Source organism: Paroedura picta, chromosome 11 (genome assembly GCF_049243985.1).
Source record: "Paroedura picta isolate Pp20150507F chromosome 11, Ppicta_v3.0, whole genome shotgun sequence".
Lineage (NCBI taxonomy): Eukaryota > Metazoa > Chordata > Lepidosauria > Squamata > Gekkonidae > Paroedura > Paroedura picta.
The window spans coordinates 39,104,354-39,169,261 of NC_135379.1; the positions used below are offsets into that span (position 1 = coordinate 39,104,354).

Consider the following 64,908-nt stretch of genomic DNA (forward strand, 5'->3'; position numbering starts at 1 on the left):
TACAATGTTAAAGGACCTGAATTGATTTAAACATTTTAATTAATATTTCTTCTAAAAATTACAGTGCCCAAAGAGATTTATTTGTTTAACATATTTATTTGCATTCCCTCTGTGGTAGTGGCTGGGAAGTAAAAACAAATCTTCTGCAAAAGATTATGCCCATGCAACTGCAGCCAAGTAGAAGATCTTGGGCACGTTCTTCTATCAAGGCCCAAGCTAGGTTAATCTTCCTACTGGTGACATTAGGATCATGGCAAATAGCCACAAGCAACATGGCCATAGTTAACAAACTTTTGTCTGATGACTCTCTGGCAATTACTAAGTCAGTAGTCAGTTCCTGTCTGATAGTTCATAGAGTCCATAGAACTGATAGGGCATGCTTTGTGAACTGAGAATTGAGAAAACTTATTTGTTTTGGCTTGAGATCAGTTGTGATTCCAAGAAATCTACAGGCCCCACTTGGAGGCTGGCAATGCTAATTACTCAATAATAATAAAAAAAACTTCAGGATTTTGGTTACAAATCATCAATGTACCCATTTTTGTTGGATATTAAGGATTGGTAGTCTTAATATCCTTAAAGTTAGCAGAGTGCCTTGATGAGGCAAGTAACGCAGTGGCTGGCAGAGTACATGTGGAGTGAAAACAACAAAGAAACACATTCACAAATGTGGTATTTAACTAATATATCAACTATTTAATAAAGAACTTAATACTACATTCTTAGAGGTTAAAAGGTTCCTATTCTATTCTAAATAGCTGGATGGAGCTATCCTGTTGCTTCATGGAGAGATGGAGGAGAAAGAGAATGGGGACTGTGGAAACAGGAAATTACCCTCTAGGGACAGATCAGTGAGATCAAAGGTGAGAGTGGTCAGTGTCCTATCTATCTCACTAACTCTATGGCAAGAGAGTTCCTGCTTATACCCCACAAGTCAGGAGACATCGCACAGAGAGCTGTTTTCCAACATTTTTAAAGTTTCATCTGCATTCCGGTCTGTGACTATATAAATAAGCCTGACTTGAATGTACCCGTTTACACGGACATGTTAACAACTGAACAGATTTAGTCTCACGTAATTTATCTAAGTGGTTTCTGGGTCTCACCAACATTCCATAAGAATGACACTGGCCTGGTCCAAGAACTAGCCATGTGAATATCCCTCATTGTTCAGAGGGCCTGGAATTAGTTTGCGCCACCATGACACACTGAGAATAAGGGAATCACCACTTCTCGTAGCTGAGGATATAAATAGCAGAGCCTAGAAATGGTAACATCAGCGTGGGATATAAAGACTGAACAGACGTACCACATATGGCTTGTCTATTAAATCACTGGGTCTGCATTAATTTATAAGCAAGAATTGTTGCCAACATTGTGGAGAACCAGGGGGGGGAGGTCCCATTCAGTAAATCTCAATAGGAACAAGGACCAAAATCATTTCTGTCACTTTCAAAGCCTCGTTAACTTTCTCAGCTAGTTATCCATTACTGCATGCATGTGCACCATTATAACTTGTTTTGCTCTACTGGCCACCTAGTACAATGTTAGCACACATTGGATCAATGCATGCATGGCTAGTTGTTTGTGCTTAATAATTAGCAATTGTTAGAAATGACTTCACACAACTTAGCTACAGCACCATCAGCAGTTCTGGAGAGACTCTCAAACAAACAGAAGTGGCTCAGACCTAAAAGCAAGGTTCATTCAGCAGCAAGGTGAGGGAATTTTTATTTAGAAAGCCCTCCGGGTATATTAAGCTCTTGCCCCGGAGGGATGGGCCAGAACCAATGGGATGAAATTAATTCAAAAGAAATTCCGTCTAAACATCCTCACAGTTAGAGCGGTTTCTCAGTGGAACAGGCTTCCTCGGGAGGTGGTGGGTTCTCCATCTTTGGAGATTTTTAAACAGAGGCTGGATAGCCATCTGACGGAGAGGCTGATTCTGTGAAGGCTCAAGTGGGTGGCAGGTTACAGTGGATGAGCGATAGGGCTGTGAGTGTCCTGCATTGTGTGTGGGGTTAGACTAGATGACCCAAGAGGGCCCTTCCAACTCTATGATTCTGTGGTTCTACGACTGCTCAGAACAGATGTTGCTGCTGCAGGAGACTGGCCAAGCCAAGAAGATCTAACAAGGTTTTTGTTTGCTGCCCTGTAGGAGGGAGTCTACGCGCCCGAACCTGCCTGTAAACTGACCCGTCACCTCAAAGAGAGAGGGGAAGGGCTGCGGCGGGGACCTCGGCCAATCAGCAGCGCCGGCGAGGGCAGCTGGAACCTTCTCCGCCAATGAGCGTTGCCCTCATCGGCCGAACGCGTTGCTGCCTGCTCTTCGTTCGAGGTCAGCCGCCGGGGCTGCGGTGAGGAAGGAAAAGGCGAAGGGGAGCCGGAGGCGGCAGGTCGGGTCAGCGGAAGGGGGGGAGGCTGTCTGTCTGTCTGTCTGGGCTTGGCCCCACATGGCCGAGGCCCCGAAGGGGCGGGGGGTCGCTGCTTATTGCAAAGGGAAGGTGCTTCCTTGAAGAGCCACCTGGTCCCCTTGGGAGGGGGCTGAAACTGGGGCGCCTTGCAGGCTTTAGCCTTCAGGGCATGCGGAAGTGGGACTCACTAGAAGAGGTAGAGGTGGGATTTATTAATCTGCGTAGGAAAAGCATCGCCTATCATCATGTATAATAATTCTCAGTGGCTGAGCAACAATTTTAATATGATTATCAAAACTTCAGTCCAGCTCTCTAAAGGGGGGGCAGGTAAAGGGGGGGGGGGAGCTAGTGCAGCCCCTCAAGGAAAGAGACCCAGATTCTGGCGTGGCTGTGAAATTAGCCCCAAACGTGACAACCCACCCCAGAACCCTTGTGGATTGTGATTTACTGGGCTACAACTGAGATCCATCCACCCACCCTTCCCACCGTGGCTGGTGACTGAAGATAGAGTCCTTGGGAGATTATCTATGCCCAGTCTTGAAAAGTGGGGTGGCCAAGGGGAAGATGGAGAGAAGAAGACCTTCTCTTGAGAAGGGGGAGGCTTGGGCTCAAGCAAATGTTTGGATTCAGAAGAACAGCTCTTGAAGGCATATGATGGAATGTGGATATTTCTGAAATCGTAGCTAAAGGACATATAGTGGGACTATGGTGAAAAGGATTATGATATAATTCTGATAGGAGACACTGGGAAAATTAGCACTGGTTACCTGAAGCAAGTGTCAGATGTGCATAGGGCATGTTTACATTGACTCAGAAATAGGTGAAATCAAAATAACGGTGATGGGCTCCTCCCCCCCCCCCCAAACAAAGCTATCCAGGGAAATACAGTTTGCTAAATCTATGGGTTCAGAGCTGGACACTGGAAATGATTTGAGCTCTTTATTAAGACCTCAGCATGGTCCAAGAAGGACTGAATTGAACCAAAGAAACCCACAACCAACCCCAACTCATACAGAAGCTAATAGATCTTCCTTGGTCAGTTTCACTTGAAACTGACTAGATCCAGCAGAGGGGATCCTTGCATTGGTCCATTACCTTTCAGGCTTGGACCTCACGTGTGGTCCTTGGCAGAACCACAGACACAACACTTTACTAGCCACTTCACAAAAGCACCATTCCAGAGATTCCTTGGCTTGATACTTAGTCACTTACTTCATTTGTACCCTGTCCCCCCCCCCCATGGAAACCTAAAGTGACTGTTGTTGTTCTCTTCTCCATTTTATCCTCACAGCAGCCTTGAGGGGGAATTTAGACTGAGTGTGTGTGACTGGCCCAGGGTCAACTAGCATACTTCCATGGCAGAGTGGGGATTTGAAGAAGAAGAAGAGTTGGTTTTATATGCTGCTTTTTTCTACCCAAAGGAATCTCAAAGCAGCTTACGGTCGCCTTCCCTTTCCTCTCCCCACAACAGACACCCTGAGAGAGCCCTGATATTACTGCTGGGTCAGAAGAGCTTTATCAGTGCTGTGGCGAGCCCAAGGTTACCCAGATGGCTGCATGTGGAGGAGTGAGGAATTAAACCTGGCTCGCCAGATTAGAAGTCCGCACTCCTAACCACTACACCAAGCTGGTGCAGTGAACCTTGTGCTGTGATGAGAAGGCTAGCTGGAATTGATTGCAGCGTGAGGCATGTGCTTTGAGTAGGGTTGCTGTGTTCCTTGCGGCCACCAGTGGGGGATGAGGCAGTAGGGTTGCCAGAGCCAGGTTGGGAACTCCTGGAGATTTAAGGATGGAGCCCAGAGAGGAAGGGACTTCAGGAGGGTACAGTGTCATAGATTCCACCTTCCAAAGCATCTATTTTCTCCAAGGAAACTGATCTCTGTAGTCTCGAGATCAGCTGTAATTTGGATGATCCCCAAGTCCTAGTTGGAGGCTTATATTTTCTAAGTTGTCAAGGATGCGTGTGTGTGTGGGGTGGGGGGATAACTTAGCAGTTATTGGTTTGAATGAATTCATACAGGAAAGGGAGGGAGGTGAATGAAAAAGTGGCTACAGCCACCTGCCCAGCTGCCTCAGTCAAACAAGATCAATCAAGTCAGAATAGGAAGCAGTTCTTTGGGCTCATGAACATTAGCTGCACATCTCCACAGGTAAGTGCTTATTCTCTCCCAAATAGCAGTTCCCCTGTACCAATGCCAAGAAATCTGCAATTCATGCTGTAGGGATGATTCTGCCCATGTTAGTCTCTGGGCAGAGGTATGCTTCGTTTTCCTTTCTATGTTGCACATGCAAAAAACTGTTTTGCACTTTTGCATTGCAAACTCCCCAGTCTCTAACTTGCCTCCTTTTTTCATTCAAGGCTACACTTTGCTTTAGATTCTGCAAAACTCCTTCCTCCACTGTAGCTGCTGTTCTAAGAGGGAGCTTTTTGTGTGTGCATAATTTTGAGGGTCATTATTAGGTCGTTTTCTTCCCAGGGGGAAACAGGTGGAGAGAAGCTCCACCAGGGGACGAGAAATTTGCTACGCATCAGCAAAACAACAGGAAGAAATATTTTTGCTCATTAAGGGCCTGAACAAAGGTAAACGCTGGGGCACTCTGGATTAACAGATCAGCAGCATCTTCATGGTCCAAGTCCTGCCGTAACAAACAAATGTGAAACTGCTGTTTCTTTCCACAGAGTTCCTCTCGTAGATGGAAACCCCCAGGAACTGTTCTTGTGCTGGATCAGGTGGCAGCTTTGGAGACTGTAACTCTAAGGAAGAACATTTCCTCTATTTTGCCTATGGCAGTAACTTGTTGCGGGAGAGGATAACGTTAAGAAATCCATCTGCAACTTTTCATGACATAGCAAAGTTACAGGTTGGTCCTGCCTTTTGTTTCTCTTTTGACATATGCTGAAAACAGTTGTCTACTTCCATGTGTAGAAGATCTGTGAATGTCTAACAAACAAGGAGCTTCCAGTCTTCTCGAAAAAAGGCGGGATAAAAATGTAGTTTTTATATAACACAATAAAATCAGAGTCCAGAGTCCATCAAAAATTGTAATTCCTTACAGGAATGTTTCACACTTGTATAGTGACAGATGGAGCCAGCAGCAAATGGTGGGGTGGGAGCCTTTGATCACTGACAGAGTTTTATTTCTCCTATGTTTTTGTGAACTACAACTGAATTCCAGGGGATTGATTAGCTGTTTTGGCAAAGAATTATATGGCTGTATTTCAATGTGTGATACAGTTTACTAATTTTACAGAATTAATTTTTTGCTATATATAATTTTTTGCTATATATTCCCACTGTCATATAGGGAGTCCTTAGTCTGAGGAAGAGTGCTTGCACTTGAAAGCTCACGCCTTGAATAAATATTTGTTGGTCTTAAAGGTGCTACTGGACTCTGAATTTATTGTGCTACTTCAGACCAACACAGCTACCCATTTGAATCTATCCTTATATAACACAGTTTGAGTCCAGTGGCACCTTTAAGACCAACTAAGTCTTATTCAAGGTATGTTTCCCCTGCTTTACTCCTTTTAGGGAAGATCACAGTCATACCACTTTTGAATGCTGTGTGGACAGGAAGGTTAGTTTCTTTGCCAGTTCTGTCTACATTGGTCCCATTTTCCTCACCTCCCCACAGCCACCATTTTCCCCAGGCCAATGGAACTTGATGGGGGTGGGGATTCAAAATAATCAGCAGTGGACATGTCTAGGTAGTTAAAATTGGTAACTGACTGCTGCTTAATGCTATAATTATATATGAATTACTGAGATTTTTTCTAAGGCTGGAAAAGCCCTCCAGTGGCACAGGATGGGGGGGCATGGGGGACTGGGACAAGGGAAGTATGGGGAAAACTTCCATGAGGTCTCTTCCATTGCCACTGGGAATGCCTCTGCATCTGCAGGGGCAACATAAGGAACATGGAGGAGAACCGTGGCTGTGTGGATGCAGCCAAAGTATGTTATTATTTTATGTCATTCATTTAACTCTCTATTTTTATTTGGTCAGTTCTTAAATTGAAACCCCTTTAGGCACATGTCAAGGGAAGTAATTTTTCTGTCCTCTGGTGTTCAGCTGATTCTTTGTGAACTTTGTTTCAATTAACTGAATGATCGGAAGACCAGAATGGTCTTTGTTTCAGTTAATTGAATGATTGGGAGGATCTGCATGCTGCCACTCGGTGACATCCTCTCTCTTGTACTGTTTGTGATATTGTAAGCCCACTGGAAAAGGATGGGATTGAAACCAAGCCGGTAAATAAATAGGTAGAGACTGATGATTTATCTGATTTAATTCACAGGATTACAAGCTTGCTTTTGGCTCTCCGCAAGGGAAACAGAGTTTGACCTGGCATGGAAGTACGGCGACTATCCTGCGCAGTCCTGGGGATGAAGTCTGGGGAATAGTGTGGCTCATGGACAGCTGTGATTTAAGTTCTCTGGACAAGTAAGTGGGTTATGATGATAGATACAAGTGGGTAGCCGTGTTGGTCTGAAGTAGCAGAACCTTTAAGACCAACAAAGGTGCCACTGGACTCTAAATTTGTTCTTGGGTCTGGTGTCCGGAGTCTTGTGGAGCCTGTGAGGAGTTTTGGAGTTTTGAGAACAACCAGGCCAATTTCAAAAAAGCTGCCAGGGACTTATTTATTTATCATATGGCACAGGTGTGATATAGCCAGGCGATCCTAAGAGATGTTTGGAGGTGGGTTGCCATTGCCTGATGCGATATTATGACCCAGGTATCCCTTGGAGGTCGCCCTTCCAAGTGCTAGCCACTTGGCTGACCCTGCTTAGCTTCCGAAATCTGGCAGGACTGAGCTTGTCTGGGCTCAGAATATATTGGGAGTCAAGCTTCTTCCTACAGTGGCTGCTGGCTGTTGTTAAGATCAGTTATGTGGGGTTGTGATAAGCATGTACAGACAGCGAACATCCAGACCACCAGCCTGTGAACACTCTGTTGATCCTTTCTGTATCCATACTGGAGATCAGAGAATTAACTTGGTCATCACAGGGGCCTATTATGCACGGCCGCTGAAACGGTGGCATGGAGAACGAGGAGGAGGAAGAAGCGAAGCAAACCGATTATGCACGGGACGGAACACAATGGCGGCAAAACCCAGAGTATCCGATTATGCACACAGATACTCCGGAGCCGCTTCTGGTTGCGCCCTGGTCCCAGGAAGCTCCACTTTCTTCTGCATCTCGCTAATGAGGCTTTTTCGGCGGCATAAGTTGACTCTGCACCCGGTTGCCGCCTGCAGCGTGCATAATTGGTGATTTTAGCCGCTGCCATTCCACCCCGAATGCAGACTTTCCACTCCGTGCATAATGGGCGAGGGTGGCACAGTAGTAATGAACTTCTCTCTATAAAATATTGCGGAACTTTATTCCTCTTTCACTTCCAGTTTAATGCTAAATTTTGCTGCAGCTGCTGTTGAGACACACCCTAGTGGCATAAGCGTAGGTGTTGGTGGTATTCTAAGTGTTAAAAATTGCTGGGAAAGTTACCGTTAAACTTTTGTTTTTTTGGTCTCATATTGCACAATGTCCACTCAACAACACTTTGAATAGATAAATTATTGTATTTGTTTTCATGGCCCTCGTCTTTCATCTTTCAGACAAGAGGGCGTTGAAGGTGGTCTTTATGCCCCGATAGAAATTAATGTCAACACTCAAGAAGGGAAAACGCTAAGATGTCGAAGTTATCAGATGAATGACTATGTCTGTAATCTTCCTTCTCCACACTACAAAAAAGTAAGTGCAGTCCTTGTTATTGTGCAGTCCCAGACAGAGTAATGCCCTTCTAAGTCCACTGAGGCCAATGGTCTTAAGAAGAGTGTAAGTCTTTTTAGGATTGCATGAGAGAAACGCTTGGGTAGGAGCCCATGAGAAGAACATTGTTGCTCATCTAGGGCAGAGCTGTGCTTTGGGATTAGTTCCAGGAGACTGAGCCAAGGAAAAAACTGGCCTGTGCTTGACAATGAACTCCTACTCATAGGAACCTGATCATTGCTATGCTATTACTATGACCTGCTGAAGCAGAGAACATTATTAATGAATTAATTAATCAATCATTTGGATTTATTACGTGCCGTTCTTGCACAGCCTCTCATGGTGGGCTACCATAAAACAATTAAAAAAACCAATTCCATGTAAAACCAAAAGCATGCTCCAGCGACGAGACAATCCATAAAGAACCCAAGTCCTTTTAACATATAAAGAGACTATACTGTAGGTCAGGGGTAGTCAACCTGTGGTCCTCCAGATGTCCATGGACTACAATTCCCATGAGCCCCTGCCAGCAAATGCTGTAGGTGTTCTGATTTCACACTGCAAAGATCTTGCCCAAATGTGTCCATGGAAGTCCGGTCCATATTCCACGCTTTCTCACAGCTGCTTTGACACTGTAATTCCAATTTTGCTAAATAAGATGTGCAAGTCCCAACAGACCCATCAAAATCGGCACTATGTTAATCACTAGGCTACTTGGGCACTCTCAGGGGAATCCCGAAATACTCTTTTGCTGGCAAAATCGGCACATGTTGCTCCACTCTCCTTGCAGCCGTGTTGCTGTGTACAGGAGGGTGGATCTTTCCCCATAGCCAAACTTGAGCAAGATCCAATCGGGCATGAAGATGAGGCGAGCTTGCAACACTTCCCCACTCCTGTTCACATGGGTGGGAAGCCACAGAGAGGCAAGGGAGGAGAGTGGAGGAGGCATGCCAGCACTGCTGCAGAGAGTCCCCAGTCATATTAATTTGCCCCGTATGTGTGTCGGATGCTTGGAACAAGCTGAACCTGCAGGATCTGTTCCCCAGCCTTTGGCAATGTCTCTGCGTGTCTTGAATGGTTTGGGAGATGCTTAATTGCACACATGGCCCACAGCATATTAATCGTCTGTAGCCACAACGTGTGGATGTTGGAGCCAAAGAAAAGTTATTGCAATAAAGTTTCTTTTCTGAGGGTTGGGTTTAAATTTCCAGACTGGGGCTTCTACAATTTTGAAAGTTGCCTGCCTGTCAAGATTAACAGCACTATCCTAAACCGCTAGCCCATTTTGCCCTGACCTGGCTGGCCCACAATACCTTGTCCTCAGAAGTGATGCAGGGCTGGCCCTGCTTTGTACCTGGATGGGAGGCCTGCAAGGAAGTCTGGCTGACCTGTATGGTCCAAGCTAGCCTGATCTTGGAAGTTAGCCAGGGGGAGCCTTGTCAGTAAATGGATGGGAGGCCATTAAGGAAGTGCAGGGTTGCTACCCAGAGGCAGGCAATGGCTAGCTGTCTTGCTGGAAAACCCTACAAGGTTGCAATTAGTAGGCCATGATTCGACAGCATTTCCACCACTCTGCCATTGTGGCCTTAACAGAGTTTAGGGTGGCACAGTTAAGATTCAGTTCTCTTTTCTCCGTTGTGCTTCATGATTTTGTGAAGAAAGACATCCTCTCACTTGTCCTTAGATTCGTTTCTCTATCCCCAGTTTATTTTCTGCATGCTGAAAAAAACCAACCATTAATTTAAAATCATTTCAGGCTCTGTTCTCCCTCCCCCCCCCTTTTTTTTTTCTTCCATAGTCAGCATCTGAATGATCTTCCGTTCATTTTTTTAAAACCTCATGCCAGGCAGAGGGAGCAGTTTCTTGCAGCAGTTAGGAAGACTTCTGCTTTCACTTGCTCCTCTCTGACAAGAACTCTGCAAATCTCCGATTCTTTCGGTTGCTCCTCACGTTGAAAATGGAAAATAACTTTTTCCTCCCAAAAGAGTTGTTTAGGATAATGGAATGATAAATGGTGCTTAGTGAGCTGCAGAACAGTCTGCTGTTATAGTTTCAGTGTTTGTAAGAGGGAACGGGGCATACCTACAGGGCCTCTGTGGAAGGTTTCCTTCTCTGTGGGATGGGCCCAGTCAGCTCTTTCACTCAGTGCCATTTCATTCCTCTCCCTCTTCCAGCCCCATGGCTTTTATCCATGCAAGTCTCATGATGCCCACACAGTCTGTTTGTAGTTAGAGGAGGGGCCCCATCTCCCCTTTTCAGTGGTGAGGAAAAATGGGTGGATCTAACCCTTTGTGACTGAAAATGGCTGTTTTGGAGTGTTTTGTTGTTGTTACATCTTGTTTAGTGGTATGTCAGAAAAAAATAGATCAGCAGGTTGCGGGGGGCGGGGGGTGAGCAGCCACTGCTGCCAGGCTGGCTACAGCTCTCTGTCAGGGTGGTGGGGTTGGGGAAAGCACATCACTGTGCATAAGTAAAAAGCAAGAAGGTACAAAAACTTCCTTCGATGTAGAACTTCCTCGTCTTAGGCTGGGCTTATATGACTCCATGCTGCCTCCTGCATGGCACGGTAAGTTTTCTACTGCGAATCAAGACTGATACTTGAACAATAGCCAGAGTTGTACCACTCTACTAAGCAAATTATGGGGCCTTCAAATGGCTCTTCCTCTGTTTTAAGTTGTATTTATTTGTTTATCCAATTTCTCCAACCCTCACCCCCTACCAGCTTACAACATTGAGACCCGAAGCAGATGTTGTCCCTGCCCTCCCTTTTATCCTCCAGACAGACTCATTGATAGTAGGTTAGGCTGGGACTGTAACTAGCTCAAGGTTATAGGAAGTTTCCGTGTTAGAGTAGTGACTTGAACTCAGGTCTCCAAGATCCTGGCCAAACCAGGATCATAGTAAAGAATGGCTTCGTGGTAAGTTACATGGCAATATGTTTATGTGAATTCATTGTCTACAGTTAAGGAATTAAGCAGTTTGTGTGAATGACTTATCAGTGGTCTTAGACCAGAAATAATTTCTATATTTCATATCTTCTGGGTAGATCCAGTTTACCCATTTAGCTGCCAGTCATTGAATGCAGAGAAACAGGTGTACATGTAGGTGTGAATGGGCCATAACCTTGTCCCTTGATCTGTTTTCTGTTTTGATGTATGATCAATGGTGCTAAAATATCACTAGTAGATTCTAACTTAATCTGTACCTTTTGTTTGTGAAGGTCATCTGTATGGGGGCAAAACAGAATGGCTTGCCAATTGACTATCAGAAGAAATTAGGAACTATAGAGACAAACAACTATATGGGAAATGTGCCAGTGTTCGAAGAAATTGAAGCTGCTGTTATTGCAACGGAGAAGACAACATAATAAACTGTTTTGGAACAACCCTGGTTTTGTTTTATCTTCCTTGATTGACCTTTTGTTTGAGCATCATCTTTATGCAAATCGTTCTAGTTATTAAAAATGCACTTTAAATGGACTTCTATTTAGTAGCTTCTGTACTCCTGATTAACAGGACAATCCAAAATAAACCTTTCTAAGCCTGTCGACCTGCAAAGGGGGATTTTGCTCTAAGTGCTGAAATTTACAATTTTGAGTACCTTGCAATGTTTACATGATGCTGTAATGCCCATTGTGTTCAATCTTTCTTTTTCTGCTTCATTTTCTATGGCTTCCAAAACAAAAGTCAGCAAGATAGTCATTCATCATTCTGCCTTAGAGTAGAGTAAAAAAACCCTGTTTTCATGCTGTCTGGCAGGCAGCATAGCATTTGGAAATGACGCTGCCCACATAGCTCCTATTGCTGCTCTTATTGATTTACCCTATATAGTGTATAAGCCTAGTTAACAAAATTCAACTGAATTATGTAGGGAGAAATAATTCTGGAGGGACTGGCAGCATTGTTAAATCTGTGAGGTTCTGCTGGGCTCCCAGGAGAGTTGCTTCCGTATGGTTCCCACTGATCCCTCAGACCAATGAGATTCTTGAATTCCTCCTCCTCCTCCCTTCCCTTTCCTTCATCAAAGCTGCTGCTCTACAAATAGTAGGGAGTCCACAAGTGTATGAAGGAATAGGGATGCCAGTCCCCAGGTGGGACCTGAGGAATCAACTGGCATTACAGCTCATTTCCCGATGGAGGAGAGCAGTTTCCCTGGAGAAAAGGGCTGCTTCGGAGGGTTGGCTCCATTATATACTCCACCTAGGACTCTCCCCACCCCAAATCCCACCAACTCCAGGCTCCATCCCCAAAGAAATTTCCCAGATAGGGATGCCAGTCCCCAGGTGGGACCTGGGGACCCCCTGGCGTTATAACTCCTGTCCAGGCGACAGAAATGAATTTCCCTGGATAATAGGGATGCTTTGGAGGGGGGACCCCTCAGCATTACTGAAGTCCCACAAATCCCCCCACTCCAGGCTCCACCCCCAAAGTCTCCAGTATTTCCCAAGCCAGAGCTGGCAGCTTTAAGGAGATGGTGGAAGAACTGGGGACAGAACCAATTTGTAAAAGTTACTTTGGAGGGGGGGGGAGTGGCCCCCGCGTCCCGCCCCCAAGCAAGCCGCAGGCCCCGCCCTTCGCTGGCCAATAGACGCGGCTGTTGCGCTGCCCGCTGCGCTAGCAAGCCCTCCATGGCCGCGGCGGGCTGCGTTGGCCGGCGCTTGGGCCCGCTGCAGGGCGCCCCTCCCTTCCGGGGCTGCCGGCCCACCTGAGCGCGGCTCCTGCCGGCCAAGCCCGCCTCCTGGCCCTCTCCAGCAGCGGGACGCCAGGCAGGGCGAGGCGGCTGGAAGGAGGCCGGCGCTGCTGCTAGGGCTGCTGCTGCTTCTGCGTTTCCCTCTCGGCCGGGCGAGGGTAAGTCTGGGCTGCGCAAGGACCTGTTGCGGGGCTCGCCAGTGGCTGGGGGGCTCCGCTGCAGAACGGGACAACGCCCCTTCCCCGACACACCCACCCCCGCGCCGCCCACCTAGGAAGGGGCGCGCAGCCGTCGGAAGGAAAGTTGCTCTTCGGCTCCCAAGGCCTGATTTGGGGAGGAGAAAGCAAAAGCTGAGCATCTGGCCCTTGCCCCCCACCGGCTGGAAATGTCATGCTGAGAGTGACACCTTTAGAGTCCAGGGGCACCTTGCAGACCAACCAAGTTTGATCCAAGGTATGAGAAAGCTCATACCTTGAATCAAACTTGGTTGGTCTGCAAGGTGTCCCTGGGCTCTCGATTTGCCCCGCTGCTTCAAGCCAACACAGGTGCCCTCTGGAATCCATCCTGAGAATAATTTGGGGAGGCTGGATCCAGAGGCGTCCCTCCTTCCCTGCCTTCTTTTCAGGAAGGCTGGGTTTAAAAGAGAAAGGATGCAGAGTTCTGGGGGGGGGGGGTGTCTGTGAAACTATCATGAAGACTAAAGTCCCCCCTCCCAACCCTCCTCTTTGTCACTTTCAAACCTAGAAAGAAATTTGGGGATTTTGTGCAGCCGCTTTGTTCCCCTGCACAATCCAAAACCAAGACTGCAGCCCGAGGGATACCTATTATGAAGAGCCACCAGGCATAAAGATCGGACAAGTTTTCGCATTCCTTAGAACTTATCAGAACAGATGTTACAATCCCCCCCAAAATATTTGGATGGGGGAGGTGACCCAGGTCATGGATCTTGAAGACCTGCTGGACTTGCCAGCCTTCTCTGCAAAGGGCTGCTGAACAGGCAGGCAGGTTTAAAATCCTGGTTCATTAAGTTTATTTAATGGGGAAAAAGCAGGGAAGGATGGCTTCTCCCTGCAGGCGATACAAAGCCCTGGTAATAGTCCCCCAGTCACTCTTTTAACACCCAGTCGATTCACAGGTCCCCTAAAGCAGGGGTAGTCAACCTGTGGTCCTCCAGATGTCCATGGACTACAATTCCCATGATCCCCTGCCAGCATTTGCTGGCAGGGGCTCATGGGAATTGTAGTCCATGGACATCTGGAGGACCACAGGTTGACTACCCCTGCCCTAAAGGCTGAGAGCAGGAGAATTGTTCGGTAGTTTCTCACATCCTTAAGCCGTGGTTTAGGTTTGTATCACAACAGGGTGGCATTTAATACTTTGCAATCCGCTCAGAGCTCCCCCGTTGAGGCACTGAAAGCCCACAGAAGAGCTTTCAGGATTTGCTCTCTGAACAGCGGAGTAGTCGGTAGCCTCCATGAACGATCACGAGGATTCTCATTTGCAGCCATCTCCATTTGGGGAAGGGGGCTGTGGCTCAGGGGTGGAGCCTCTTCTTGGCACTCAGAATGATGTCCCCGGTTCAATCTGCAATAAAATCAGAGTCCAGTAGCACCTTTAAGACCAACAAAGCTCACGCCTTGAATAAATCTTTCTTAGTGCTACTGGACTCTGATTTTATTGTGCTACTTCAGACCAACATGGCTACCCATTTGGTTCAATGTGCAGTATCTCCAGTGAAAAGCTCTGGCAGTAGGTGATGTGAAAGGACCCCCTGGCTGAGACCCTAGAGAGCCACGGCCAGCCTGAGTAGACTGTACTGACTTGGATGGACCACAGGGCTGATTCACTAGAGGGCACTTTTATTTTATTTTATTTTATTTTTTGTATTTATATACTGACCTCCCCTGAGGCTCAGGGCAGTTTACATAAAATGCAGAAAACAGTACATGGAACTTAGTTTTTCATAAGAATAATAATACAACAGAGGTAACAGAGTATAATAATGCAAACAGGTCCAGAGCAGAAGGCAGGAGTGGATTTTTGGGAGGGAAGGAGGAACGGAGCAGGAGCTCTGCAGATGTTGCTGGTCACCTGGTCTCAACCAAATGCCTGGTGGAAGAGCTGCCATTTACAGGCCCTGCAGAACTGTTTTAGCTCCGTCACGTGTTCATTCCTGCTCTTGTCCATTCCCCCTCCCCCTTGCTGTCAGGCTGCCTTGAAGAGCACCTGGGGTTGATGTGCTTGGCTCACAGCAGCCCCGTGTGGCATCCTCTCCCCTGCTGTTATCCCTTAATCTTCTTTATTATTGTTTATTTATACCTGCCTTTCTCGCCAATGGGAACCCAAAGAGACTCGACATTGACCTCTTCTCCATCTTATCCTCACAACAACCCTGTGAAGTAGTTCAGGCTGAGAGTATGTGACCGGCCCAAGGTCACCCACTGAACTTCCATGGAGATTCAGACTTGGCTCTCAGCACTTCAACCAGGGAGGGAGGCAATTGACTGGCTCAGGGCCCTCCGGTTTGGTGTCAATGGGCTCGATGGTCCCTGCAGGTCAGTTGCCTAGTCTGACTCTCTTCTTTCCCAAAATATCTCTTCCTCAAAGCAAAGAGCCAAGGTGGATTTTCTACACTCCACTGGAGGAGGAGGTCCTTCGGAGGAGCTCGGGAGGCATCACCTTTGCAGGTGTAGTCACCAACCCTTTGGATGCAGCAGTGAGCATCGCAGGGTGCTTGGCTTGGAACCGAACAACATTTTGTGATTGGACCCCCCATGGCAGCCATTTTATTGCATCACAGTTGTCAAAATTCTGAAAGTACCCCCAGGCCCACCAAGGCTGCATTACTCCCTAACCTTGCTAATGTGTTGTCACAAACAGACTTCTCAGACAAATCAGTCGCCCTCCAATGGGCTTCATTCAGTTAGAAAATTCATATGGAGCTAAGCGCTGGCCAGAGAATGGGCTACCCATTCTCATCAGTTCTCGGAAGCTAAGCAGGGTCATCTCTGATTAGTAGTTGGACGGGAGTCCTCCAAGGAAGCCCAGGGTGGCTGTGCAGAGGCAAGCAACAGCAAGCCACCTCTGGAGAGCTGCTGCCAACATCAAGCCACCTCTAGAGAGCTGCTGCCAGTCAGAGCAGGCAGCATTGGGCTAGATGGACAAATGATCCAAGTCAAGGATCATAGCAAGGCAGATTCATTATATTTTTCAAATATAAGCAGTACTATAGCAAGGTTGGCCCAAGGGCGTATGTTTCCTTAGTTGGCCCTTGACTTTGCTGTGACCCAGCTGCCCCTCGCCACAATTGCGGAACAGAGCTAGGCAGGTAAGGAGGTACTGCCGTGGGCCTCTTGAAGCTGGCAGCTACCTTCTCGTACTCCCTCCTTCCCTCCCTTCCTCCAGCCATCATGGTTGTGGTGGCAGGGACAGGAGCACAATCTGGTGTTCCCTGCCACAGTGTGTCACATGGTGTACCTGGGGGGAGCAATGCTGGCACAAGTGGTGCTACTGTGGGCTGCCCCTTGGTATAGCTCAAGCTGTCCTGGCCAGGACTGGCCTGAGTCTCTTTTAGCACCTTAGGCAGTCCGTCTAATGGATGAGCCAGCTCTGTTCCTTCTTACTGTAAATCGCAGTTAAGGCAAACCATGGTTGGCATGACATTTGAATCTGGAATGTGTTTTGCAGTGAAATGTGTTTTGTAGAGTTGTGCCCCCTTCTGAGCCCATTTATTTCAGCAGATTTAGGAGAATGTAACTCTGCTTAGAATTGCACTGATAGGTCCAGTAATAACAGAAACTCTGGTTGGTCTTGATATCAGTGCCATATATTACTTGGCCAGGTTATGTGGATAGTTGTTTCGGATAGTTGTTTCTAATTTGGTAGCCGGTCAGTGCTGAGTTTGCCCTGATCTCAAACCCTGGAAATGTGATAAAAACAGAAGTGGGTGGCTTAAGGCAGTGGTTCTCAACCTGGGTGTCGGGACCCCTTTGGGGGTCGAACAACCCTTTCACAGGGGTCGTGACAGGGCAAGCAGCTTGACCAGGGGGGTGCCATCCACGCAACAGCCTTGCAGGGTAGATCGAGTGATTGTCTGTCTGGAGCAGCATGGTGGGACAAGAGGCAAAACTGGGAAAAAAACAATTTATATACAATTATGAACAATGGATCTTCACGCCATTGGTCAGTTTCAGTTTAATGTCTGTGAAAGGACACTTGCATAATTTTATGGTTGGGGCTCACCACAACATGAGGAACTGTATTAAAGGGTCACGGCATTAGGAAGGTGGAGAACCACTGGCTTAGGGGAAAGAAAAGTCTTTCACTCAGTACTGGGCAGCAGTGCCCAGGAAGCACCATGCAAGTCAGTTTAGCCCATGGAAATGTTTTAAAACGTAGAGATTTTATTAGTAATTTTAATGTAATGTTTTTCCCCAGCCCTAAATTTTTATCAGGTTGATTATTCTATGTGAAACAAGAGAACCTCTATGCATACTAAGCTGGAAAAGTTTAATAATAGTTGATGCTTCACTAGTAGAAACATAATTTCTGCTCTTTTGGGGCTCTGTTCCACTCCTGGAGTTTCTAGTTTCTATGGGAAGAGGCACACCCTTGACTCAGGAATTTGTGACATGTTTCTGTTAGGCAATCGTGTACTAAAATCTCTGGAGAGAAGTAGCCGTCTTATGATTGGACAGTTGCCATTAGACATGGTTTTAAGTGATTTAATAGTGGTAAGTGAATGTCTGTATATTTTCTATTTGATGTACACTGCTCTGAGCCAATTTGGGAAGGTGGTATATAAATCTAATTAATAAATAATAATAATAAAATGCATGAACTACTCTTTAGCCTAAGCCACAAGACAGACAAACCGTCAGAAGTGGCATGAAAAAAGTTCTTCAGCTAACAGTGAATCCTGATACCCCAAGCAGAGAGAGAAATCCACAGTTTTAATTTTCTGTCCCTGATTTCCAAGAAAGATTTCCTACTTACTACGGTGCCATTTCATTAAAAAAACTTTTGAGACAGAACCTTTTGAGTCATTTTGCAAAAGCCAAGTGTTTAAAAATGTTTCCAAAATACAGATTTGTTCTGTGTTTCCGTAGTTGTCCAACCACATGCTGATTAATAAACAAACCTTGGGAGCTGCAAATATAGTCACATTCCTGCCTGCTATTAAAAATATCCCATTCCCCCTAGTCTGAGACCCGTTAGGCATTTCTAGTGGTGGATCTAGGGCTTTGCATGTTCAAATGTCATATCTTGGAGATAACAAAACAGATATTGGTCTGGGGAATAAATAAATCCTGTGAAATATGGATAAATAGTGCTTTGAAAATGTTCACAGTCATGAATGGTTGAGGCCAAGGCTAACACCTATGTCCCCCCGGGATCCGGGATCTGGAACTAGGATTGGGACTGGTACCATCAGGATCCCCTCTCCACCTGCCAGTAGTGGGAGAGGGAAGTTGATTAGCCGATCTTGCCATGCTAGTTAGTTAATTAAGAATGCCGAAACTGTAGTTGTTGTTTTAATGGATTTTAATGGGGTTAAAGATGTTGTAACCCGCCAAGAGCCGCAAGGGAGTGGCGGGGAATAAATCTAATAATAATAATAATAATAATAATAATAATAATAATAATAATAATAATAATAATGAGGACTAGAAACCTTATTTTGAAAAGATGAAAATTTAAGATTCTCTGAATTGTAATAACAGTAATGAAACTGAGTCTTTAAAAAAACAAACTATCTCATGGAGTATTTTTTTAATTTATTCTTTAGCGTGCCTTTAGATTTTGCATTAAGAACTGCTTTCCCCTTGACACTGCCCTGGAAATTTGCTAGATGCTTTCAACCTAACCCTACCCCACAGAGTTGTCGTGAAGATAAAATGGAGGGGAGGGTGACAATGCTAGCTACTTTGAGTCTTTGTTGGGTAGAAAGATGGGGTATAGATTAAGTAAATAATGTTTTATGAATTGCTGATGATGAGTCTCGTGTCTTATTTTGTGTGGAATTTCTTTTTTTTTATTTAGCTGTGTATTTATATGCAAACGATGTTTGTCAGACTCAAAGGATGCCAAGCAAAGGGGTCAAAGACAGTCTGTGATGAATGCTCTTATATCTTTAACCTGCTTGTCTCCAAAAATGATCTTCTTTGTCTCTGGATGATCTTGAACTGTTCCCTGATTCTTCTTCCGTTTTTCTTCCTGTGCTTCTGAGAAAAAGGATGGGCAACAGAAGCTGTAACAGAAACTAGACATGAGCAACATTAACAAATATCCCCACATGGCTTAGGTGGGGTCAGCAGTTGCTCAGCCAGAAAGAAAGGGGAAGCAAAGCCCACTTTTTCCAGCTCCATCCTAAACTGAATTACACCCTTCTAAGTTCATTGACTTCAATGTATTGAGAAAGGGATGTGTCTGGATTGCAGTGTGAGTCCATTGGATCACATCAGCATGCTGCTTAACGTATGCAGGCGCAAACTCTGCACCACTGAACATTAAAATATATACTTACCCAATATTTATTTGCTCCGCAGATGTAGCTCTGGGCAATCATTTAAAGCTGTAATTGGCCAGGAGTGTCAGGGCTTGTGTTGCTATGGCTATTCAATTGTGTCATGATCAAAGTTTGGAATTCGATTTTTCTTTTCTTCCTGGCCTGCAGAATGCTGGAATGCACTTCCTTAATTTCCAAAGTCCCTGTTCTGGCTTTCTCCCCTCTTCTATTTTGTAGGAACTAATCTCCCCAGACTAAAACAGAATTTTAATATCAGTCAACATTTCAGTTTCCTGTTCAAAATTCTGAAACATTTCAGTTTCATGTTCAAAATTATTTCATTTTCTTGGGCAGAATCTTGATTTTATGTTTCCTGTTCTAATTCCCCTTTATTGGTTAGCATTTCCTCCTTGTTGTTTTAAGTGGGCATTAGGTCAGTACTGCAAGAATCTCTCTCTCCCTACAACTGCATTGACACTGTCTCAAAAGGGCAGCAGCCCACTGCATCTTGGGATGCTAGAACTGCGCAATGGTGTTGAAGTAGTTTGCATCAGTTTCCTTAATGAGTCATCAGCAACCAGGCGACCTCCCTAAGCTGCATGGGTAAGATGGAAAATCTTAACGAAGCTGGATGTGTCTGACCGGCACCAAGTGCTAAAGCATGGGAATGTTGGTCACATCCTGTGGTTTAACTATTTAGCCTATTTCTATGCCCCTTCTTCAGAGTCCTGCTTAAGGCAGCTTAGAGTCAAAACCCAGTGTTTAAAAAAGCCATTAAAAACAAGCCAGCAAGTACATGCAGCAGCAGGCCATGTAAAAGCTGATGAAGTAGAACCCCTATAACAGAGTGCTAAAGACAGTAAAGTAGGTGTCAGGCAAACCTCAGCAGGGGGATTCTGATGACAAGGTGCCACTCAGGGAATGCCCTCTCGCTGGTTGTAACGCTACCTCCTTTTGAGAGCAGAGGCACAAGGAGTAGGGCTTGAGAGGCAGGACTTAAATGGCAGGCTGGACAGCATGGGGGGAGCCAGTCCTTTGGGTGACTTGACCCCAAGCCATTTACTGCCATTTTGAATTGTGCCTGGAAACAGTAACCAGTGCAGGGCATAGCCTGGACACTACATTTTAGACAAGTTGTCTGAACCATTTTCAAAGGTAGCCCCACATAGAGTAATTGCATTTTACATTATTTGGCCAAAAGAGTCTACACCATTTAACATCCTAAACATCCCTTCCCAGCCTCACTGGTCTGTTAGACCACCTTAGTTGCTCTGTTAAAGGTACGCCTGCTCAACTTTTACATAAAAGTTTCTCAAACTTCTAATAGCTGTTTTTTTTTTTTCCTGGAAGAAACACTTCCTTCAAAAACATGATGTTTTAGAGTATAAAAAGGAAAGGATGATTTGCAGAAGAGTCCACCTTCTCTGTTTTTCTACATGTCACTGAGATTAACTGGGTGTGTCTCTGATGATAAGGAACAGTGACATGCAGAGATGCCATATGCAGCCTCTTCTGAGTCCTGCTGCATCTCTTTATCTGGACCCAGTATATAAGTACATTTGTTGTTGTAAAAATATAAATCTTAATAAACTGACTGCTGCTTTCAAGTCTGCAGTTGTATCTTTTTAACCTTGTAAATCTATGGAATTATTGGAAAACATATACAATTCAGAAGAAGTTTGTGTATGGGTAAATCTTTCATGTGTATTTGCTGCCAATCTGATATGATCACTTTAGACTTATAGTTCAACGAGTATTCAGTGTATGCACCGTTCGTTCATTCATTCACTCACTCATTCATTCATTCATTCATTCATTCATTCATTCATTCATTCATTCATTCATTCATTCATATACCACCGCATTTCTGGTGGTCTCGTGACAGTTCACATAAAATAAAACAATAAAATACCACAAAACCCATAAAAACGCCCCTTGCAACAATAAATAGATATAGATGGCGACCTCTTATTTGAGCATTCCGATTCCCATTCCTCCCCTCCCTAATCCCCCCCCCACACCCCCGTTCAACTGGAGGGCCAAGTTATCTTCTGCCGGGAGCGAGGAGCCAGGCCTAATAGGCATCAGGGGGGGATCCTCTGATAAAAACACCGGGACTCCACCTTGCCCTCAACCATATGCCCAGCGGAAGAGCTCCATCTTGCAGGCCCTGCAGAAAGTTAACAACTCCGACAAGTCCCTCAGTTCTTCTGGGAGCTCATTCCACCAGGTTGGGGCCAGGACCAAAAAGGCCCTGGCCTGGGTTGAGGCCAGGCAGATGTCCTGGGGGCCCAGGACAACCAGTAAATTCATATCCGCAGAGCAAAGAGCCCTGCAGGGGGCATAAGCAACCAAGCGGTCCTGCAGATAAGTAGAACCCAGGCTGCGTATAGCATTAAAGGTCAGAACCAATACCATGTTCATGTTTCAGTGGCAGTTAAATGGACTTTATGGTACCACATTGCTGCTTGCGTCTATTGTTTGTATTCATGTTGATCAGTAATCTTGAATACAGCAGCTGCAATGCAAAAGCTGTCTCTAGCTCCGGAGGGTCTTTTGTGCTTGCCCAAGCTGAGTCATCTCAGGGCCTTTCTAGACCCTGTTGCTTTAGCAGAAGGAATGTGTGACGCTTAACTGATTTGTTGGGTGACCTTCAGACAGCATCCCAGAAAATGCATCCAGGGAGAGGAAACATCCTGGCAGTTTCCTGACTTTTTACCCTCAAGGTGACTTTTGAAATCCCCTGCCATTCCATTGAGCACAGTGCGTCAGAGGTCCAGAAGTGCGTCAAGGGTGTGGATTGCATGGTGCTGGGGAGATCATACGATTGCTGGCCAGGTCCCTTTTCGGCCTTTCACTGGCTACTGCGTGTGGTCCTTCTGTCCAGTGCCTGAATGCACACCTTTCCGGCAGGTCCGCATTACCCATGTAGCATTTGTGTTACGGGCCCTGCGGTTCAAGGGCCCCATCCCTGCCTTGCCAGCAAAGCCCCTCAGTTGAGTGATAGAGAGTGCACGTACAGAGAGCTTACACGCCCGCATACCTCTGGTGCTCTTCTGCCCCACAGGCTTCGACTCAGGAAATCAAGTAGCTTCACGGACTGGATCATCAAGCTGCAGGGGAGGAGGTGGCAGCAGGTGGTAGGGTGAGTTAGCTGGCCAGATCTGGGGCAGTCTTTGGATTCCATCCCATCAAACTCCTTTTGCAAGAAGTCCTCCCCACCCCCGTCATCTTTCGGTGCTCCCCTTTCACCTCATCCCCACAGGGAAGCCTGGTTTCAGCTAAAATCCCAGAAGAATTCCAGAGGTTCACTTTTGTAATGGGGGGGGGTAAATCTACGTACTCACACATCTGGCCGATGGAGGCAGTGTTATGCATGCATGCACCGATTATATTGAGCCTATGCAATGAACCTTGGGTTTTTAATTTTAATCAATATTAGTACTTAATTTTATAAATTGTGTTCTACCCTAAAAGGTAAAGGTAAATGTATCCCCGGTGCAAGCACCGGGTCATGTCTGACCCTTGGGGTGACGCCCTCTAGCGTTTTCATGGCAGACTCAGTACGGGGTGGTTTGCCAGTGAATTCCCCAGTCATTACTGTTTACCCCTCAGCAAGCTGGGTACTCATTTTACCGGCCTCGGAAGGATGGAAGGCTGAGTCAACCTTGAGCCGGCTGCTGGGATTGAACTCCCAGCCTCATGGGCAGAGCTTTCAGACTGCATGTCTGCTACCTTACCACTCTGCGCCATAAGAGGCTCTTGTGTTCTACCCTACCTAGGCTTAAATTCATTCCCCTTATTTTGACCTCTTGGGGCTCCTCACAGTCAGCCTTGTCTTTCACCATCCTGAATAATTCTGTATCATCTTCCTTGTATGGTGTGCCTGAGGCTCTGGTGATAGAGGGGTGAACTGACTGGCGGCTGACTCCCTGTTGCTGGGGGGGGGGCAGTGTCCTGGCTGAGGATCTGTCTGGCCCGTCAGCGCTTCCTCCTGCAGTGCCTCTCCCGCTGGCTGTGAGTTGGGGCCAGGTCCACTGGCTGCCTCTTCCTCAGAGGAGTCTTCAGCATCTCTTTGCTGTGCTGGGCTTTCTGAAGGCATAGCAGGCATCCCATTTCTGCGGGGTCTGCATGAATTAATTGCTTATCTAAATATCTACACGTGTACTTGGGAGCAACAGTGGACTCGAGATCTTGAGAGAGTTGTGTTCTTTCTGTTCTGGCTGTACTGAACCAATATTGTTTGCTGTTTGCAGGCCACGCAAGGTGGAGGACAATCGTGCATTGTGCTCAAAATCAGCAGCCCACTTGACTTTGTGCCCCACTTCCGCAACTTTCCAAAGATGAACGTGGAGCAAAGGGCATCTAGCTGTCATCGCCATGGAAGATAAGGTGGAGAGTCTGTCCCAGGCACCTTCAGGATCTGGCCCACCGTCCTTCGTCACCTTGCTGAAAGTGCACCGAGAGCTGCTGGTCAGCAGAATCCGTAACACCCAGTGTTTGATCGACAACTTGATCAAGAACGAATATTTCTCAAACGAGGATGCAGAAATTGCTGCCCAGTATCCGACACAGGCAGACAAGGTATTCGCTCTTGGTTCTGTTTCCTGTTTTGCACCCAAAGACTGTTCGTTTAAAGCAGGGGTAGTCAAACTGCGGCCCTCCAGATGTCCATGGACTACAATTCCCAGGAGCCCCCTGCCAGCGAATGCTGGCAGGGGGCTCCTGGAAATTGTAGTCCATGGACATCTGGAGGGCCGCAGTTTGACTACCCCTGCTTTAAAGTTTGGCTGCTAATCTAATGGGAGCTGCAGTTGCTATTGCAGCTGCCTCTGTTGAATGGCTAGGAGCACACCTGTTCCATGCTGCTGATAGTCCGTATGCTGGAAGACCGTGCATAATCAGAAAAGGCCATTAAAACCAGGGGGCAAGAAGAGACTCCCCCTTTGAAAAGAAATAACTCTGCGCCCAAATTGTCCATGTGAACGTGCCAGATTAGACATGCTCCAGTCTTTCTCACGGTGCTTCAGTCTACCTGGGAGGAAAAAGTGATCTTTGGAAAGCAGATCAAAAGGGAATATTCTTACATGACTTCACGGGAAAGCCTGTTCCTTGAGGGAAGTGGGAATTTACATATAGACTAGGCATTTTTGCAGACACAAGGGTTTCTGCTAACGGAGAGTGATTTCCTTACCTCCCCTTCCCACAGAAGTCTGACCCTCCCCCCCATATCCTGTTCTTGGTGGGCAGGCAGGGACCCACCGGAACAAGATATGGAGAGGAATTTCAGGCTGCCATGGAAAGGAAGAGGTGGGGAAGCGCTGCTCCTTGTGCCTGCAAAAATGGGTCCAATGTCGTGTGCATGACACTGACTAACAGAGAGGAGCCATTGGCTGCTCGAATAATGCTGCATATATTTTGGCTGGACAATATGTCTCTGCTTATGTGGGTACCGCTGGTAGCAAAATCCCCAGTGCTGTTTCTCAGGCTGTATTTATTTGAAGAGGCAGAGAGAAGGAGTGTTCATTGTACCACTTCAAGGTAGTAATTGTTTCTTCATCTGTCAATAACTCCATACACATCTTGGCTGCCTGGGAGAGTAGATGCTTTCTGTCTTTTCAAGAGGTCCAGGCCCTTCGATTTCCTGCCTTGAGGATTAATTCTTTCACAGACTGAAATAGGTGCCTCTTGGGCTGTTTCTCCAGTTAATAATTACTGCTTTGCAACAGCCCCTGACTGATTTGCTTGATGAACCAGTTATTCAGCATTCGGAGTGTCCGTACCCCTCCCTGTGGTTAACCAAGATGTTTATGTGTTCAGGAATTCTCCATGGTGCAGATTTCCCTGCTTCCCAATGACTCCTATTGTTCTGTGGAAATGTATTTATATTGTTTGACAGCAAATCCGAAAGAGCACAGCCCATTTCTCTGCGGGGCTTTACAGAAAATGTGGAATTTTTGCTGGTGTGTTAAACGTATTACTTTGCATATTGTTGTACATTGTAGGCAGGTATTGTATATGAATATGTAAGGCCTGTGAAACATATTTTTCGATTCAGGTTGGATATCTGTAAAAGTGCATGGGTTCAGAACATAACCTTGCCTAGCAAAGGGTTAGAGCAGCCTGCCTCAACTATTTTTACCATTGAGAAGCCCCTGAAACATTCTTCAGGCTCCAAGAAACCCCAGAATTGGTGCGATTGCACAGAATATGGCTGAGAAGCATAGCTGTGTACATGCCTACCTAGGGTCCTTTCCCTTCCCAACCTCATCATTGGTCATTTTGGGAGGGAGGGGTGGGTCACCTGATAAAAGTTGAACAAATGTTTGAAAATATATTAAAAATTAACTCCCACCTGTTCAGGAAACCCTTCCAAGGCCATCAAGAAAACTCAGGGCTTCACAAAACCATAGTTGAGAAAGCCTAGCCTAGAGAGACCCACAAGGCAGGCTGTTTATTTATTTCATTTATTCATATCCCAGCTTTCTTCCCAATTAGACCCAAACCAGCTTGCTTCATTCTCTTCTCCTCCCTTTTGTCCTCACAACAACCTTGTGAGGTAGGTTAGGCTGAAAGTATGGCTGGCTCAAGGTCACCCAGTGAGTCTCCCTGGCAATAGTGAGAATTCAAACTTGGGACTTCCTGATCTGAGCATGACATTCTTAACCACTAGGCCACAGTGTCTAGAAGGGGGGAGATGAATTTTCAGGAAAGTTCAGTGTCCTTGCAGTAAACTCATGGGACATTGTTGCTGTAGGACAACTCGGTATAGATTGTTGTACCTGTTTTCACCATGTTGCCTTCTTGTATGTCTGACATTTACTTAAAAAACTGAGTTGGGGTTACTGCAGTGGTAGCATTAAGGGGAAGGGAAGATTCAGCAGTGTTCTGGTCTGTACAAAGTCTGAGAATATTTTAGAGCACGGGTAGTCAACCTGTGGTCCTGCAGATGTCCATGGACTACAATTCCCATGAGCCCCTGCTAGTAGTCAACCTGTGGTCCTCCAGATGTCCATGGACTACAATTCCCATGAGCCCCTCAGTGCAACAGCCTCAGTACATACAACAGCCTCAGTGCCTACCTATGTGTTTAAATAGGTCCGTAAAATTTTGGATTTGGCCCAGAGCAAAGGAGAGGAAGTTTCGGAGTACTGCATCTATGTGCTGCAGCAGGTTGCTGATGCTTATTACGATCTTCATCCATGGTTGGAAGACATTGGGTTTCGCCCAACAGAAGTCATCAGAGAGAAACCGGTGGAAAATACGGACCCAGGTAGGAGGACCTGCATCAAGAGTTTGTTCTCTCTTCAAAGCTTTGGTCAAATGTGAGGTAACAAGCTGCGGTGAGCCCCTAAGGCAGTCGTCTCCTCTCCAGGCTAAACAGACCAAGCTTCCCCAACCTTTCCTCATACGTCTTGGTCTCCAAACCCCTCATTATGTTTGCTGCCCTCCTCTGGACATGCTCCAGTTTGTCTACATCCCTCTTCAACTGGGGTGGCCAAAACTGGCTGTGGTGCCCCAAACCTACTGCCTGTTCCTTTTCAACTGCCGATGTCTGGGCTTGAAAGCCAAGCAGACATTCTACCACTTAGCCACAGGCCCTACCTAGCTCTCAGGAACTGACGAGATCAGGCTAGCCTGAGGCTATCCAAGTCAGGGTTGGAAGTTATTTATAAGGCATTCAGTGGTCTGGGTCTGTGGTGCTTCAACGTTTACCTTCCCCTTTATGAACCTATCTGACAGTTAAAATCAAGTTTGGAGGGCCTGCTAGACATGTTTCCCCTTTTGGAAGTAAGGTTGTTCCAGGAACAAAACGCTTTCTGTCATTGTGCTGAGAAAATTCCTCCCCACAGGAACCCTTCTGGCATTGAATCTTTTGACCTTTGAGGGTCATATGTGTTTATTTTTCCACAAACAAGGCCAAAAGAACACCAGGAATTAGATCCCAGCCATTAATTTTGTAGGTTTTTTTCTAATGTCCAAAGTAGCTCTTGGCATTCCTTCTCCAGGTTCCACTGCTGCAGGATTTCCTTTTAATAATGCTCAGTGTTGTCTTTAGTCAGCAGGTATCATCAGAAAATTAGAGACGAATTGGGACGAGATACAAAGTTCATCTCTTCGTATGCCCAGCAGGAGGACATGTCGCTTGAAGATATTTATTCTGCCAACGTTATGGAGTTGATCAATCACAACAACGAGAAGCTTGGCAGTGTGAATGGCTTGGAAGATCTACTTGATGATAGCGTTGGTTTAATTAATGGAGATGGTGAGACAGTCTACGTCTTTGGGGATGCCGGGATTGGAAAATCGATGTTGCTGCAAAAGATGCAGAATCTGTGGGCTAAGGGTGAATTCAGTGTAGGAGCCAAATTTTTTTTCCGCTTCCGATGCCGGATGTTTAGCTGTTTTAAGCAGGACGAAGCGATATGTTTGAAAGACCTCCTGTTCAAGTACAATTGTTTCCCAGATCAGGACCCAGAGGAGGTGTTCTACTTTATTCTGAAGTTCCCTCACACGGTCCTGTTTACATTCGATGGCTTTGATGAGATTCATTCCGACTTTGATCTCAGCAGTGTGCCTGAGAATTGCTCCCCCAATGAATCTACCCACCCTCTTGCTCTGCTGGTGGGTCTCCTTAGTGGGAAGCTTCTGAAAGGATCTAGGAAAATCCTAACAGCAAGGACTGGCACAGAAATCCATAAAAATATTGTTAGGAAGAAGGTCTATCTCCGCGGGTTTTCCAGCAGTAACCTGAAAGAATACACCAAAATGTTCTTCAGAGATGAAGCCTGTCGGACCTTGGTTTTGAACCAGCTGGAAGCTAACCCGAATATGAGCAGTTTATGCACAGTGCCTTTGTTTTGCTGGATTATCTTCAAGTGTTATGCTCATTTCTACTCCGCGTTCGACAGTCACGAGCTCCCTGATTGCAGCGTTACCCTAACAGATGTCTTCTTGCTCCTGACCGAAGTCCACTTGAACCGAACTCAGAAGACCAGCTTGCTGAAGACGAATAACAGAAGTCAAGTGGAGACGTTTAGGTCCAAAAAAGAAACACTGTTTGCACTGAGCAAAATAGCGCACGTGGGGATGGAGAAGTCTCTCTTTGTCTTTGACCAGGACGAGATCACCACCAGCCTCTGTGATCAGGACTTGCACTTGGGGTTCCTCAGAGCCATTCCTCGCTATGGAGACTGTGGAGATCAGTCTTCCTATGAATTCTTGCATCTGACTTTGCAGTCCTTTTTCACAGCTTTGTTCCTAGTTATTGACGAGAAAGTGGGGGCAAAGGAGCTCCTGAAGTTTTTTGCCGAATGCTCGACGCCAGACACGGCCCTCCGAACTTGCTTTCCGTTCCGCTGGTTGAATAATTACCATCCTACAGGAGCAGATCCTTTCCGGAATACCGAACATTTTCATTTCACCAACCTCTTCCTTTGTGGCTTGCTTTCCAAGGCCAGGCAGAAGCTCATGAGGCATTTGGTCTCACCGGCATTGATCAAGAAGAAGAGGAAGGTGCTCCTTGCCTATTTTTTTGACAACATGAAGTCCCACCTGAAGAACCTCACCCGAGCGAGACTAAAGCAATACAAACAGGTTCAAGTGATGCCCAATTTTGTTTGGATGCTGAGGTGCATCTATGAGACACAGAGTGAGAAAGTGGGGAAGGTGGTTGCCAAGAGCATGCGTGCCGACTACATCAAGCTGACCTACTGCAATGCCTATTCTGCCGACTGCAGCGCCATTTCCTTTGTCATGCACCATTTCCAGAAGAACCTGGCTCTTGACCTGGACAACAACAATATCAACGATTATGGGATAAAGCAACTTCTGCCTTGCTTTTGCCGGTTGGCAGTGCTCAGGTGAGCTCCTGGGCTAGGTGCATACTTCTCAGATGGTGGTGGAAGTGCTATCAAGTCACATTTGAATTATATTGACCCCGTAGGGTTTTCATGTCAGGAGATGTTCAGAGGTGGTTTTCCGTTGCCTGTCTCCACATCAAGGCCCTGGTATTCCTTGGAAGTCTCTCCTCCAAATGGTAACCAGGGTCACCTCTGCTAGCTTCTGAGAACCGCCAAAATTGGGCTAGCCTGGGCACTTCTCAGATAGTCCCTTAATGCAGGGGTAGTCAACCTGTGGTCCTCCTGATGTTAATGGACTACATTTCCCATTAGCCCCTGCCATCATTTGCTGGCAGGGGCTCATGGGAATTGTAGTCCATGGACATCTGGAGGACCACGGGTTGACTACCCCTGCCTTAATGTTAAGCTTCCAAATAGAGATGTCTTTAAAACAGTTCTAGACCGAGATAATCAATGGTAGGAAAAGCTAGATTCAGCGAATGCTGATTTCCATTTTCATATCATTTGTTCTTAACATCACAGAGAAGGGAGGGGGTCTATTCCGCTGATTCCTGGTAGCACTACTGAAGCTTCACACACTTAAGTTTTTTCCCCCACAAAAGCTTTTAGAAACTTGTTTTTTTGTTAATAAAAGTTTAATGTTCTGAGGGTGTCACTCAATTCTGAACTCATGAACAGACATTTCACCTGTATTCCGGCTTCCTAAAATCTCAGAATACATGTAGCCTTGATACTCAGAAAATATCTAGGGATAGGCCCACAGGTGATTCTTTTGTTGGGGTATTCATTCAGAAGAATATTTGGAGTGATGAAGATGTCAGTCTGCTTATAGATTTTTAACTTTCTGAATTGTATGTGGCTTTATACAATGCCCTGATCATCTTCTTGTGTGCTTTGTGTAGTGGTTAAGGACAGTGGTCTCTAATCTGAGGAGCTGGGTGTTCTTGGGCCAGTCACAGTTCTCTCAGCCTCACCGACCTCACAGGGTGTCTGTTGTGGGGAGAGGAAGGGTAGGCAATGGTAAACCGCTTTGAGACTCCTTCAGGTAGTAAAAAGCTGAGTATAAAAAACCAGCTCTTCTTCATTTTTAAATAAAGAAAACTGCCTCTGTACGTCTTCCAATCTTGGAATTATGGTGTTGTAAAGAAAATGGTTTTGCTTGTGTTTCCAATGAATATCACTTAGTCACCTCTTATTTTCTCCCCCAATTCTCTGTTTTAATTTAGGATAAGCGTTAACCAGATCACAGATCAAGGAATCAGAGTGCTTTACGAGGAGCTGTCAAAGTACAAAATTGTGACTTATTTGGGGTACGTATGCATGATGCACAGCTAGCCATCATATTAAGAGTTAAATCTGTTGACTGGAAGGAGGGCTTTGAATGGAGCTGAGAGTGGCATTTTAAAGCATCTTTGTGATAACTTCAGCATGCATCTACTCAGCCAGCATGCCGTTTACAACCATTGGCTTGACGTATTAGAAACAGGGTGAGTCGATCTCAGATTCTCACATCAAGGCCTCTGTAACCTACTCGTTTAACCTACTCAACCTACTCGTTTAAGGTGCCAGTTCAGCTAGTTATGTGAGTCAGCTCAATAGGATGCATTGACACTAAAGTTTAAGGGTGAGGATAGACATTTTATGGTAATGAGAGCATGTGGGTAAGGGCAGCTATAGCCTGTTATGTCTCCCACTTTACCTTTACCTGTTCTACAATGCTTTAAATACTTTCCTTACAAACCCAAATCACTTTCATCATGAAAACAGGGCTGGGGAAAAAGCAGTTCAAAGAGCAGAGCTCAGTGAGTTTAGGGCAGGTAAGGGGGGGCTTTAGCTTTCCTATGAGAGAGCCAGTGTGGCATAGTGGTCAAAGAGTTGTGGACTCTCATCTGGAGAACCTGGCTTGATTCCCCACTCCTCCACATGCAGCCATCTGGGTGGCCTCGGGCTAATCACAGTTCTCTGAAAGCTGGTGTGGAGCAGTTCTCTTAGAGCTCTCTCAAGCCCACCTACCTCACAGGTGTCTGTTGTGGGGAGAGGAAGGGAAAGGTGTTTGTAAGCTCCTTTTGATAGTGGAAAGTGGGGTATAAAAAAACAGCTCATCTTCTTTTTCCTGTACAAGTATCTTCATGTAAAATTGACATGACTGCCCATTATGGTTGAGGCCAGGGTGAAGAGAAGATCTATGGGCCCCCCAAAGGAGGAGTACTCCACCACGTTCCATCTGTGGTGGTCAGTTGTTCCTTCCCCTGGTCCCCAGTGGGGTAGGTGGGGAGTTGGTTGCCACAGTTTTCTGCTAATCTGTATTTTTAATTACTGGTTTTAAAGGCTTTTCGGGGATTGTATTTTACCTTGTAACCAGCTCTAGCTGAGAGTGGCGGGTAATAAATCTAAATAATAAATCTAAATCTAAATCTAAATAATAATAATAATAATATTTTTCACTTTTTGTGTGAATAGGACTGACACATGAATAATACATGTGGCTGTCCTGTCACATGCCCTTAGTGTGTACAGATAAAGAGGCTCCACACAGATAATCATATTTTTCAACTTCAAAAAACCATAGGTTCATGCTTCCTTTAAACCCTTTTTCTCTCCTATGAACCTACTCATATATATTAACCTCTTCTGCTGAGGTATTGCTGTGGATGGCCCCACGTGCAGAGGTGAGATGGGTGACTACCAGAGATGGGGCCTCTTTGGTAACCAGTAGAGTAATTGATTGTACAGTCTGCAGGAGATGTCTAAGAGGAAGAACCAAGACTAGGTCTTGTACGGTGGCTGCTGGCATGGTAGTGGTTGGGACATGCTGAATGCCTTTAAAAGAAGCTAGGACCTGTTATTGGGGGCCTGGAGGATCTTTCTAAGCCCCCATTATGAGGTTTTAGAGTAGTTTGTCCTGTTAACTTTTGTGTGTGTCAAGGAAAAAAGTTCATACTGGTACAGTTATGTTTTTATTTACTTCCCTCAGCTACTGGATCTGTTTCTTGTTTTTATGTTTCAGTTTGTTTTGTAACCAGAAATATATAATAATACTACATACATATTTCATACGTGCATTTCTGTTGTATTTTGCTGTTGTCATTAGCGTGGCTGGACGGCCTAGATTATCAGGAAATATTTTAAATAAATTATCCTGGCACCATGAGAAGAGAGACAAATTTCTCCAGAAACCAGTCCTTTATTCCATCGAATGGTGGATGTCGTCAAAGCCCCAGGGATTATTTGAGAAATGCCTGCTTGATTGCAAAACACTTAATTCACAACAGACTCTGTGAACTGCTCCTACTGAAAAGCGGTGCATTTGAGGCAATTTGAAACTGGTATCTGATGATTCATACATGAAAGTCATAGGCGGAAGTCACTCCCTTGGGAGTAGGTCCTGTTCAATAACATGGGGCTTACTGGTGACAAAAACCTGTTTAGGATTGCTCCTATAACCTGCTCATGCAGTCACCAAGGGCTGAACATTTGTCCGCTGATTTAATTTGTAATTCCTCTTTCACATGAGGCTCAAGGCAGATTACAATGGCTCAGAAACAATGCAATGGATCAGTATAACGCAAAGAAAAGTCCATGTATGTACATATGCCCTACATGTATGTGCAAACAGGGCCAAGGGGATTCATGCCATGGCTGAGTCCTTTGGAATGGTCCTCATAACTTCTTTTTAATATGTTGCTTTTTGATCTTACCTCTCCAAAATCTACTCCAAGTGGTTTCCTCATGCTGGTAAGAAAATCATTCACGTAAATAAATCACAGATTATCCCTTCAAACTGTACATGAATGGCATCCAGGAAGCAATTTGGCCCCTTTGCAAGTATTCTGAAGGAAAGATCACAGTGTATACCCATATGCATCCTTCAAAGTTGACCCAGTGCTCATGTGTTTTATACACACATCTTAGTACCATTGTGAGAAAAGTTTTTAGTTCGTAGGGGCTGTTAAGGCTTTTTCTTACTATTTAATGCCATAAATAGTAAGCAATACTCCTTGAGAGAGGTTTATTTGGGAAAGAGCTTTCCCTACCCCTTCCTAAATCGTTTCCAGCTTTAAAGAAAGCTCCGTATTTTATGATGTTGCTGTTATCGTTTCGTCACTTGGAAGCCTAGATTCAGATCTAGTTGCGGCTCGCTACATTAGTACATGACTGGAGATCTATATGCAAATACACATTAAAAGGTGCATCCCATCCATAACGACATAAAGCCAACAGATTGCACCCTCAGTCAGATGCATATCTGAATGCACATCCAGTTTGTGCCCAACGCAACAAGTGATACATGCTTATTAACTGGTTATGCATGGGAATGTCTTTAACTTGGTTGGAGGAACTGAGTACTGAAAAAAATTGGGCCAGGCTACTTAATTTGTTTGGCCATGTAGCACCTGAGAGTATATTTATTAGAAGCTTTTACCTGTGCCAGAAGAAAGAGACCTGTGCCCCAAAGAACTAACAACCTAAATAATTAGATTGTCTCTATGTGATAAGTTTGTTTCAGTTGAAAAGGGCAAATATAAACTCGTGTTCACTGATTTACTTTTTCCTCCAAAAGCTTGTATAACAACCAGATCACTGACATCGGAGCCAGATATGTTGCAAGACTCATTGAAGAATGCCCAAGTCTCACATATGTGAAGTAGGTATTTGTATTTCCTCTCATTACTACATATCATGGCGCAAAAGAAGCTTGGTCAATAGGGATAAAGATAATTTTTTTGATGTGCATGTGACGTCTATAGTCCTTGCCTAGGGAGCGCATGAGAAGAGGCCTTGGGGGTCGTGCGGCAGCACGGAGGCCTTGCAGCCCAGCACTGGCTCCACCCGAGGCCTGGGCAATTGCGGGGCAGCGCAGAGGCCTGGCGGTCTAGTGCTGGCCCCGCCCGAGGCCTGGGTGATTGCGGGGCAGCGTGGAGGCCTGGCGGCCCAGTGCTACTGGGAAAGTGAGTCTGGGGAGGAGGTGGGGGGAGGTATGAGGGAGGAGGAAGACGAGGTGTGAGGGAGGAAGGGGTCTGGGTGGGGAGAGGGGGGAGGGAGAAAGGAGTCTGATGTGTGTCTCTGAGGAAGGGGTGAGGGACCAGGAAGGATGTCAGTTAAGCCAGAAGTAAGGGTGGTGAGGGTGCGGGATGAATGGGAGGGAGGGAGTTTTGTGTGTGTGTGTGTGTGTCTGAGGGAGGGGGAGAGACCAGGGAGGAGGTCAGGCAAGCGAGAGGTAAGGGGGCCGAAAGCAGAGGGAATGGGTGTGTGTGTCTGAGTGGGAGGGGCTCCAAGGAGCCCCTGAGCAGGTATGTGTTCCACATACCTTGTGAGAGTCAGGCTATCACCGATTTGATTTGTACTGACTGAAGCTCATCCAGGGTTAGCTGCAGTTTCTGCCATGTTACTTGCCTTTGATTCTGACAGTGGTCATGCCACATGCACAAAGGAGAATCGATTTTTGACCATTCCTCTTCCTACATCAAACCTCCGACTCCTCTGTTGGGTTGTGCCAGAGGGACAATTGTCCTCTAGGCCCTGGTTTCACAAGGCATCACAGTGGGAGAGAAAGTGGCAGAAAGCCTTCCTTCCATCAGTGGAGATTCTGGTCAAGATCCAAGGCGATGTACATCTACTGTCATGATTGGTCTTTATAGAGCACCTCATGACTACCACATGGTGGAATTCATGTTGGTAACACATTAACCATGGACACCATTCTCATAGGTCTGTTTATTGATTGCTATTAAACAGCAAGCAGAGCCAAAGTGTCCTTTTCTCTTTCAAGCCTTTGCTTTTAAAAATGTATTCTCTTCGTTATTGTTGGTTGTTAGATTCAGGTAGGTAGCTGTGTTGGTCTGAAGTTGCAGAAGAAATTATGACTAGCAAAGTTTGATTCAAGTTCTAAGCTTTCATGTGTAAAAACAAGGCCATATAGCTTCTGCATTTTATTTTATTTCTTATTTGGGGTAATAGAACTGGATAGTGATTGTAATGTAACATAATATTAGTGGAATATAATGTGATTTAGAATGGGAGATTGAAGTGTGATTCTCAGGGCAGCCCTTTCCATGTTTGGGCGGAGTTGGATTGAGCATAGCGGCAGTCCATTAATCTTCAATCCTGACATTTTTATTTCTTTCGCAATGTTTCTCTCACCCAGGGTTGAACCCAGACGAAAGATAACCTTATAACTTTAGTTTGTTATTCCTGTAAGGTCTGCGTATCTGGTAGTCTGTGACTGACTTTCTCCTTATACATGTGGTTTGGTATTTTTTGGTTCATTGTCTGACAAAGTGTGCTACGTGCATGAAAGCTTCCAACTTGAATAAGGCTTTGTTGGTCTTAAAGGTGCCATTGGGCTAAAAAAAATGTGCGTTGTTAAAAAGTAAAAGTTAGGGACTCAACTTTCTCTAGATATGAAGAAAGGAAAATCGTGTGATGGTACCTTAACATTAACTTTCTGTTAATGCACTATTGGGCAGAGAGGTTTTCATTCCCTGCTGCATAGAATTTGAAATAAAGGTCACATGAAATCCCCAGGAAAGAAGAGAGGGGGTGGCGCAGTGTTGGAGCCAGACTAAATTTTCCTTCAGCAAAATGGAACTTTCCTGCCCCCCCCTCCCTGAACTCCACTCCACAAAATGCTGGGGAGCAGATTACCCTGAAGAGTGACAGAGGGTCTGCAGTGAGAAGGGGACAATTGGGGAAGACTCTTGATTTAGTCTGGTCCCTGCCTAATGAGTCCAAGGCTAGTACTTCTGCTCAAGATCCATTGTGAAGATTCAGGGGGGGGGGGAGGACACAAGGAGCGCCGTTTAGCAATCTGGTGTCTAGACTGATTTTCTTCAAGGAAAATCTCTTTGTGTCTTCTTCTCACCTCCTCCCTCGCTCCCCTCTCCCCCCTCTCCCTCCCCCTCCTCCCCCTCTTCTTCTCGTCTTCTTCTTCTTCTTCTTCTTCTTCTTCTTCTTCTTCCTTCTCCTCCTCCCTCCCTCCCTCTCCTCCTCTCTCCCCCCCTCCTCCCCCTCTTCTTTCTTCTTCTTCTTCTTTCTTCTTCTTCTTCTTCTTCTTCTTCTTCTTCTTTCTCTTCCTTCTTCTTCTTCTTTCTTCTTCTTCTTCTTCTCTTCTTCTTCTCTCTTCTTCTTCTTCTTCTTCTTCTTTTCTCTTCTTCTTCTTCTTCTTCTATTCTCTTCATCTTCTCTCTTCTCTTCTTCTTCTTCTTCTTCTTCTTCTTCTTCTTCTTCTTCTTCTTCTTCTTCTTCTTCTTCTTCTTCTTCTTCTTTCTTCTTCTTCTTCTTCTTCTTCTTCTTCTACTTCTTCTCTCTTCTTCTTCTTCTTCTCTTCTTCTTCTTCTTCTTCTTCTCTTCTTCTTCTCTTCTTCTTCTTCTTCTTCTTCTTTCTTCTTCTATCTTCTTCTTCTTCTTCTTCTTCTTCTTCTCTTTCTTCTTCTTCTTCTCTTTCCCACCACACAGCATCTTGCAGCAGGTTACAATACGATAAAAAAGCCCATTTACATATAAAACCAAAAAGCCTGGTCTGAAGACAAGACAGTCTATAAAAAAACCCCAAATCCTATCCCATCCTCCTCCCTCCTTCCCCCAGTGCCTTAAGGGAGATGGCACCTCAAGATGCCGATGTTCCTAATACAGATGTTGCCCCATACATATCTGAACTGAGATCTATATGTAGGGGCCTGCCCTAGCACTGTGGTCAGTGACCTGGACATAACACTGAGATAATGAATTTGCTTTGGGAGGAATAATGACTTGACTTCAGGCTAAAGATGTGCCCCTTAATACTTTTCTGTGCAGAATAGGAGCTAACAGAATAACCACCGAGGGAGGGAAAAGTCTTGCTTATGCCATTCAGAAGAGTAAAACTATGTATGAAATCGGGTAAGTGAGATTGGTTTTGTCCCTGTTCATTTTTAATAAGTGTATCTTTCAAAGTTTACTTGAACAGAAACAAGTGTTTGTCTTTCTGAACCCTGCTTGCTTCACATTGCCTGATTCTCCAAGCCGAGTCCCACCACTGGTTCTTCATAGCCAACATGAGCTCACTCCATTGCCTTCAAATTTGAACATATGGAGCTGCCTTACTGATGCATACCTTTGCTCCATCAGCTTTCTAGGGTCTCAGGTAGGAGGTCTTTCACATTGCCTGATTTCTTTTTTAACTGGAGATGCCGGGGATTGAACCTGGGATCTTGTGCATGCAAAGCGGATGCTCTGCCACTGACCCATAGCTCCTCCTCAAGTGTGACTCCAGCTGTGGCCACAGTGCTTACAAGTATTTCATTGTGTACCAAGAACCAAGGCAGTGGCCATTGCACAGGGGTTTGCCATGAGAGAGGCAAAACATAGATAGCATGTGGAGAATGCTACAGATGAGGTGACTTAACACATGTTGAAAGGTGCATGGTCTCCAGCAGCATCCCTGTAGTGTGTGTGTGGTCGGCTTCTGTTTGAAATCATTGTCTACTGCTTATGGCACCCCCATCAAGGCCTTGCAGTGTTCTCAATTCATAAGAGCCTAAGAGACAGTAGACAGCTTTCTTTTCATGTGTCCCATTTGTAGCACTGCACAAGGATGTGACTCTCAGGTTTCCTGCTATACAATGTTTAATATGCACCCTGGCTGTGATGAGCAGGTAATGTAGTACATTGAGGCAGAAATGGTTCCAGGTCTGTTTTGGCCTCTAATGGCAAAGGATCAGTTGTATTGTAAGTATCTAATTTCGGCAGTCAGAGCCTCCTCCAGCATAACATGGGGGGCTTTTTCTGAATCACAGAAACTAACCTGTGTCCAGGAGCTGAAATTACTTTTCAGAAAATCCCAAGAAAAGTCTCTGTAGCAATACAAATCGTGCAACTGGTTTGCCATTTACAGATCTCTTAATTTGCCACTCAAACTCTCCTCTTCTTAGAGATAATTGGTGATCTCTATCTTAACACTATTTATGAAAATGCAGGCATGGAGTAATATTTCTTGTGTTGCCATAAATTGATCCTAAATATTTACACTGCTACAAGTAAGTTATAAACTGTTTCCGATTTCCCTTCAGATTCATTATACCAATTCAGGCATGTCCTTTATTTTGTTTTATTTTCAATTTTAGCTGGAATTTCTGCTACTCGTCTTGATGCCATTTCTGTATTAGCCGATTTTAAAACATTTCCTCCCATTCCTGGAATGAAGGATATAGAATTCCTGTCTGAACCCACTCCTGATTCGGTCTGTGGAAATATTCCTGGGCAACCAGTTCTGATGTAACTCCCTTCCACGTTTGATGTGTCATCTCACACTCATTTCAGTTTGACCTCAGAATCATATCCACGTGGGAGAAGAAGTGGAGCTACTGTTCATTTACACACCCTGCTTTTTTCTCCTTGATAGAATGTGGGGTAATAAGATTGGCGATGAAGGTGCAGAGGCATTTGCAGAAGCACTAAAGAATCACCCCACTTTAACAAATGTCAGGTAAGGACTTGTGTTGGCAAAACTCTGCTTCCCATCTGTCTTTCCCAGCGGCCATATTCTCAGAGATTCACCTTTTATGTCAGAGTCTTAAGCCAGAAGATTACCACACCATGAAAAACAGCAGCAACCCAAATTTTGAGGCCCAGGAACACAATTGTATAAGAACGTGGAGTGGGTTGTGTTCCAGATACACTAAACACAGCCTGTGTCATCTTCCTGTAGTCAGCTGCTACCTAGACCAGGGGTAGTCAAACTGCGGCCCTCCAGATGTCCATGGACTACAATTACCATGAGCCCCTGCCAGCATTTGCTGGCATTCGCTGGCAGGGGCTCATGGGAATTGTAGTCCATGGACATCTGGAGGGCCGCAGTTTGACTACCCCTGGCCTAGACAGTCAATACTGGAACACACTTGGCAAAGACATCTAGTGCCTCATTTAGAGCATCAGCCTTTTAAAAGTCAAACAGGATTGACGTTTTAAAAATGTGTTACTGCAGTGAGAAGACAGCATTTCTGGTCCGTATTTGGCCTTAAAAATCACTAAAAACGAAACTGGCATTAGCGGCCGGTGAAAACAGAGGGAAAAGCTTTTACTCTACAGGTTTCCTTTATTTATTTTTTGCAGGTGTCAATCACATTTATTTCATCTCAGTAACAAACCTTGTACAATTCTGGTTTCTTCACTCAAGGAGAACAGATTGCCATTCTCGATTTCTTCCACAAGATGGCAAACTTTAATAGATTTCTTCCAGTGAAAGTGGACAGTTCTGTTTAGGAGACTGTAGTGGAAAGTGCTGTTAAGTCACAGCTGATTTATAGCCAAGAGAAACGGAGAGATGCTTTGCCATTATCTGCCTCTGCATGACAACCCTCATACTGCTTAGCCCCCCTTGCTTAGCTTCCAAGATCTGAAATAGTACAGATGCACTGGGACACCAATATGGCAATAATGAATCCAAATAGAGTCGTCTCTGTTCAGTTTCAGATGTTTTTAAATTCTTACTTCATATAAGTCCCAACGCGTTTCACCTGCTGGCTTTGTCAAGGGACAAATTATTAGTGCTTCTGCAAATGCCTTTGCACCTTCGTATAATCAAATACTTGTCTCTTGGACAGAGTATAAGGTCATATTAACCGCAGCTACTCCCAGCTAATGGCGTTATATGAAGTTTGTCTGAAACAGTGTCCCTTGACAAAGCCAGCAGGTGAAACGCGTTGGGACTTATATGAAGTAACAATTTAAAAACATCTGAAACTGAACAGAGACGACTCTATTGCCATATTGGTGTTCCAGTGCATCTGTACTATTTCATAATTGTTTCTTCACTGGAACCTACCCCTCCCAGTTCATTCAGTTTAGCTTCCAAGATCTGGCAAGATTGGGCTAGCTTGACTCATCCAGGTTAGGGAATACATTTAGGACTCTGGGGAAAAGGTAACTTAGGTGCACACTATGGTGTTTTAAGCGTGAACCTAAACATATAAAATATGTATGTGAAACTCATATGTGCAAATGTCCATCATCTTGGTTTCTTCTGGGAAGGTGTCCAACAATTTTCTGAGCCAGAGCTGTTAAGAGACCCTAGATCAGGGTGTCATGAAACCCTGGGATTTCTTGGTGGTCCTAGCAGGGTTTCCCGAATGGATGGAAGTTAATTATTTTAAATATATTTTTAAGATCTGATGAACAGTTGCATGATATGACCATATATGGTCATGTTGACTCTCTCTCTCCTCCCCCCCCCCGCCATGTCCAATCATGGGCCTGGAGGGGGTGGGAAGGGGAGGGGCTCTGGGTGGGCGTGTCCACAGCTATGCTACCCAACCGTATCCTGCATGATTGTACCACTTCTGGGTTTCTCGAGGCCTGAGGAATGTTTCAGGGGTTTCTCAACAGTAAAAAAGTTGAGGAAGGCTGCCCTAGATGGTGAGGCCATACCAGATAGGTCTTAAAGTGCTACTTTTCTGTTTCCAGGCATTTTTTGTTTCTTAATCTGAGGGAGCAATAAAAAATGACTGCCTGAAATGGTATACCATTTGGCCTTAATGGAATGGAAGTCCATTCTCCCTTCTTAATGTTCTGTCCGCTCATTTATTTGTTGGAAAATTTTTATCTCACATTTGTCCAATTATTCAAGGCTTCTAACAAATTCAGAAATAGTAAAAAAAATTAAAGACCCAAGTTGGTCATCTCAGTGCAAATACAAGCTGGAAAACAACAATTCATTTTCTACCCAATGGATGTCTTCAGCACTATTCATGAAATGCCACCATGCACGCCATCCTAAAGGAAGGCAGTACCCTCAGAACCTCCTTTAGTAGGTTGTTTGAAAACGCTGGTCCAGTGACCCAAAATGTCTTCCAGGAATTCAGTTGTTCTGTGAGAGGGCATCAGGAGGGGAGAAGTGCCATGAAGGCAGGGGTTCATCCACAGAGATGTGATCCTTCAGGGATCCAGGCAACAGGTCATAAGAGCATGAAATCTAAGGACTAGCACCTAAAATGGAGCCCAGAAACAAACAGGCAGTTGGGTACTTTCACACACACTAAATAATGCAATCTACTTCCGCAACCGATCGCTAGTGGATTTTGCCGGTACAATCTGGTTGCAAAGTGTATTGAAAGTGTGAAAAGCACTTGAGTTTCAGTACTACGAAGTCTCCAGAGCAGCTTGCCCTCCATGCAAGGCCGGGTGTTGCATTCTGGAGTGCCTTTGTCAGCCTTTGTCAGCCCAGCCACCCTGGGAGCATCTGGAGAACTGTTTACACTACATCCGCCACCAGGGTCTTTCTGTTATCCCCAAAAGAACTGACTGTGTTGGTTATTTGTTTACAAAATATGGAAGTATTTTCAGGCGTTTCCAAGAGTGTACAAAAATAACACCGACATCTAACAAAGTAGCAGAAAAAGAAACATGACCACTGGCGTGACAATGCAGCAACAAAAGGACTGGAATTAGGGGAATGGTGACAGTTTCTACAGCTTGTTTGGTTTCTCCTTGGCCATTGCAGCTGGGGATAAAACTCAGCAGCACCAGGCCTTCAACGAAGCAGGTTTCTTTGCCCCGATCTCCCACTATGGCCACCAGGGCTTTTGTGATTTTTAAAATAAGATCTGCACTAGCATTATATAGCGGCACATAGTAGGCCTCTACAGCTGATCTGAGATGGGCTAAACTTAGTCTTTTTATAAATCCAATTTTTTGTGAAAGTATGCCTTTCTTAAGGAGCTAGAGATTGAAAGCAGAGGATTCAGGAAACCAATTACACCTACTATCACAATGATACATTGATACAATATCCTAATGCTATTTTTAAGCCCTTAGGTGGGGGGGGGGGTTGTGGGGACAAGATTGGGGGAATTGGCTGCCAGGTGTTCTCTGGCAGGGGCTCATGGGAATTGTAGTCCAGGGACATCTGGAGGGCCGCAGTTTGACTACCCCTGCAGACAGTTTGTACGTGCACCAATTCTAATTTGTGACCAGGGCTAGAGGAGAATTCTGATGCAGTAAGCCTCTCCAGGTACACCTTAAGAGCCTGAGCATGTCCAGTGTGACTTTAAACTTTTCCTTTTATTTGCACAAATGGCTTTTAAAGTCTCATTTTTAAAAAGGATTCCCACTGATAATAGTTGGCGCCCAGTGAGTCATACGCTAAACATCCAATCTCTTCTTATAAAATCCATTACTACATTTCCCATATAATTTGTTTTATTGCTGCACTGAACACCCCCTTGAGAGCCTTGTAGAAAACTCATAGTGCATTTTAGGGGCTATTTTTATTTTTTTGGAGAAAATAAATTAAAAAAACTAGCAATGGAGCAATTGCAAAGAAGTTGGGAAACGTTTCAAATAGACAAACATTCGTATCATTGTGAAACCTACCTTGTCTTCCTTTGAACTATGCACACTTGTCCTGTATCTGAGTGAATCTCCAGGAGAGGAGAACCAAGTGCACCAATTAGTTCAGGAGACCTTCAATCAAAATCTAAATTGACTAGATTAAGACTTTGAAGGCAAAAATTGGAGAAGGGGTTATAATGATGCAGAACGTTCATTAGAGCTGAGATCCAAGGCCTGAACAATGGACTCGGAGCTTTCGCATTGTGTTCCTTGAACAGCAGTAGCCCACTCTGTGTAGGGAATTGTGAATGCTCAGCACCTCTCCGTATAATAGCCATGACTCAGCCCCACAGCAGTGAAAAGAGCTCTGTGTGCTTGCAGAAGAATATCGGATAGCAGAGAGAGCGCTGAGTAACCCCATTCATGCGTAGGGCTCTGGATCAGAAGCCCTGCCGTTTTAGCAGCTCATCTGGAATTAGGGGGGGGGGGAATAATCTAGGTTGGGCTAATTTGTAAATCATCAATATTGCAGTAATTACATCAGATCTTTAACCCAGCATCTGGCAGCTAATTAATGGCATTTCCAGGAAGACCCTGGATAATTTTGCCCATTGAGCCGTTCTGTGCCTTGGGGCTATACAACATGATACTGCCACCACAAACCGTCATATCATTTTGAGATCCAGCTTAAGTTGCAGATAATTAGGATAAGCCTCTTTTAGCAAGACTGTGGCTTTTGCTAAAAGCTATAAAACCATCCCTTCTTAAGCAGCTGAGCAATGGAACAGGTCATTGCAGGTTGAGAAAGAAGCCAGCACACCGGTTGCCCGGAGCCCGACTCCAAGTGCTTAGAAATTAATCAAAACGACTCCTGTGGATTGCTGCAGGCCTTGGGTGAAGCCAGTTGATGCCATGATGGGAAGTGGTGATTTTCAATTGTTTGTTCTGAACAGCCCAGCCTTTTGCTGGAGCGTTATTTCTTGGCATGCACTTTTGCATTTCCACCTCAAAAACAGTTCAGGGTGTTGTGCTCTGGGTATAAGGAAGGTCAAAGCGGGCATTGTGGAAGTGGAGAAGTGTTTTGCACCTTTCTCCTTACCTTCACAGTTGACTGCTGTTTGGATAAGGAGTCAGTTCGGCAATGGATGGAGCTTTGGAAACTGGGAAAGCTTTCTGGTTTTCCTCTCCAGACAGTCTGATTTAGGTGAACTCAGCCTACTTTCCATGAATGCTGTTGTTTCATTTAAAATATATGTATAACCCACACTCTTAGCTATACCAGCTCCCACAGTGATTCTGTTCTTTTACTGTATTTGTATTGGATCTGTATTCTGTAGATATTTTTCTGTGATATATCTGCATCTTAGAAAAAAACAGGTGACCTGTAGGGAAGAGCAAGTCCCATCTCTGGACTGAAAAAAAAAAACCCTGTGTCAGACCTGTAATTCAGTGCCCTGTTTCATAAGGTGGCTGACCAGCTGCTTCTGGAAGGCTTACAAGTGAGACATAGAAGCCAGCTTGGTGTAGTGGTTAGGAGCACTTACTTCTAATCTGGCAAACTGGGATTGATTCCCCACTCCCCCACATGCAGCCAGCTGGGTGACCTTGGGTTCTCCACAGCCCTGATAAAGCCGTTATGACCAATATCAGGGCTCTCTTAGCCTCACCTACCTCACAGGGTGTCTGTTGTGGGGAGAGGAAAGGGAAGGCAATTGTAAGTGGAGCTCGGGGCGGGGGAGGCAGGAACCGTACTGATGTTGTTGGCTGATTGTGCCTGGCCTCAGCCAAATGCCTGGTGGAGGAGTTCCCTTTTGCAGGCCCTGTGGAACTGCTTTAGCTCCATCAGGGCCCTGATCTCCTCTGGGAGCTCATTCCACCAGGTGGGGGCCAGGACAGAGAAGACTCTGGCCCTGGTCGAGGCCAGACGGACTTCTTTAGGGCCAGGGACCACTATCCGGTTGGTGGCAGCGGAGCATAGGGCTCTTTTTAGGGCATAGGCAGGGAGGCGGTCCCTCAGGTACTTGTGATACCTTGGTGTAAATAAACATTTTGTGTCATTTCCAAGAAAGCTTGGTCTGTTACTGGTTATAAAGAGCAAGATACTTATTTCCTGCCGATGTGTTTGTTAGACATTTCCTTTGTCTTTTCTCTCACAGTCTTGCATTCACCGGTATCACTACAGAAGGGGGGCAAAAGACTTGCAGAAGCAATGAAGCACAACAACACTGTGAATATATTTTGGTGAGGAACAAATTTCCATACACGCTTTGAATATCCTGATGGGGAAAAGCAGATTTACCAGTAGGAAGGGGATGTTGGCTGCCGCTTCATGTCTGCAGTCAGTGGAAGGAAGGGAATTACTAAGGCTGATAGAGCTTTCCAGGTTTTACGGTATTCCAAATTTAGGAATGGTTTGGGGCATTAGAAAGATTAAGCCAGTTCTACATTGCTTGGTTTTGCTAGTCCGTGAGGGAGGCAGGAGAGTCCATAAGGTGAGGGGAAAATAAACATTGAGCCCGTTTTCCTTTCCAGGAAACCAAAATGAGGGCTAGGAGAAAGCTGGGAGGGAAACTTGCTGCGGGATTCCTAGAAATGTCACTATTTATTTCTACCTTGTCATGAATTAACATTTATTCTCACACCTTTTAAAGCAGCAGAGAGAAGGGAGGGGAAAGATACTTCCCAAGTAAGAGGAGTGAAAAATGACTGGTACTTCGTCTGTCTTCTCAGTTGTGACAGGAAATAGGTGTAAGCTTTAAGATACTTCATCCTGAGGGGGATTCCCATGTTTGACACTGTAGCATTCAGGCAAACACAAGTGTCCTTACTGAAATTCTGTATCTCCCCCCCCCCTTGATTTTGAGTAATTTTGTGTTGGCTGAAAGCACAAGTGAATCTTGAGCGGATCCATGCTAGTGCAAGTCAACCAGGAGGGGAGGGATCCCATATTTCTTTACTGAGGCACTAAAAGGTCTCAACCAGTCTTCCCAGTCCCTGAAATAAGACCTGTCTGATTACTCTGAAATCAAGAAACAACATTGTTTCCTCAGTTCAGGGGAAAACGGAGGCCCTGTCCTACCACAGAATGGCAGTTGAGGCTGCCAGCTGAGAAGGAATCCATTTCTACCTCCCTAGTCCTGTCAAGAAAGAGCCTCTTGTGGCGCAAAGTGGTAAGGCAGCTGTCTGAAAGCTTTGCCCATGAGGCTGGGAGTTCAATCCCAGCAGCCGGCTCAAGGTTGACTCAGCCTTCCATCCTTCCGAGGTCGGTAAAATGAGTACCCAGCTTGCTGGGGGGTAAATGGTCATGACTGGGGAAGGCACTGGCAAACCACCCCGTATTGAGTCTGCCATGAAAACGCTAGAGGGCGTCACCCCAAGAGTCAGACATGACTCGGTGCTTGCACAGGGGATACCTTTACCTTTACCTTTAGTCCTGTCAAGACAAGTAACTATGCAAGGAAGAAAGGTAGCTTGGGGACTTTCCAAGACAAAATACTTTTTTTGTTTGTTAATCCTCCAGAGGATCGGAGGCAAGCAAAAGCAGTTCTTCACATCCAGATACAAACAGGTGATATAAACTGTTTTGGGGGAAATCATTACTGTTTTGTGCCATCAGGGGGTTTGGTGTACTCTTATAGTTGCACAAAAGAGCACACCCCCCCCCCAAGTAATGCAGAATCCAGGTTAATATATAGAACAAAGACCAATAGACATTCCTGGGAGGGTTCTGAGAAGTTGCCCTCTAATTTCCATAGTCTTTGCTGTGTTGTAAAGAATCTCTTTGAACTAGATGCAACTAACTTCGGAGCCCCTTTTAAAGGGGGGAAACGAAACTCAAGTTACGGAAGGTTTAATGCTTCAAGCTTTTATGCCACCATAGGGTTTAATGATGCGTTTCTGCTTGTGACAAAATTAATTATTATTCAGGAGGCTGATAAGAGGGGAGTGACACCAGATTGAATCCCAAGTGGGACCCAGGATCTGATGCAAATCGCTTGGAAGCAGTGACCGTAGCATTAGGTTGTGAACAATACTGAACTGAACAAGCATTGCTGGAATGTATTTGCCCCAGCTTGCATGGCCCTTTAAGTGCATGAACGCAACAGCTAGGAAATGCTATGCACGTTGTTGTGTATATGTAGCAAAGAAAGATGGGAACTAGAGCCAGGCCATCTGTACAGCTGTCAGTGCCTTTCACTAGGATTACAGAAGAAAAAGGTGCCCAAGTCTCCATGTGTCTTGGAAATCATCGGGGTTGGATTAACAGCTAGGCTGATAAAGTTGTAGCCTCTTTGGTTCTCCTATTTTTTTACACCTTCAGTTTCCCCGCAGGGTCAGCCACAGGATCACAAAGTAGACAGTTACTAACTATTCCAGTGTAAGTTTCCTCACAAGGTGGTTGTGAGGATGGGGTGGGTGAAAATCCCTGTTTGATGCCCTGAACTCCTTGGAAGGATGTAACGTAGCAATTAAGTGCTGAGAAATAGGCTCCACAAGGCAATATGTGGTACTTACTTACTTAGGCCTTTTGATCTTCACGTAGTGGCTGGAGATCTCCTGGGGTTACAGCTGATCTCCAGGCAACATAGATCAATTCATCAGGAGGAAATAGTCGCTTTGGAAGATGGACTCGATGACATTGTACCTTATTGCTATCCTTTCTCTCTCCAAATGCTGCCCTCCCCAGGCTCTGCCCCCCAAACCCCAAGTATCCCCCCCCCCGCAGATGGCAGCCTTAGACTTCAGCCTCTCAGCCAAGCTGGTGTCGTGGTTAGGAGTGCTGACTTCTAATCTGGCAAGCTGGTTTTGATTCCCCACTCCTCCACATGCAGCCAGCTGGGTGACCTTGGGCTCGCCACAGCACTGATAAAACTGTTCTGACCAAGCAGGAATCTCAGAGCTCTCCCAGCCTCACCCACCTCACAGGGTGTCTGTTGTGGGGAGAGGAAAGGGAAGGCGAATGTAAGCTGCTTTGAGACTCCTTCGGGTAGAGAAAAGTGGCCTAGAAGAACCAACCTTTCTTCTTCACACACTTCAGCCAGGCTTGGCCCCAGTTCTGTGAGATATAGAACATGAAAAGAGACATAGGTTTCCTCCAATAGTCGATTCCTTACTGAGCATAAATAGCAGTAACAACATTGCCCATAGCCTCATTTTAGAGTAGCGTTAGAACTGTGTCCTGATCAGAGTGTTTAATAGTAGTTTGATGGAACCGGTCTGTAAAGCTAAGCAGGTCCACAGCCAACCAGCACCTGGACGGGCAATTGGGAACTCCATGCAGACTGTTCCGAGTCCCATTTAGCAAGGATGGGAGACAGATCAGCATTCAGACAGCTAGGCGAGCATTCCATGGGCTGGTGTAATTTCTGTTTCAATCCAATGCCCCCTTCCCCAAAGCCATTCCTGAAAGTCAGGGAACTCTCCGGAGCCTCAGGCCAGGTAGAGCATTAAGATCAGGTAGTCAAAACCTGCTCAGGGTCCCCGGCCACAAAGAGGCAAGACTGGCCTCAGCCAGGACCAGGATCTTGTCCGCCCTGGCCCCAGGTGGTAGAACACTCTTTCTGGTGAGATTAGGGCCCTGCAGGATTTTAAGCAGAGCTGTTTCGCCAGGCCTACAGTTGAGGCAAGGAAATAAGAAAACGTGAGGCCAGCCTCCCTGCTTGAGACCCCCCTCCATCAAATACAATCCATCTAACACTGTCTAGCCCTCCTCAGAAGTTATTCTAATTGAAGAGAAAGCGGCTTTTAAGACCATTTGAAAACTTAAACCTAAATTTAAAACCGATAAATGTTTTACATGTAAATTTTGTGTTGATTGTTTTTATAGCCTGTTGTTACCCACCCTGGGCCAAAAATAAACTTGATGGATTGATTGCAGGGATATGAACCCAGCTGGAGTGTTTTGATTTCATTCTGGCGTAGCAGGATTTTTTTTTTGGGGGGGGGACCTTCTGCCATCCAGCCTCAAAGTCTTCTGAAATGATATGATAGTCCCCAAAAGCTGCATGCGCGAATTAGACATCCATCGACCCGAAAGAGAACTTTTCAAATGTCTTGAGCCACAGAATAGTCACAAATTGTCATGAATGAAACCCTTTCTATTCAAACCAGGCTAACAAAGAATGAGTTGGATGACGAAGCGGCTGAGGCCTTTGCTGAAATGCTTAAAGTCAACAAGAAGCTGGGTCATCTTTGGTAAGCGACGTTGGCTCATAGAGGACCTCTTGTAGTGTGGAAGCATTAGCTGTATTAAAGTCACTGGAAGCCTTTTGCACAAGGCCCCAGTGGTGGGCGTTAAGTTCATTTGGACAAAAGTACAGAAATATGTAAATGGCATTGGGGCATCAGATTCATGTAGATGTGGTAATTGATTGTCTCATTTTTGATGAGCTGATTTCCTTAAGGACAGTAGATTCGTGTGAGCAGTTGTAGTGGGTGACCAGTCACTCAAGTGGCTTTGATCTGTCTTAACGGCAAAGTTAATGTATTTTAAATAGTCCAACCTGTTTTTGATCCAAGTCAAGTCCTTATTAAAATCATGTAAAAGAGGCTTAAAAGGAAGTTTTTGGGTGCAACGTACAAGTAAATCAGAAAATAATTTTTAAAAGTTTAGCCATCCAGCTAAGCCCTGTGAGATGAAGGGATTTCAACCCCCATTTGAAACATTAACCCAGCTGGTGTGGAGGGCTTTCCTGGATGGAGAATGCTACAAGATCACCAAGGAGGGATGATAATGGAATTCAGAGCATGGCTTCCATTGGTAGAGTGAAGATCACATGGGAGCAGGTGAGTGGGTTTTCTTAGACCCATACTGGTTAGGGTTCTAAAGATGCTTAATCTCAGGTGACCTTTTCACAACAATTCCCCTGTACCCACCCAATCATCAGTCTCAATACTAGGGAGGAAGGCTGCTAGTGAGAAGATATCTTTTGAAATCCCCAGAGAATATACAGAAGCCTCGTGCATGCCCAAAAGGTATCCCCACTTTGGCCCATATCATGTTGCCTCTGGGGGGGAAACACCCACCCCATGCTCTTAAGGGTCAAGATGTTTATATCCTTTTGCATTGTAAATCTCGTATTCACAGGTTGATTTCTGCCTAGGAAACAAGCCTGTTACATCAGCCGTGTTGCAGATATAGCCCATGGAACAGAAGAGTGTGTAGAATTGCAACAAGATCCTATAATTAGGTAGATAACATACTAGTAATAAGGAAGGCACAGACTTCGTTCTGCCAAAATGACCTTTTTTTCTTTTTTTAAGCTGTGATGTAAACAGTCGTAAATCTCATGATTCTGACATTTGCCTTGGAGTTACCCCAGATTATATGTTTTGGCTTGGCCATTGCTCAAGGGTCTCTCTGCCTTGTTGTATTTTGTGTTGCTTTCTTGCATAGTAGTGCTATGCAGATTTGGGCCTAGATATTTTGGTGCATGTCTAGCAAATGCTAGCCTGCCTTAAACCTCCAAGCAAAGGCAATTTATGCACGAGGTCAGTGAAGAGCCAGTATGGCGTGATGATTAAAGTGCTGGACTGGCTGTGGGAGAACCAAGTCCAAATTCATGGAAGGCCATCATATGACATTGTGTCCATCACTCTCTTTCAGCTTAGCCACCACACAGGGTTATCCTGAGGATGAGATGGGGAGGAGAGAGCCATGCACAGGGCTCTGAGACCCTTGGAAGAAGGACAGGATACAAATACCAGAGGCAGGATTTGTTCACAGGCTGTGCTTTAATTGACAATCAGATATAACGTGACGGCTGCTGTCTAGTATTGATCGGTTTCCCCACAGTGGCCATATGTTTTAAAAGTCAGGGGCAATGCAAGGCATTAGGAGTCCTTGTAATGTTGACTGTGCAGGTTTCCCAGAGGGAAGGCTTGGTCTGAAAACAATCCTGAGTTTGCACTTTGAGTACGTGGGAGTGTAGTTGTCCCCCCCCCCCCCCCCGATAAGGGTGTTTTTAAACAAAATTACTGAAAAAGATAGGTTATCCACATGGGAACTAATACATACCTTCGAAATATCCCTCAGGGACTTACCCTCCCACCATTTGCATCCTTACTTACCGAAGGGAGTGGCACGATATGAGAGCCTCAGGTGCAATTCAAGAAAGCTCAGAGAAAGTCTCCCAGACTCATGGCCAAAGCAACAGAGCAGAGCTGGCCTCCATCCTCCACCCACCCCTGACTAGATCAGCAGGAACCCTTTGTTTGTTTGCGTAAAGGAGTTGGTTAAATTTTGCACTGGAGTTATTTACTTGGGATTCACAGCAGTCAGGATAGGAATATAAAGTTGCCTTAGCATATTCTCCCCTTTGACTTAACAGTCTTCCTCTCAGAGGAAAACTTCCACCTCCACTCATGCTGGTGGCAGGGGAGGCGTTGCTAACTGGGGTCAGGGGGGGGGAGAGCCTGAGTCAAGGGCCAAACTACACTTTATGTTTTGCAGTGAACCTGGACTGGACTTGCTTTTCCCGCAGTCATACAGCAGCTACAGGGAACAGCATTTTGAAGGTCCACAGGGGCCCAGTTTATCTCGGGAATGGAACACAGTGGGGTGGAGGGCATCCTGCCTACTGTCTACTCCTGTTCCATTTTTTGAGCTAAAACACCCTGGAGGGGAGTTACTTTCCCTGTTTTGCAGCTCCAGACATACATGCATGGTTCCAAAATGGGGCAAATAACTCCCCCTCCCACTTCCAGAGCTGCTTCAACTTGGGAAAGGGTTGCAGGGGGTTGGCAAGAGTTTCTCCTCCCCCAGCACTGCAGTCCAAGACCAACTGGGCCTCTGCAGACAATTAAAGTGCTGGGCCCTGCAGCTGATTACACAATGTAATGTGGCCTTAAAGCCATGCCAGGTTCACCCTGTAATGACTGGGAGGGGCCAATGCCTTGATGTTCCCATTAGCCTCCAGATTTGCCGTTATCCAGCAGGCACTGGAAATAGCCACTGCTTCCACACCTCCAGCATCCCATAAGAAGATCTTGGGGGAATGTTCAGTTTCCAGGCAACACCGGGGTGAGAACACTCAGCCAGAGATAGGTAGAGCTTCTGTAAAGGCTCAGAGGAGACAATGGGCACAGCTTTCATACTTAAAAGTGGCTTGGGAAGCAACAGGCCATACATTCCAGAAAACATGATAAATGGAAGGTCAGGTGGGCAGTCACACAGCCATCCGTATGAGTGTCTCTTTCAGGGGTGGGGAGAGATCACGTTTTAAGTTGAGCGGGAAAGACAGCTCCCCCCTCAGAAGTGGCGAGTTTTGTTTGTATTGGTTGGCTCTCTGACTAGGCCCTTCACATCCTCTTTTGAATGGTGCCCTGCCAGTCTAAGGGAGCCAGTGAATGGCCTTCTCCAGCAGTAGCTGGGATCCAGCCTGCATAATCCCCCAGACAGTTGCTCTACTGTGATCCGAGAACAGCTGTGTGGTCAAGGGAACAATTGCTCTCAGTAACCCTGAAAGACGCCCAGGCACTTTAGACTGAAGAGGCCCGGAGCCTCTTGGCCGTGCTTCTATGGGGGGATTGTCTGGTTCCAAACAGGGCAGCCAGGCAGATGGAAATCAGAAACCGCCGCTTCCTGGCACACCGCCAGTCCTGTTCACCGAAAGGAGCAATGATTTTCTGCCTCGGCCGCACAGGGCTCGAGCCAAGTGTGTGACAGACAGGATGCTGCGGACCAGGCGCAAACAGATGAGCCTGTCCAATGCAAAGTGCTCCCTTTCTTTCTTTCTTTTTTAAAGGCTTATCCAGAATCAGATTACTGCCAAAGGAGCCAAGTGCCTGACTGACGCTCTGCAGGACAATACGGCCATTAAAGAAGTCTGGTAAGGACAGCCCCGTTGCTTTCGGGAGGGTGACGCTTGTGCTCTAAATGCCCTTCGAGCCTTCGTGCGCTTAATCTGTGCGCTTGAGTCTCATCCATTTATTTATTTATCATACGGCCTGTGTGTTATGTAGCCAGGAGATACCCAGATTGTCTGGCAGCCAGGCAAGGAGATGTCCAGAGGTGGTTTGCCATTATCTGCTTCTGCGTTGTGACCCTGGTATTCTTTGGAGGGGCCCTTCCGTGTGCAAGCCCAGGACGACCCTGCAAAGCTTCCAAGTTCTGACAGGATTGGACTTGCCTGGACGATCCATTGGGTCTCGTTCATTCAAGCAAAGAACTGACTCCCAAGAAAGTTAAGCTAAACAAGGGCACACGGATATTCTCAGGGCCATTTCACCTTTCGCCGCCCAGGTTTCCTTAAGCACAGAGTTGATGGGATGTTCTTGTATGACATGTACACTTGGAAATGCACGTGTGTTACCTGTAGGTGTGCACCAAAGGAAAATCTCTGCCTGATACAATGGATGAGGTCCAGTAGCTCCACTGTTCCTTCACCTTGCTCCTCTAGCTCTGACCTCTTTTAAAGGTAAAGGTATCCCCTGTGCAAGCACCGAGTCATGTCTGACCCTTGGGGTGACGCCCTCTAGCATTTTCATGGCAGACTCAGTACAGGGTGGCCTTGCCAGTGCCTTCCCCAGTCATTACCATTTACCCCCCAGCAAGCTGGGTACTCATTTTACCGACCTCGGAAAGATGGAAGGCTGAGTCAACCTTGAGCCGGCTGCTGGGATCGAACTCCCAGCCTCATGGGCAGAGCTTCAGACAGCATGCCTGCTGCCTTACCACCCTGTGCCACAAGAGGCTCAAATTCAGCCAGGGATTCAGAAGGCAGCCACAGGCACAGCAGGGGGGATGAAGGACTTTGCCGGATGTGGAGTTTGTTGGCTGTATGAGGAAAAGAGAGGCAGAGGTGGCTTCTACTCTCACGACTCTAGCGTCGCTAAACTTCACTCAATCAACAGTTGGACTCCCTTGTTATCATCAGTATGTTATAAATTGTCAAAGGCTTTCGCGGCCAGAGGCAACTGGTTGGTGGTTTTGGGTTTAGGGCCTGTGTGGTCATGGCCTGGTCGTAAACACCAGGGACTAAAACTACCAGACCACAGCCACACGGCCCCTAAACCCACGACAGCCAATGCTAGCTTCCAGTTTTAAAAAGTGGCTGTATGCTTAAAAGCACAATGTGTGAAGTGGGCAGCCCTGAGAACAGGAAATTAATTTTGTAGCCCCCTTACGAACTGAATTCACGTGCAAACCTGTCTTTAATACAGTTATACGAGGGGCTTGTTCATCCCCTTAAAAAAACAGATAAAAATCATGAAAAGGGTCTGCTCTTTGCTATTTTGTATCTTTTAAAATCTTTTTTTTAAGGATTTTTGTCTACTGTTTTGCTGGTAGCTTTGTTCCTAATGGTCTTCCTATGTTCTTTTTCTAGGACAGAATAAAGCTTGGTAACATGCTGTGGGGTGGGGGGAAGCTCAGGATGTTTTTCATTATGTAGAAGTAATTTTCTTTAAAGAAAAGGGTCAGCATCCTAGATTTATACTGTTTGGGCAGTGTCTGGGCATCTCCCCTTTCTTCATACCCCAATTACCTGAAATGGAGGAACCAGCTAAACCTGGAGGAGCCTCCACAGAATTGGACCAGATTCTCTCTGATGACCCTACTTAGAGGGCTAAACGCTCTCACCTGAGACATCATTGAAGCTTAGGGTTGCCAACAGGCCTGGAGAAGAAATGTCTTAAGTCTTTAAAAAAGGCTTACTGTGTGGACATGGGGCACTAAGGATTTTTATGATGAGGTGAATAACACCCTATTAAGTCTATTGCAGATTACCCAGAAGGCTTGACTGTCCAATTCCCCTTTCCCCAAAGAACCTGAGAGGAGTGTTGCCTTGGCTAAAGCAGTATAAGAGAAGAGTGTGTACTGCTCTCAATCCAACCTTTCTGCAGAGAATGAGAGGCCTGCATCCTCTAAACCAGGGGTAGTCAAACTGCGGCCCTCCAGATGTCCATGGACTACAATTCCCAAATGCTGGCAGGGGCTCATGGGAATTGTAGTCCATGGACATCTGGAGGGCCGCAGTTTGACTACCGCTGCTCTAAACTAAATAATTTAAGTCCTTTTCAACCTTCTTTGAACTGTCCAGGTTTTATTCGTGGCCCTTCTATTGCTGGAATTGTCAAATTCTGATTTCACCTTCTGCCAGTGCCTTGCCCCACAAAACCAAGCTATACTATGTACCGTCCTTCCCAGAACAAGCAGGAAATGTGAAATGCTTAAAAAAAAAAGCCATAACAAATTCCATAGGTAACTGTTGCTCATTTTTAACTTACCCTTTTCTCTCTTTCCACCTCCAACAGCTTAAATGGAAACCTGATAAGCCAAGAGGAGGCAAAAGCCTTTGAAAATGAAAAAAGGATCGTTTGCTTTTGAGAAATTGCTGTTACCCCTGCGATTGAGGCCGGAACACCTACAGCAGTCTGAATAGATTGCGAGGCTAGCGTGTGCTACAGCATGCAAAACCTGTGACTGAATTTCCTAGTGTTGTTCTTTTTGGGAAAGTGAGTTGCGATTACACACATGAGCAGGAGTGTTTGCCCATCTTTAACCATTTGCATCCCCTCCTTCCGAGCTGCTGGGGGTGGGCAGGTGTGTGTGTGTGACCCTGATCATCGATGATTTGTGTATCATTTAATCCAGCTCTTTGAATGATGCTTTCATCGGTATTGTCTTTGGAAAAGGAAAGCAATACCCTTGTTTTTATATCCTAGAGGGGATGTCATTTTGGTTTATATCTTGCTTCCCTAGAGAAAGGGAGAGTCCCTTTGGCACTGCCTTGTCCTCTCTGTTCCTTTGATATTAGTGATAGACATAAATGTAAATAAGTCTCTCTAACTTATTTATATATGGTGCAAGTTTGAATCCGGAGGTAGAAGATTCATAAGCTATTAGCAATAGCATCTGGTAGCCGTCAAGTAGTTGACTATTAATGATCCAACAGTATTCCATTATTTCAGGTGTGTCACCCTTTTGGACTGGCATTGTTGAACCCATACTGCAGAGATGAGAGGCACCATGATACAGATGGGAGAGTCACTCCTTCTGATGGGCCTGGAGGAGGTGGGAAGGGCTCTGGGTGAATCTGTATACAGTTACATTTCCCAGCCATAGTCTGCACAATCATGCCACTTCTGGGGTTTCTTGAAGCAAATGTTTCAGGGGTTTCTCAATGGTAAAAAAGTTGAAAAGGGCTCCTTTAAAGGGAAAGGAAAGGGTGAAAAAAATATTTTCCTCTTTTCAGGGCTTTGGAGGAGGTGTTTGAAGTAGCGGCACCAAACTTTCAAAAAGATTGGACCCGAGGGCCCAGTTCTAGGGGCACTCAAAGAGGGTGCCCCCATCCAACATCCATTATTTCCTTTGAGGAGAAAAAAAATAGATTCTCTGATCTGTTCATAAGTTATCATAAATTTGTATGACTGGTTTTGACAGGAGTATCATGTTGTCCCTCTTCTGGACCATTGTGCTGCTGTTCTTCTTGGCAGCGTCTCCACCCCCATGGGCTCCAATTAATCTGTATGCCCATTAATCTGAGTGCTTTCCTAATTCAGTTTCTTAGCTTCTTAACAAAAGCTCCATCTGCCTCTGGTACCATTCTGTCTAAAGGTGCCTTCCTTCCCCTCCCTATTAGTTCTCAGACCAAATTTGTTGAGAAGTGTATCATAAAAGGCCAGCATTCATTAAGAAAAAAAAAAGCCTTCCAAAACCCTTGGGGCTGCGGTTTGGGAAGGAAGAATAATCTCTGCAGAAACATATGGCGTTTTGTTCTACCACAGGGAGAGGCAAAACTTTCCCAAATGAAATGGAACAGGAGGCTGATCTGGAAACGCCTCAACTTTTCCAAAGCACCAAGCCATTAAGAAGAAGTAGAAGAATTGGTTCTTATATACAACTTTTCTCGACCCAAAGGAATCTTACAATCGCCTTCCCTTTCCTCTCCCTACAACAGACACCCTGTGATGGAGGTGAGGCTAAGAGAGCCCTGATATTACTGCTCGGCGAGATATTACTGCTTAAGGCCGTGAGAAGCCCAAGGTCACCCAGGTGGTTGCATGTGGAGGAGCGCGGAATCAAACCCGGCTTGCCAGATTAGAAGTCCGCGCTCCTAACCACTACATCAAAGCTACCACTGCTAACCAGAGAATCACTGCTGCGCTGGCTTTTACCCAAACTGAAACCTCTTCTTCACCAAGAACTTTGTGGCAGGGAAAAGTACTGCAAACTTGGTTTTATCCTGCTGCAGCAGATGAGCTACCCAACCTGCCTTCCCAGGTCCCTGTGCTTCGATCCCTCAGGCCAAAGACACGAACCCCAGGTTGACCTGTACTCCACTATTCCGGCAGAGAAACTGGGCAAGTGTGATGCCTCCTTGCCCCTGAGCTCCTAATCAATGCCAGTCTTCCCACCCACCTGTGACGATAGTCTGAGCAGGGCATCTGCAGATCTGAAGAAACGGGAGGGTTTATACAGGAGCAGATGCAGGGGCCACACATGCGTGCCCCAGCCCTTAAGTATTTTTGAGTTTTGCCAGCCACCCCTCACCCCTTGATGTCAGATACAAGAGAATTAGGAGAGCTTAGTCAGAATGTCAGTAGATGCTTTTAATCCATCTCCCCCTGTTCAATCGGTGTATGAAAGTATACAATCTCCATCCTCAACTAGAACCTTTTATTTCACCGTTATCTTCTGAATGACCAGGTGCAAGGATGGGGAAGGTAAAGCACCTGCAAATGTCTTGGCCTCTTTCTCCTGCCCCTTCAGCTGCTTTTGTGCGAGGATACAAAATGTATTTGCATCCTAAGGCCACTCTTCCCAGCTTACTTCTCCGTCTCATACGAACATCGGGGCTGGCAGTAATTAACATATATAATTGGAGCATAACGGAAATGGGAGCTTCTGCCAGGCTCCCTCCACTTCCCCTTTCATCTTCCCCAGGCCCAATTCTTTATTTGAATAATAATTAAGTCAGTCCAGAGATAAGCCTGCTCTTCAGTGAGACAAAAAACTAGCTTTCTTCTGTGACTTCATCTCAGGACATTGTATACTTCCATGCTTACCTCTGGGGAACTCAAGTGCCTAGAGTTAAGCTTGGTGTAGTGGTTGGGAGTGCGGACGTCTAATCTGGCAAGCTGGGTTTGATTCCACAGTCTCCCACATGCAGCCAGCTGGGTGACCTTGGGCTCGCCACACCACTGATAAAGCTGTTCTGACCGAGCAGTGATATCAGGGCTCTCTCAGAATTCTCTCAGGCCCACCTACCTCACAAGGTGTCTGTTGTGGTGAGAGGAAAAGGAAGACGATTGTAAGCTGCTTTGAGACTCCTTCGGGTAGAGAAAAGTGGCATATAAGAACCCACTCTTCTTCTAATGGATGCAAAACGAAAAAAGTATGAAGAGGAAAAGGTTGCTCATTCTTGCTAGACAAGGAAGCAGGAATTTCCTAGAATTCCTGTTTTGTTTTTTCTTTCCTCCTCTCCAAGGCTTGCTTCACCTACGTGCCAGAATCATGTACTGAGTCAGGTCAATGAATAAAGACCTGGGCCACATTCTGAGCTGGGCATAGTTTGGGAAAATGCTGTCATTTGCCACTGAAACTGAGTGGGAAGCAATAAGGTTTCCCAGTAGCCTCCGGCAGTGTCGGAAACTGTATAGAAAGCCAGTTGGTTATTCTGAGCATCAGGAGTTAAATCAGTCTTTGTTCGTAAAGATACAGAGTCTTTAAGCCAGAGGGGTTATTCTGATGACAAGGTCAGCCTGAGTTGTCTGTTTAGAAATCCCAGGGTGACTTCACCAGCTTTGTCTGACTGTGTTTCTTAGAAATCACAGCTTCACTACTTGAATCATTTTGAACTGCTTGGCATAACAAGTTTGGGGAATTGGCTTTTTCCAGTGAATTCGACTTGGCAGCTTACAATGGGGCTTTATTCGCCAGCGTCCAGTTCCTTGGAAATAAAAATAGGTTTAAGTTCCAAGTTAAAATAGATCAGTACGTTGCAGAATTCCAGAGGCACAAACATTTACTGGGAGGGAAGAAGGGTCCATCACACTATTAGTAAATTGATCTTTAATAAGGTTATTCAGCCTTCTGGTTTGCTTATAATTGTGATTACAAATCAGACCTGAATTGGCACCCATCATTCAAGGGCCACGTTATCTGGCTTTGTTGTTGTCCTATATCTAGGAGACTTTTAAGAGCCCAGAATGTGCCAGGTATGGGCTGTGATGAGAGCAGATATGTGTGAACATAAAAGCTTCCAAAGATTAGAGCACTGCAGGAAAAAGCGACAGACCTTCCTTAGTTTTCTAGTGGCGGCATGAAGGTATAATTTGGATAGCTCGGACTTAGTTTAGTGTTCACGTTTGCAATGAATGAAGTGGGATGCAGGACCTAGTATCAGTCAGCCATTTTCATGATTCCTCGAGTTTGATACAAAAGATCCATAATATTTGGTAGTGTTACTGGATGGCATTATATGGAGCGGGTAAGCACATGGTTCTGTTAGTAAGAAACACTAATTTGCATTTGTATGCAGCATTAAAATTTATTCCTGGGTTTGCAACATACAACAATTTTTCACATCTGAACTGGCAAGGTATGGTTTGTGCTTTTCCCAAAGAGCCCATTTAGAGCTTTAAAGGTCACACCCATGACTTTTGTATTGAGCCCAAAACAATTTAGAAGCCAACGTAGATGGTATGTCACTGGGTTAACATTAACACTGCAGCAAGTGCTTGTAAAGATATTACCCGGCGGCTACATTTTGAGCCTATTCAAGTTTCTGAACCATCTTCAAGGGCAGCCCCATGTACAATGTGTTACAGTCATCAAGATTGACTGTTATGAAGACATGTGACCCTGCAGCCAGGTCAGTTTTCTACAGGGAAGGTCATAGCTGGTGAACTAGCTTCAGTTGGTAAATGGTGTCCTAGGCAAGTTGTGACACAGTATTGTTTTTCTAGTCAATGGGCTCAGACTATTCCACAAGCTTTACAACATGGTTGGCCAAATGAAGCCCTATTATTGTTTGATCGTTAACACAGAACGAAAACTTTTGTCCCTTTCGGATCTCATTTGGCAGGCCAGATTGTTCATAAATAATTCTGACTGATTGAGTTTGAGTCTGTGATCCAATGGAGACTTATATTCATTAGAGAATTAAGAGAAAATATAGGGGCAAGGACAGCACTAGGGACCATTGGGGAAAATATGAATTTGTTCCCAGAGACATTAATAAAAAAGTTTGGTAACCAAATGTGCCCATTCCAAAAATAATTCCACCCAAGACCCATAGTATTCACTGGATTTTAAAAGAGGTGCATGACCTAAGGGGGTCTTTTTGTATCCAGAAAAAATAAATCTGTTCAAATTAGTTTTTTTGATAAAATGAATGGGGTTGATAATTATTCTGATCGTCCAGCTGCTTCCCATTATAAATCCTGTTGGATCAACATCCTGCAAGATTGGGCTAATTCATTGCTAAATTATAATAACATTTCCATTGTAGCGGCATCAGTGCTGGGGCTTCATGAAGTTGCAGAGCATCCATTGGCTTTGTTACCTCGCAAAAGAAATAAAAGATCATTCGCCAATGCTGAAGTTCTTTGTTGAGGAATTTTTCTTTCACCTTCCTGTCTGTCTACTCAAGGTTATCAAGCCTACAGAAAGTGTCAAAATCCTGCAAGTCTCCACTTCTGTTCCCTGATCTTTGTCCCCAAATGAATACTCCGAAAAAGGATCCATTATCTGAAGTTTAATAATCTAATTCAGGTTTGTCCTTTGCAATATCTGGATATTGCTTCTTGGGAAAGTATTGTCAAGGTTATAAAGGTTTTGTCTTCCTTTCAAGCAAAGGAATTTTTTTACTGAGGCTATCGCTAGAGTGCAGTGGAAGAGAAAACTTATCAGGAATTGGTTAGAAACCTCGATCATTGCACATGTATTAATTGCAAGCGACTGGGAACAACAGAATGCTCTCATCTATTCAACAATGAATAAGGAATGACAAAATGCAAGTTTTAAAAGACCACTGTGTCCATGGACTTATCAACAGGCATTATTAAAATAACAAACCATTTATTATCTAGGAATAAAATGAAATGCACTGAAAATATGACCAAAAGTCGAAGCTGTTGGAAATACTAAGCTTTGTCCTGAATTAACATTGTGCTTCTATTTTCAATTTGCATATGACATGCTTAATAAAAGGAGCTTAGAAAAAAGGCATTCCCAGCATCATTTGTCTTCAATTGCCTCTGGACACCTCTATTCATTATGTTGCTTTTGGATGACGGGTCATTCCCAATGATATTTAGGGTGGGGCCACAGTTCAGTGAAAAAAAGATCTGTTGACCTGCAGCATGTCCTAGATTCAATTCTTTCTTGCTAAAAGAATGGAGTAGTAGGGGATGTCAAAGGCCTCTTCCTCTCATAGAAAACCCCAAGTCTGGTTAGGCACGTCGCAGGAAGTATGCCTGTCTTTCCCGCAGTTTCTATCCCCAGCCTCTAACGCAGTTGTTCTCAACCTGGGGTCAGGTCAACTTTGGGGGTCGAACGACCATTTCACAGGTCGTGGCAGGGCAAGTAGCTTGTCCAGGGGGGCGCCATCTACACAACAGCATAGTGGGGAAGATCGCGATAGAGCATTAGTCTGTCTGGAGCAGTGGAAAAAAGTGAGATTGGCATGGTGGGACAAGAGGCAGAACTGAACTCAGAAACCCCGGGAAAAACCCGATTTATATACAATCATGAACACTGGATCTTCACGCCATTGGTCAGTTTTGGTTTAATTTCTGTGAAAGAACACTTGAATAATTTTATGGTTGGGGGTCACCACAACACAAGGAGCTGAATTAAAGGGTCCTGGCATTAGGAAGGTTGAGAACCACTGCTCTAATGTCACTAGACCCATTTCATAAGAGTTCCTCCTAGTGCAAGGTTTCACTTACATGGCTCTTAACACTTGGTTGGTCTCAAAGGTATCACTGGGCTGCACCTTGGTTTTGCTGCTCCAGACTAACATGGCAGCCCACCTGAATCTGTCTTCCTGGATAGAACTGACACCTTTCAAAACAGGAAGTTCAGATACCTGGGTTTTGCCTAAGTGCAGACCCGAAAGCAAACAGGTGGAGCCAGGGGCTGACTGGGCAGTCCAGGCACAAAACCTGTCACGTTTATTTTAGGAGTATAACTCTTTTTTTTCTTTTTTTTTAATAGAATGAGGTTTGAGTCCAGCAGGACCTTGAAGGCCAACAAAGTTATTTCCAAAGTCTTAAAAATACCACAGGACTCAGACTTTGTTCTGCTGCTTCAGACCAACACAGCCACCCATCTGAATTAAATTTTTGAACGGGTGGGGGAGTCAATGCCTCAAGCTGCAACTTATCCAAAAACAACCCCCCCCCAAAAAAAAAACCCTGGCCAGATCTCCTGGTGGTGTGTTTGTTGTCGTTATGTTTTGTTGTTGCCCTTAAGAAAATAAAAATGGGAAATGACTAGCAAGGGAAGGATTAAGCATTCTCTCTCTCTCTCTCCCCCTCCCCCCAGTGTAATACAAATTGCTCCTCTCCAGGATGGAGAAGGAAGTGTGGTGGTTTTGAGGTTGTTCTGATAATGTGTGGTGTATCCATCAAACACAGGGGAATGGATTGCCCAATGCACTTTGCCCAGTCAGAGTTGCGATTTTCCACTATGTTGACAAAGAGCTCCTGAGGGCTATTTTCATCCCATTAATTGGCTCACCAGTACGCATCAGCCACTTGCTGAGTCACGAGGTAAAAAATAGGCCAAAGTCTGTGTGTGTGTGTGTGTGGTTAGACAGTTAAGAGAGAGGATTAGCAGGGAATTAGATACCCCAGTAAATTGCCCCACTGAAAAGAACGGGCAAGGGTCATCAGCACACTCACCCCCTGAAAACAAAGGCGTGGGAAAGCAGCGCTACAGTACTGATGCCAGGAGCCACGTCACGCCACTTCTTGTGGGCAGGCTCCCGATCTGTGGTGTGTCCCTGAAAATGAAGTAGGATTTCCAGATCCAGGCTGGGGGACTCCTGGAGATTTGGGCATGGAGCCCAGGCAGGCCAGGAACCTCATCAGGGTTCAGTGTCACAGAATCCAACCTCCATTACCTCCTCCAGGGGAACTGATCTCTGTAATCTGAAGATGAGCTGTTAATTCCAGAGGATCCCCAGGCCCCACTTAGAGGCTGGCATCCCTAAAATAAAGGTCTCACCGGAAAGCTGTGCCATGCCTCGGTGGGGGAGAGGGGTTCCTGAAGAAGCAGCACTGCATCTTTTCGATATCATGAGCCTTTCTCTTCACATGGAGTAAGCAACTACTCCTTGGAGGGAGGAAAAGCTGGCAGAGCAGATGCCACACACCTGCATATAACCAGTATGCCCTCAGATGATTGTAGGCATCTGTCTCGGGCCTGTGTAAACAAGTGCTCAAGCTGTCCAGCGATCTTAACATCTTTCCAGGATGCTCATTTCTAGCTGAGAATTTTGTGTTTTTCCCCCTTTGTGCAAAAATAGAAGTTGTAAAACAACACTGAAAGCAAGCCATTGGGTTCACTGGGGGAAGGGAACAGATAATTATTTGCTTTTAAGTACTCCCCAAAGGAACCTATGGACCTGAATGCAATTAATCCTGACTCATTCAAACGATTCATTAACAATTTTGTAACCTAGAGTAAGTCAAATAGTTTGTAGGCTGAGGTTTTTGCTTTTTCTCATTCTTTCAGGCCATCCAAGTGCGGGAACATAATGATTAATGTCCTTGTCATATTGGGCAAGATCCAATATGATTGGTTTCTTCACAGGGAAAATGTATGGATATCAACAACACATCCAAAGGCTATTAATTAAATGCAGACTTCTGCTGTGTGCCAGATTCCTCAAAGCACACCAAGAATTCATCTGGAAACCTTTTCAATTCCCCTGTAGAAAACATCCCGTCTTCTGCCACATCACTCATTTAGGGGTAATGATGAAATGCCACTTTGTCGAGTCTTCTTGCTAAACACCCAAACTACAAGCTGTCAGGATAGTTGTGCACACTGCCAGGTTTTTTTTTTTTAGCTTCTCCTTGACATATTTACACTTCAGCTTTCCTGAGCCTCAAATCTAGAAATTGAAGGTGTAGGTTAAATGACAAGTTCTAGGCCTTGCTGATAGCATTGCACCACAAATGCATGTCTGGCCATGAACTCCTCTTAAAATAAGTGGGTTTTATACCCCATTTTTAACTACCCAAAGGAGTGTCACAGAAGCCTTTCCTTCCTCTCCCTGCAATAGACACCCTGTGAGGTAGGCGAGGCTGAGAGAGCTCTGAGAGAACTGTACCACCCCAAGGTCACCCAGCTGGCTATATGTGAAGGGGTGGGGAATCAAACCCGGTTCTCCAGAATTGAGGCCACCGGCCTTAACCACTACACTGCCTCTTCAGTTTGAAGGGGACAGATCTCTATCGTCTCAAGATCAGCTGTAACTCCGTGAGATCTCCAGACCCTGCCTGGAAGCTGGCAGCCCTAGAGCTTCAGCCAAGCAGTTGTTTTGCTGGCTGCAGGCAGATTCTATATCTTAGAAGTATAACGAAGGTAAGTTCTAAACAGAACCCTCATGTATTTAAGGCTTGGCATTGTAATAGTGCTTTAAAATGTTCAGAGTGCTTCATTATCTTAAAACAAAAGTATCAGGATAGCGTTCAGGAAAATCAATCAAGCTAGCACCAAACAGTGTGCAAGGCCAGCTGGAATGAGTCATTGAGATGTGCTGAGAAAAACTTGGCTGTATTCAGCCAGGCTGTTCCCCAGTTAGCACACAAGGAGGTGGGCTGCTTCTGAATTCTTTTGTTGCCCTCATCAGCATTTCACTTTTCCAAGAAGCACGAGGGATACATCTGTCTTTGACCAGGGTGAGGGCGCAGGACCCATTCGAAAATGCCATTTGAGGGCAACACAGTTGGCATAGCCTGAGACCTCTGCCTCTTGCTCCAAGGCCTGCAGCAGGGCTGAAAGGGAAAAAATGACCTTACTGAGGAAAGCAAAGGCTTGAAGGCATCAGTGCCCAAATGGAAGAGACATGAAGTTTGACTAGAACTTCCTTACGGCACATCAGGAAACAGAAATAAATTCTGCCAGACTTGGAGGGGAAGGAAAGGGCCTGGGTTGTCACTGAGAGCAAAGGACAGCACACAGCTTCAGAGAACAAGATGGAAGCGAATATGCCTTAAATCAGTCTCTCTCCGAAACGCTGCTTGTCAAGATTCTGCCTCTTGTGAGTAGACCAGGGGGAGTCAAACTGCAGCCCTCCAGATGACTAAGGGCTACAATTCCCAGGAGCCCCTGCCAGCGAATGGACATCTGGAGGGCCGCAGTTTGACTACCCCTAAGAGCCCTGCCGTTCAGAGCAGAG

General features: G+C 45.4%; 2 protein-coding genes across 4 annotated transcripts; both read left to right on the forward strand.

The window, feature by feature from the left end:
• The first annotated feature begins 2,249 nt into the window (after positions 1-2,249).
• GGCT (gamma-glutamylcyclotransferase) lies at positions 2,250-11,567 on the forward strand. 3 transcript variants are annotated; one of them, XM_077304517.1, is made up of 6 exons: positions 2,346-2,396; positions 4,892-4,995; positions 5,095-5,276; positions 6,712-6,857; positions 8,029-8,164; positions 11,403-11,567. In XM_077304517.1, exons 3-6 carry the CDS (start codon positions 5,109-5,111, stop codon positions 11,547-11,549), a joined length of 597 nt encoding a protein of 198 aa, XP_077160632.1. In that variant the 5' UTR covers positions 2,346-2,396; positions 4,892-4,995; positions 5,095-5,108; the 3' UTR covers positions 11,550-11,567. The 3 variants fall into 3 exon arrangements, with proteins under 3 accessions (XP_077160631.1, XP_077160632.1, XP_077160633.1); XM_077304516.1 differs by lacking the exon at positions 4,892-4,995 and having other exon boundaries at positions 2,250-2,396; XM_077304518.1 differs by lacking the exons at positions 2,346-2,396; positions 4,892-4,995 and adding an exon at positions 2,499-2,616.
• A 1,184-nt stretch (positions 11,568-12,751) lies between these two features.
• On the forward strand, positions 12,752-60,123 carry NOD1 (nucleotide binding oligomerization domain containing 1). The gene is given in 13 exon segments (XM_077304515.1): positions 12,752-13,029; positions 23,636-23,963; positions 26,478-26,652; positions 27,439-29,242; positions 30,469-30,552; positions 33,804-33,887; positions 37,037-37,120; positions 38,622-38,705; positions 44,704-44,731; positions 44,733-44,788; positions 48,659-48,742; positions 52,294-52,377; positions 54,803-60,123. Coding segments are annotated over 12 exon segments (2,844 nt in total). The 5' UTR covers positions 12,752-13,029; positions 23,636-23,759; the 3' UTR covers positions 54,876-60,123.
• Positions 60,124-64,908: the final 4,785 nt, after the last annotated feature.

Excerpts from the sequence above, each read along its gene's own strand:
- GGCT (XM_077304516.1), top strand. The coding sequence starts at position 5,109 with ATGGAAACCCCCAGGAACTGTTCTTGTGCTGGATCAGGTGGCAGCTTT. Across the intron at positions 6,858-8,028 it reads GATTTAAGTTCTCTGGACAA|ACAAGAGGGCGTTGAAGGTG; the intron begins GTAAGTGGGTTA and ends TTCATCTTTCAG. Across the intron at positions 8,165-11,402 it reads CTTCTCCACACTACAAAAAA|GTCATCTGTATGGGGGCAAA; the intron begins GTAAGTGCAGTC and ends TTGTTTGTGAAG.